This window comes from Crocodylus siamensis, chromosome 4 (genome assembly GCF_052110815.1).
Source record: "Crocodylus siamensis isolate JL-2025a chromosome 4, ASM5211081v1, whole genome shotgun sequence".
NCBI lineage: Eukaryota > Metazoa > Chordata > Crocodylia > Crocodylidae > Crocodylus > Crocodylus siamensis.
The window spans coordinates 83,748,436-83,813,199 of record NC_143398.1 but is presented as its reverse complement, the minus strand read 5'-3'; the positions used below and the strand labels follow the sequence as shown (position 1 = coordinate 83,813,199).

Below are 64,764 nucleotides of genomic sequence, written 5' to 3'. Positions count from 1 at the left end.
CATTTTTACTGGGCTCCAACCCTAATAAAAATTGTAGTAATAATGTTCGAAAGTAAATGTATTTCTGTATTCTATAAAGCATAACACACTGGCAGGAATCCACTAAACAACTATAAGGCCATATGTAGATGAAACGAGAGGCGTGTGTGCACAACACTTTAAAGCAGGATAAATGCCTTTGCACCACTTTAATTGTGTTGGTGTTTGCACACCTCAGAGGCACATTGCGCATTAATTCCAGGTGCTGTAGGAAATTCGGTGGCATAATGTGCCTTAAATGACTTGGGGCTCAGCAAACTAAAACTCCTTTGAGTAGTATGACCAGGTTGTGGTTACAGAGTAGCCAGATGTGCCCCTGGCTATAAGGGTCAGGAGATAGTCCTAAGATGAGAAGCAGAGACTGGAAAACAGAGATAGAAACTCACCCACCCACCCAGACAGCAGGCTGCTGTTAGGTCAAGGCTGGTACCCCAGAGGCTGAAGTCTATTCAGTGAACCAAAGCAGGGGTCTGGCCAGACAGAAAAGGAAGGCTAAGGCTAGGATAGCTGACAAGCCTTCAGAAATTCACAAGAGCACTGGGCAAATGGCTGGACAGAGGACCCAGACAGGGTGCCTGACCTGACTGGATGGTCCAGGTTACTTGTGAGGCCACTACTAGTCCCAGGAGTTTCCACTCCCCAACAATAAACAACAGCAAAGTCATGGCAGGAAAAAAATTGGAGGCATGGAAAGGCTGGAAGAAGGGTAGCTGAGTGGGGCAGCTGCTACCTGTATTACACTTATCTACTTGGTGTTTAGGAAATTTCCCACTCAGAGGGGTTTGTCAACATTTATCTTGTTTCTTCAAGTGGTTACCTTCCTTTTAAGTATGCAGCTATGGATTGTGTGACTTGAGTTGCAGCAGTGTTAAGGTAACTGGAGTACAGTGGCATCTGCTCAAAAATTAGTCAGGACAAAACTGTTTTCAAATGGTCTGGTGCAGGTTGCCAATAACATCTTTTCTGAATCACTGGTATTCTTAAAATGGGACTTCACTAGCTTTACCACAACCTTGATGACCACATTGCTTCGTAGAAAAAAAAACTTGAAGTGGTGTGGATAAAGTTGCGTTCTTTTACTAACATTGTGAACAGATAGGCCTGGGATGGATTGAACTATGGCCCATTATTATCCATGCAGAGCCCTTCCAGGTCACCGTGCCTCATAAAGAAGAACCCCATGTGATTAGTGACTGTGTTTGAAGAAAAATCTTTTAGCCTGGCAAGCCTAAAATACTGTGAATGGTATTTGGACACAAAAAGATATCCTTGACTATTTGGTTGATGGCAGGAATTTGAATGTGTACTTCTGGAATGGAGTAATGAATATGGTAAATGTAGATGAATCCCAAGAGAATGGTACCTGCCAAAGCCAGGCATCAAGTGTGCTGAACACTGCATTTTGCATCTAGTCCACACTTGTTGAACTCTAGTTAATCAACATAGAAACTCATGTCTCTAGAGGCGTTTGACATAATGGCCATGGACTCTCAATGGTTAGAAGGCCTATCAACCAGCTCATTAATCCCTTAGTAGACTAGTTTTGATACCTGTCATCAATGGAAGTGGCTCCTGACAAGGTTCTATGAGTACAAATATAAACTTTTTTTCTGCTTGATTATAAAGTTCTGTTTCAGTTTTCAATAGCTTTAGGAAATCTCAGACTGGGATTACCTTGAGCACCTTGAAACCTGACGATATAAAAACCTCTCTGTGAAGACACGTTCATTGCTTGGTTTACAGCTCAGTAGAAATTTTTTGAGGTCTTTGATTAAATAGATGTCTTCCTATGTGCATGCCATCTTGCGCTACAGCTGCTCACTAAACATTTCAGCGATCTGCAGGGATGACTTCCAAAGTGCAAATAGTCTGTAGGCAGGACAGAATTTGAGATGAACCAGAACAGAACTGTACAACTTTAGGATGATGTTGATGTCACCTGGAGTCAATCTTGGAGCATAACGGCTGTGGTCCAATGACCCACTCAGCTCCAACTGGCAGAATATATCACTACCTCACATACACAAAAATTGTCCTGAGTGGCACATGCACACCTAGTAGGCCATTTATGTCACCTGTAGAGACCTACCAAATTCACGGCAGAAGTGGGCTGCATGACAGCTCCTTTAATCTTGCAGCTTCTCCCACATACCCCTCCTGCCACTCGCTCCTGACCAGCAGGGAAATGAAAACCATGGTTTTAAATATGGCACCTTTTTTGCCTACCGGCTGGTCAGCAGCAAGCAACATGCCCACCAGGGCCCCTTGAGGGGGCAAACAATTGGGGGGGGCAGTGTGGGCACATGCCACAGGAAGGGGGTTGAGTGCCCCCTGGGATGGGCGAAGCCCACTCCAAGTGGCTTCAGCCCATAGGAGAGACTAGCCTGGTAAAGCCTAGTGGTGGGCATGATTTACCTGCAGGTACCGTATCTATGGCAATGGAGCAGCATGTGCTGCTGCCACTACATTTTACAAGTATGTGCTCTTTGTTTGTAGGCAGGTGTGCAGGAAGTGACACAATAAAAGCATGCCCGGGGTGTCAGAGGGTCTGGGCAGGTGATCTGGATGGAAGCAGCCGAGAGAGCTCTCCAGCTCCGATGAACCAGATAACCCAAGATGTGGGGAGAAGATGCGGGAGCCCAGAAACAAAGAACCCAGAGGGGTTCTCATCCATGAATGTCTCAGCCACAGAAAGCCTGGATGACTCTGAGGTCCTGCACCCAGATGGAGGGAGCAAAAGGAATGCATGAGTGTGACACCCTGCCTAGCACCTGACAGAGCGTACTGGAAGGGCTATACTGTCTTTGAGTTTTTCTTTATGGGCATCTGTCTAGCCCTGCCCTGGCTAAGGAGCTGAGTAACCTTTGAGTTCTATTGTCTACAAATTGACCTAAGAAGTGAACTGGGGGAATACTGATAATAATCCCAAAGATTATTGGGATGGACATTGCCCATCCAGGGTGATTACCTGGGATGGGAGTTGGCAGTGGTAGAGCTCTAGGCTCAGGCTCGACTGCCACCATGTGAGTGTTTCTTTTGGAATTACATTGTCAGTTCCATAACTGAGGGACTAAGTCTAGGACTGTTGTGTATTTATCTTACTTCAGGTTTTTACACAAAAGAGTTAAATTGAGTATACGAGTGATTTGGGATAGCAAAAGTCATGTTCGGTGATGCCCTACCTAGACAATCTTGCCCCATTATACGGGCCACCAGACAATGTTTGCCCCAACTAGCATCATCACGCACCACCTTGAATATCCAGTTGATGTGTGGATGGGGTGGAGGAGCTCCATAAAACATGCTTAAGAGCCTCCCTGAGGAAAAGATACCATCTATCATTGAAGCCTCCCTCCCTAGCGTTCTGTTCACATCAAGTCACAGCGGGCGAGTAAAGAGGGATTTCCCTTAAAGTAAAAGCTCCCAGTACCCAGTAAGGAGCAGACAGGGGACACTAAGCTTGTGACAGGTGATCTCAATGATCACACCACTCTCCTCAATGCTCTGACTGGGTACAGGGGGCATGGGGAAACCTGCAAGAATACTGAAAAGAGTAGCTTTCCCTGTATGCCCAGTGAAATGTCAAAATTAAATATTAAGAAGTACATCTGAATACACAGGAGACTATACCTGTGGTAGTCTTAGATTCAATAAACACTGTCAGGTATGATGACTCAGAAGGGAAAGATTACACATGAGGAGCAACATCTATATGTTATCTAGTTTGCTAAGGATATTTGCACTTATACAAGGAAAGTATCCTTCCTCAATTCAATTGTTGCTTACAGAAGCCTGGCTTAGGATAAAGGCATAGTTAAATGTTCTACACTGCAAAGGCAAAATAAATGATTATGGCAGGTTATTGACAGCTCTCCATTTAATCATTATAAATCTAGAGTAACTCAACTCATTTCCACTGAATTACTGCAAATTGGTATAACTGATCAGGATTCAGACAAAGTTAAAAGGAGCATATATAATCTATTTAAAAATATGAAGCTCTTGCTACATGGCATACGTTCCTTGTTACAGCTTGACTAGGCTTCTTTTTACTGTCATGTTTATCTTAACATTAGATAGCCTTTACTTTATGTCTATATTTGAATATTTTTATCATAAAGAAAATCAAATTTAAATTTCTAAACATCTTTTAAGTTTCTAATGCCACGTTTTTGTGTGCATTGAAGTATATCCTTGAATAGCAGTAATGCATATAGTGTAAATATATTGCATGGTCTTATTTTGTAGAATTTATAATGAATAGACCCCAAAAGTAAAACTGTTCTTCTTTGTTCCTGATATTTATGAGGAATACTGATAGGCACAGTAACGTCCAATAGCATATATACATATATATATATATATATATTTTTTTTTTTGTAACAAACTCTAGAACTTCTGAAAAATAACATTTGTTTACAGTATTTGTTTTCTTGGACTTCCCTTAGATCTATTTCCGCATAACTACTATCAAGGAGTTTAAAGGCCAAGAAACTTCTCAGGATGAGGTCTCCACTTGAATTATATCACCCTCCCACAGCCCCCAAATCCCACTGCCATTGGTCAGGGTCAAATACCACTGGCTCTGCATTCTGAGCAACTCTGTGCCATTTGAGAAAGTAGAAGCCAAAAGGTAAGTTTTAGTGCTTCTTTTCTTTGATTGAAGAATTGGGTTCTTAAAGTTGGAAAGATTTTTTTTTATGATATTTGTTTAACCTGTCCTTTAAAATACTATGTAGATTAGTGATACTATTTACTTTATTTTCCATGGATATTTCTTAGTTCCTTCCTGTGAGAGGAGTACATAACCTTCACCAAAATATTTCATTTTTTACAGCTACAGTAGATGCCAATATAATTACAGTGTGTTCCAATATATTACATAATAAATGTACAGAGGCACACAAAGTAGCATAGTTAGAAGGTTATAAGCATAGTTAGAAGGTTATTTTTTTCACAGATATTATAATATTACTACTTAACTTACATTTAGTTGCCAATATTGCCTTTGTACATAAGATAAAGTATGTTAAAATCTTTTATATTTAGGAAAATAAATATTTTGAAAGTGTACTAAGCAAACTAAGTGTAAACCATTTTTAAAAGGTTAATGACATAGCATATTTAAAAATAGGAGTTGCTTAGACAAGTTTTCACAGGATAAAAAGACATTTGTCTGATATAGCAGTTCTAAATTTAGAGTTAGTGTACGACATAACTTATTGTTAGACCATTTGGGAAAAATTCCAGAAACGTACCAATTACAAATTGAGGCCAAATAACAACACTGGCAGATGTAAGGAACAGGTGAGAGACAGAGACAGCAAGCGAGCGAGCATGCAAAAACAAGCTAATATAGCTATTCTATCACTTCTACATAGTGTTATCACTTTTATATAGTGCAGTAGATTGGAGAGATCTAGGAAAGACTTCTCATCTGAAAAGCAGGAACTTTGATAATCTTGGAAGCCTGCACTAAGGAGCTGCTGTACAAACGAGCCTTGCCCAACAACAAGCAAATTGGACACTAGGTTCTCCCAGCAGCCGCTAAAAAAGTTAGTTTGAAAAAAGCAGCGGAGGGAAAAAGAGTGCCTTGTGCTGTTCACCATCCCCAGTGGAATTTCATATCCTCATGCCTAAAGCAGCTTCATAAAGACCTTCTTTCAAGTAACTGAAATTCAGTTGGTTACTCAGTGTATGAAACTTTGAAAGAAAACCATGTAATGATTCTTCTTAATTTCAAACACTGTAAAAACTATAAGCTTATAAAGAAAATAATACAACATGTACAGTCTTCAATGTACTATTGTCACACATCAAGATATGGTTTATTAGACTTAGTCACTATTACTGTCATGGCTTCTGTTGGATCAAAGTGAAGTTTAGGTAAAAATGTATGAAAAAAGAATGCTGAGTAGGACTACATGTACATATATTTTAGATGACATTAAGCCAAGCACAAAAGAGTAAGAGAATGAATGCTAGTATTCAAACTGAGTATATCTTCTATAGAATTGTATTAAGCTAGGGAACATTTAAATATGTGAAGTTGGGCGCACAAGTGAATATGCCATACTAGCACTTCTCATTAGAGATGGCTAGAGAAAGAGCGATTGGAGGACAAGGAAGAAAGAAAAAAAGGAAAGGAAAGGAGAATTCTGTCACTTTTGGATAGTGGTAAGAACACAAATTTCTTCCTTCATTCCAACTACCCCCCATACATAGTCTAAGACACTGGTAAACAGTGAAGTACTTGGATTAAGCTACTTCAAGAATAGCGCCGGGAAATAACGGCTCTACTTCTTGTTGGAATTATTTAGGTTGACTGGTGCTATGGACAAAAGGATGGTATTCTGTTACTGAACATTTTAAGATGCCAACCATTTTTCCCGTTGTGTGTGTGCGCGCGCACACACACACACACACACACACACACACACTACACACCCATAAAGTAGTATGTGGCTTTTTGTTAACTTCTCAGCTGTTTATGGAGGAAGTTGAACTGAAATGGAGGAAGTTGAAAGGGAATTGAAACCCATTCCTCTTTCAGATAATCAGCATAGCTTTAATGAAGTCTGCAGGATATATGAGCAGAATTCTGACTGAACAGAAACTGAATGGTATATTAGAGTTTAATCACTGACCTATAAATACACTTTACAGGAATGCCACTAGAATACTAAGAAGTTCTTCAGCCTTCAGCTTCTTTCTTGCTATTTTACTTGCTATTCATGCTTGAATGAATTTTCACAGGTGATTTACATTCCTATTTATACAAATATTTTGGGTTTTTTTCTCCTTTAGAAAAGGAAGAATGAAGACTCTTGCAAATATTTTTCTGGGATTTTTCATCTTTGAGGGCATTGTGGCTGCTCCTACCATTGATACACTAACTTATGACTCCGATTTATATGGCATAATACTTGGAGAGTCAGATAATCTATTTGACCATATTGAAAATGAACAATCTGCTCAGGCAGAGGTAATCTGAACTTCATTTATTCTATTTTTCCACATTGCACAGTATATATAGGTTTCTTCTTCCCCCTTAAGTATTCATAAGTAAGATAAGTCTGGTTTTATTGGCTGCCATGGCATACAAGCAAGTCAAAGGATTTCTATGGAACTTAATATAGAATACTTAATTCATGTGTATGCCTCATCTTCATATGTGGTCCAAGGTCCGTCTCCAATTGCAGTTAATATCTGTCATGATTTTCCCAGGTCTTATAATTCGGCTGCAGTACATTCTGTTGGCTCTCATAGGGGTATCAGTGTCTTAGTAAGATACCGAGGAAAAGAAGAAAATTGGGATATAACAAAACACACACGGCTTCCCATAGAGCAAGGCAGAAAAACTGCTGTGGTTGTATACCTATTTTATCCATTGGAATATGATAAGTATTTCAGTTCTTGTAGTGAAAAAGAGGTGAAGGTGGGAAGGAAAGGTAAGTGTAATAAGAGAAAAAAGAATAGAATAAAGATCATAAAGTAGAAAAACAATGAAAAAAAAGACTAAACTAGTTATAGTCTGATTCTACTGTAAGGGCTTAGATGAAACCCCAGTGAGGTACGACTCACTAATTAGAATGAAGGATCATGAATAAATATTAGATTTAAAGAATATAAACCTCAAATATGATTTGGGGGCTTTGTTACTTAAAAATGCACAATTCATAACATTTATTTCTTCAGTGCTACATGATTTAGAGAGTGACAGAAGATGTAACTAGCACTTGGTACCAATGTCATAAATATTGGCCTGCAACCAGAGAGCTAAAGAATGAATAGGGCAATTGTAAACAAAACATAAACCAGATCTTCAGAGAGGGAAAGTAAATGCATCTTCACTGAAGTATGTGCTGAACCCCATCTGCAAATCTGCCTTAACATCATGAACACTTTCATAACTATGCTAATATATTAAGAGATAATAGGCTGTTCCTTTAAAAATAAGGTCAGAGATTTCTGCTAGCTAACCCAGAAACCCAGCAGACCATGAAAATGCTTGAGCAGGGTTTGCAAACTTTCAAAAATACGAAGTCCACAAGGAGCTGACATGCCTAGGTGAAATTTGTGATTCAGCTACAAACTACCAGCTTTCTTTCCATACAGGGAGTACAATGGTGGAAAAATCAGAATGTAAAAAGGTAGATCGGTTGCTTTTCATTTTTGTACACTTCCTCCATATACAGCTCCTGTTTATAGAACCATGCCTCTGGCGTCTCTTTCTAGATGAAAGCATGCCTGCTGTCTTTATTTTATGTTGAGTACTATAAATTATGAGGTCTCTCTTGCTTAACCTGAACATGGAACCTACACCAAGACTACTGGGTTGGTTCATCAAACCTGAGATGGACAGTTTTCAGCATCTGGTCTTGCCTTCATGATGTTCCAGTTAAACTGTATCTGTCTTATGTACATGGTGATTAGTAAAGGTAAACCTCATGCACTTTGTTCTCTCTGAGATACAACCAAGTAGTCTCCCACCTAACTGGGGATGGGCCTTTTAAATCAAACTTTCACAATGAAAGACAAAAATCTGAGTTCCTTTCAAAAATCTGCAAGGAAATACAGGGTTCCCTGTGCAGTCTTTGTTCCCAGTAACTGAAGAGGAGAATAGCCCCTTCAGCTCAGTCTCCTCACATACTTCTTTAAGAAAATAAAAAAGGGGAGGGGTGAATGATAACTTTATTACTTCCTCTTGTCAGTCTCTCCCCCAGGGTACAGAGTCTCCTCTACTGAGATCATTCAGTCTTATTTTAAAGTCCTCAAGGGTGCCTGTAGACATGTCAGGAAGCTTCTCTGATGTGCTGTAATTAAAGTGTGTCAGAACAGGCTTGATTAATTGAGTCTCCTGGGGCATGCTAATTAGCTTGAGGTCTCTTGGACCATGGAGTTAGCATGCTCCAGCTAATTAGCATGCACCAACCAGCCTCTGTATCTGGTGTGGGGGGTGCTTTGGTGGTGGGGGCTCTTTAAAGCTTATTTGATGAGCTTTAAAGTGCTCCCACTGCCATTTTGAAGCATGAGGATGCTGATACATGAGACACTGGTGCTTTCATTAGATCAGTCCTTGGAGTTGCTCTAATTCAAGCACCTCCTTCCCCTCCCCCTCCCCACAGAGTACTTGTAAAAATGCCCCAAGTTACTGGTTATCAACCATAGCAGCTGAAAGGGAGGTTTTGTAGATTAACAGATCTCCGCGTCAGAATTTTTTCCAGAAATCTACCCAGAAATTTCTATTGCTTCCTTCTAACCTGCATCATCTTGAGAAGCTCTCATCAGTGAAAGCTGTTTGTGCTTTGTACCTTTAATAAATCAAACCACCTTTACGCAGGTGTCTACAGTTCTTCACTCCAATGGGTGCATCTACACATGCAATTAATGCAGAGCAATAAATTCTGGCATGCCAGAGTTTTTTGCTCCTCGGTGTGCTGTTTGAATGTGTGCCTGAGACTGCAGCATGTTGGAGCAGCCCCAGCTAGCAGAGGGCCCTGGGGAGATGTCTGCCAGCCTGGGGCTACTTCTGCCCAGCTCTGCATGCTGTGGAGGGGCTGGCAGGGACATGAGGGTGCTCCATTGTGGGGCTAGATGGCAGGAAGCCCCAACACTGAAGTACCCTTATGCCCCAGCCAGCTGGGTCAGTGTCTATATATGTATTGCTGCAGCATCTACACATGCATTGCTACACATGGGTTATCAGGTTACTATTAACAATTACCAACCCACTGTGGAGTTTGTCAGTTTCCTGAGGCCTAATAGGACCACATATGTAGATGCCAAGACTTTTACTGGAGAGCTAATTAGGCAACTGCATTAAACATCCCATGCAGGCATGCGGAGTTTAAACTGCAAAACCTTTACTTAATTCCTAATCTCTACAAATAAAATGCATTTTCTCCTTCTATCACTGTTTTTGGCTATCTGATATGAAATAGGATCCAACTGTATATGATGTTCTGAGCAATAAAAGTAGTTTTCATTAGAGTAAGAAGCCCTTTTGAGAAACGGGATCCTAGAGAGCACAGTCAAATTAGGTGTTTTTTTAAAATTGTATCCAATAGTCCCATAACTGTTATTCATATGCATAAAAACAGACTTACATTAGACCTTTACAGACTAGAAAAGGAAAAGTATTGAGTGCATTAGAGAAACATCAGTTCCATTAAAAAAAGAAGAGAAAAAAAAGTGACAGAAAAGGAACAGCTGATAGCTCATATCACTCTTTTATGTAAACACATTTAATGTGGAGTCTATGCTGTCTGTTAGATGAGTACCCTCTCAAACGTTGTTATTTTTCAAGACATACTAACAATCTATAATCAAATTAAATGAGTCTGAGCACAGATTAAGAGCTGCAAGCTTTTTCTAGGCTTCCCAGTGCACAGAAGTTTTTGCAACAGCATAAACTCATAAGTATGAGCCTGCTCCAAGAACTGAGTATTGGAGAAGCTAAGGGGCTAACTTATTTTTCTGTCCTTGGGGTTTTGTGATACAGTTGATTATGGTATGAGTCAGCTCAGCAAGAGGTATCTTTTCATGAAAGGTTCATGAAAAAGAAATAATTTGAGAGGCGTGTGAGAAAAGTGGTAAAAAGAAGCTGGGGGAGAAGTCAGGTCTCTTGAAAAATGGTGGTTTTTACCAGCTTGCTTAGTCTGAAGTGTGAAAGCTGCCTAATAGTGACAAAGAACACCTTAAAGAATATTGCCATTTTTCCCCTCCAATTACAAAACAGTATTATGCTAAGCTTAAGGAATTTAAACTTAAGTTTTTAACTTGGGGTTCAGCATCTCGTGTTCTGGAGATTATATTTTCCATGTGGAATCTTTCTTTTCTGGTACAAATGAATCTATTGTGTTGTTTTTATGCAATTAACAGTGTCTTCATGGACTATTTTTTCTGACCTACTGGTTTGTTAACCAACTTATGAAGTTGTCCATGATGGAAGCTAGTAGAAGCTAACATGATTGTGCTAATGCAACTTTAAGGTTCACAGAGGTAGAATATGGCAAAGATACCCTGGAATACTACCAGGATACTCTGAATACGTGTTCGATGGCCCCTTCAACTGTATGTGGCATCAGCAGGCAGAGTCCATTTCCTGAAGTGCATTCATCCCATATCACTGGTTTATGTGAAACACATTATAGATTGAAAAATATTGGAAGGAGAGGGTAGCTAAACGTTGTGCTATTCCAGCAGAAAGGTACTGAATTGCAAATTAGATCCATGCAGCTGCATGCATTAGGTAAGGTCAAATTTTCGCTATGAAAATCAAAACTAGCCTTCAAGCTCAAAGGTGATTGAAATAAGGAGGCCCTGCTAAGGATTTCCAACCAAAGGGAATTTATTGTTAAAAGAACGTTAAATAAAGAAAAGTGTAACTTGAGTAAAAAAAATTATGTGGCATTTGTAAACAGATCAGTGCCAACTACAGACAACAGGAAAAAAATGTGAAAGAAAATAAACCAAAGAACAAGGAAGAAATACTGAGGTCCGGAAGGAGAAAAAGACTAAGAGGGAGTGTAGCTGAAAGGCAGCGGTCAATTTTTTTTTTCCACAATTTTTCTCCTGACTTAGATAATCACAGTAGTACAAATACAAATTGAAGCATCAGAGGTTTTCCTCAGAGGACCTTTTATAATTATCTTTAATGAATATTTATATCATGGTAGAGTCCAAATGTTCCAATCAAGACTAGGACTTCATTATACTAGCTACCATACACTAGACACTGTATACAAAGACACTATTCCTTCCCCAGTGGGAGTATATCAAAAGGCCAGATAGTTAAAGGAACTACTGATCTCAGTACACTACTCACCAAGGTAAATAAGTGGCTCAGAAAACTTTCCCACAAAAGATCTCTTTGAAATGAAAACTCAGTTTGGATGGTCTGAGGAAAACCATCAAGAACTAGACAGATTTTTGCTTGCTTCAGCTATCAAAGTTAAAGAAAATATAGCCCATGACTATTGAGTACATTTAACCCCTCTTCTCTAAATTAGACCAAACTATAGAAGACAGGCAAAATTAAAAGGTATGGAAATAAAGAATATTATATATATATACATATATTTTAGTTGAGCTATGCAATGAGGTGGGAAATTAGAGGCAGAGAAATATGAGAAAACTATCCTAGATGACAGGAGCTTAGTAACCAATAATAAATTAATGACACTAGTTAAGGAAGTAGGCCAGGGCTATATCAAGAGGAAGAACTGAGCTGGGGACCAAGGAACAACAAAATAGTCAAAAAAGGAAGCAGATGCCTGATAATGAACTGTATATTCATTTATCTTGCAGACATTACTTTAAATTTAAATCAAATTGGTATTAGCATAACATTGTTATTCAAAAGCCTGAACAAAATTAATTGACTGTCTGATTGCAATTCAGGGTTTATAGGCATGAACAGTAAGCCACCCCTGTAGTTAGTGCACTATTTGCCAAACTTATTTGATAAGGCAGAGACTGAACAGAAAATTCCTGGATGTTAAACAGCAGTCATGGAATATGAGTCAAACGACAGACAACTTGTCTTGGAGCAAGTCTCTATTGAAAGTAATTTGAATTTAGTTTTTACTGGGGCCATCTACATGTGCACTTTACTGCCAAGTTGACGAATCAGTTCTGCAGTAAACAATCACCATCTATGCGTGAGGTGCTCTTAGGCCAGAGTAAACTAATTAACTCTGCGATATGATAGCACTGCCCAACATGAGTGCTATCCTATAGCAGAGTTATTTAGTGTGCCACAATGCACGGGTAGATAGTGACTAGGACTAGCTAAGGCCCTGGTCAAAATTTTGGATAACATACATAAACAATGTTGGGAACAGAGGCCAAAACTCTGCTCTTCTCACCCAAAGAAATGCCCTTCACACTAGTTACATTCCCCATGCTTCCTCTTCTAGAACCTCACTCTTCCAGTACAGGGCTGTCCAACGAGCAATGTATGGGCTGCATGGGCATTAAGTTACAGTTCCCAGGCTCTTGCTTGACCATTGCTCTTTCTACCACTTGGACTGCAACAGCAGTCAGTGCATCTGGGTTCTCCCTCTCCCTCCTCCAGGCACCACTTCCTGTCCTGACCCCGAGGAGTGGGACAGTGCAGTGTGCAATGCAGGAAGCTCAGGGCTGCATGGAGGCACAGTGCAGCAGCAGGGTAGGGAAAAATTTATGCCTTTACAGGTGCAAGATGCAGCAGCAAAGAGAGGAGTTGCCCACAGAACAGCAGCGATGGTGTCCACATGGCCTAGGCATTTGTGGCTCATCGTGGTGCCGCCCTCATTGGCATGCAGATCTCATTCATTGGGAATCTGGACAGCCCTACTCCAGTAGTACAAACCTTCTTCAGGTTTCCAACCTAAGTGTTTTCACATCTAGCATATAACCATTGATTTTGTGCCATCTTTGACATTAGCGCCAATTTTTTTTTCCTTGTTTACTGATATATTTATACAGAAGAATTGTATTCCCAAAACAAATAGGCATTTTAGATCTCAATACTTATCAACAATTTGTACAGTGTGAGATGCAATAAAACCCTACAGTTTTATAGTTATTTTGAGCTACAAGAATAGTTTGTTTCCATTCTTAAGAAGTGGAGAAAATATCCCACTGATCCTCTAATTCAGAGAAATACCCCCATTCAGGAAAGCTGATAACAATATGCTTTACTTTTACAAATTCAATGAGGTGTCAGCTGGCAATTAAGATAAGCACATGCTTAAGTGGTATCAGAGAATTAATCAAGTTTTCCTTTGTTGATACCCTTCAAGTTACTATATTTGGGTCCCAAATGATAGACCTCTGCATATAGAGCTTCCTTAGGCAGGACAGGTAGCCATTACCTTTGAGTTTCTAGACACAATCTTGGGGTGTAGACAATGTGTCTAGCATCACCTTTTGAGAGCTGAGTCCCTACTGTCTAATTGCCTATACCCTTGTGAGCACTCTGTTGCAATTCAGTTCTTCAGGGACACGTGATATTTGAAGCACAAGGAAGGCAAGATTCTTCAGGTAAATGTGAAATCTTTTATAAGACCAATGAAACAGTTGGAATAAGGTTCTTTGCAAGCTTTCGGGCACAAGCACCTTTCTTCAGGCACTGGAAGATTCTGCTACTCTTACGTGTTCTCCAAGGAAGGAAAGAAACTAAAGTAAACATGTAGCGTGTGAAAAGGCAAATGAGTGGAAGTTTGGAAGACAATGGATAGAGATAGGAAGGTGGTAGGGAAGGGAGGGAAGGGGAGGGGTGGGAAGTGTGTGAAGGAATGCAAGCAGCCAGCTTGAGGTAGGTTACTTGTTGTCAGATGTCAGGCAGGTTGTAATGTGTCATAAATCCAATATCTATACTAAAGTACATGATTTTTTGTATCCGGTAGATTTCTGAAGTGAAATTGGTAGGCTCATCTATGAAAGGTGTTTTGTCAATTCCCTTTGAGAATTAGAACTGAGAGATCAGAGAAGGAGTGATTGTCTTGTGAGAAGCCCCCCAGGTAATTGAATGTTTTTGTCTTTGATGGATTTTTGGTGTGCATTCATTCTAGTATGCAGTTGTTGTTTGATTTCTCCTACATATTTCCCATCAGGGCATTTGGTGCACTGGATGAGATATATTAAATTTCTGGAGGTTCAGGTGTGAGATCCAGAGATGGTGATGGTTCTGTTGTGGGGACAATGTTACTGTGGATGTGGTGGAGATGTGTTGGCAGGTTTTACGTTTCTTGCCCTGGCATGGTCTGGGTCCATTTGGTATCGTTTGGGTCATAGGAAACTTCCTATGGTTCTGATGATGAGGTTAGTGAGGCCCAGTGCTGGTTTAAAGGCTAGGATGGGTGGTTCTGGAAAGATTTATTTAAGAATTGGGTCGCCTTCTAGTATGGGTTGCAATTGTCTGAGAATTTTCTCAATAGGTTCCAGGAAAGGATGGTATGTCATAACTAATGCTGTGCAATTCATGAGGATTTTTGTTTTGTACTGCAGCAATTCTTCATGTAGTATCTGGGTGGCTCTTTCAGAAGTGTACTTTATCTCTCTGGAGGAGTGCCCTTGTTTGGTGAAAGCCCTTTCAAGATTTGCATGGGGGGCCAAAGCAGGGATTCTCCTCAGTGCAAATTCAGTGGTATCAGAGAACGTGGCTGTAAATTGCAGGTTTTTTGATCCGTCTAGGATGATTGCTGGTTCTCTGTAGATATGTATGTTGGTCCATGGGTTTCTTGTACACGGTGGTATGTATTTTACATTTTTGGATATTGATCATGTTGTGTAAAAAGGAAATGTTCTGTTGGAGTATTCAAAAGATAGTCTGATAGAAGGGCGACAGTTGTTGAATTTGTGATGGAAATCAATCAGAGACTGCAGGTTTTTGGTCCAAATGATGACGATGTCATCTATATATCCCAGTGTAGCATGAGTTTGGTGGTACAGTTCTTAAGGAATTCTTCTTCCAGGTGGGCCATTTAAAGCTTGGCATACTGTGGGGCTATTTGAAATACAGAACACATAAGCCTTTCAATAATTTTCAAACTTACTACTCTATCTTAGCTAGCACAAAAAACAGGTATCTAAATAATAAAATTCTTGTCTGCGATTCTCTGCTTTAGTTTCTTTACCACTCGAGTGTTCTTCAGTAGCAAAGGCTACTGAATAATGAAGGTAAGCCTTTCAGAAGGCATTCCTTTCAGAATTACTTTCATCTAGACCTCTGGAACGTGAAGTCTGATCCCTTCCCTCTACCCCCTCTAAGCCCACAATTTTTCTTTGACTCTGGCTTTTCCTGTAGTCAACAAGGGACCCTTTGACTCCAAAAGTTGGTACTTTTGTCCCGTGATGTTGTCCAAGAGTTTGGGTTTTTTTGTTTTGTTTTTTGTTTTTGTTTTTTTACTTAAACTACTATTTTAAAACTTCTGCATCTTTGTTTCTTCATTTTAGAATTTTCAGTATCCTACTCGCACCCTGCTGCAGACGACAGAAATATGCAAGACTTTTCTTGTTGCATTCAGATATCTTTCTTAATTTACTTACTGTCTAATCAAAAGTAAGGGCAGAAGGCACCTTACAAGGGTGGGTCCAGAGGGGGTGCAGTGGTGCAGCTGCACCCTTGTTTTGGGCTGGACCATGCTGCTAGAGCCTCTGGAGCTAAGTACAGACAGTCAAAAAGCCCAAGGCTGAATTGATTCAATCCTAGCAGGTTATTCTAAGCTGCAGAGATTGAACTGATAAGCAAGTGAACTTTTTTTTTTGATTCCGGAAATGCAGCAACATGCCTCCAGCGACTCAGGCCAGAAGCTAGGGAGTGCTAGAGCATACCTCCCTGTTTTGCTGGAGCAAACAGCTTGGGCCAAGGCTAACCTACCTGCCCTGTTAGGTGGGGTTTGTGGGAGAGGTGAAAAGCATCTTGGGATGCTGGGGGCACTGCAAGTTAACTTGGATCTGGAGGGGACCTGGGACAGAAGATCAATAAACTGATTTAACCTAAATCAGTTAAGTCTGATGCTACATCCATGCAAGTTTATCTTAAACCAGTTTCAGCTAATTTGAAAGCAGTTTATGTGGACTGAACTTCTGTTGTCTTAAAGAACTGAACCAGTTTCCAATCACTTATATCAGTTCATGTGTAATTTTGGTCCTTATCCTTGGGGTTTTAAAAATGTGTCCAAAGAAGAGACTCCCCCCTTCTCTGTGCTCAGAGGCACATCCTCTACCCATCCTCTTCTTCCATCCCTCACCTGTTGTGGATGCTTTCACTGCTGTTTTAGGAGCAGAGGTAACTCCAGAGCTGCTCCTGCCCATTCCAGTTGGCCTATGGTTGTGCTCTCCTAGGGCTATGACAGTGTCAATGGCTTCCCCCACCTGCTCCTGAGGGGGGGCGGGGGGCGCAGGCAGTGTGGAGGAACCACCCCACAAATTCCCGCTGATGTTTATCTGTCTCAACTGAGCCCAGCCTTCATGCTGCCTGGCTGGAGTAAGCAGGAGTGAACCCAAGGCTTCTCCTTGCTCCTGGGACAGTGGACTTCAATAAGTCCCCAGAGACTCCTACAGTAAGGTCTGCCTACACTGGTGGGTTGGGGAACAAGAGGCTGGGACCAGGGGTGCAGCCACCCCTGCAGTACAAGTGATTGCTCCCACATCCCCCTTTGCTGAATCCCGAATTCTCCCTGACACCTTGTATACTAACTTGTTTGATGCAGCTTGATGTTTAATAAGCAATGACCTACTTGGTTAGCTAGTATCTATAAGGTCCCACCCTGCCCAGCCTTCCGTCTAGCATCAGGTTAACATATCTAGTTGCTTCTTTACCAAGGGTGTTATCTGCCTATGTGTGATACACTATTCATTGAAGCACTGAAGATGCAACCATTTCATTAAATTAATCAGAATGTATAAGTTTTACAAAGGCAGACTCTCCAGGTCATATGATATGCTTGCCTGAATTCTAGTAGACACACTTTATACTTTTCACAAATTGGGACCTGTCATTCTTTGTACTGTTATATCCTTAATATTATTTGATTAGTTTCATTGGGCTATTAAATTAATCTAAGAAACTAAAGAATCAAAAGATGATGAAAAACTTAAATTACATTTCTGATGCCTTTTTCAAGATATGCAAAATTTGGGCCCAGCAAATATTTCAATGTTTTCTTTCCAATGTTTAGTATAATGAAAAGCATGCTGTGTACCAACAGTATTTTTATTCATCTTTTTAAACAAACTGTTAAGTTGCTAGCAGCCAGAACTGAATACTTTGTACATGCAGGTTTTTTCCTAGAGTATAAGCCAAGAAAACTCTTCTATTTATATATTCTTTTAATATGCAATGTATCACTAATTGACAAATGGGAAGTGGGAGTTTCTACCTGTGGCAGTGCTTTTATTGCAATTCAAGTTTCCTGACTTTCAGTTACATTTTGTATTACTTGACCACCCCCTTTTAAAGACGTAGGTCTATTAAGGAAATTTTACTGAAAAGTAGAGATCTAAAGTAACATGTATCCTGAGACTTGAACAGTTTTTATTTTATTTTTTTTACCCTCTCTCCTCAAACAATAAGATTGTACTTCTTGTTATGGGTGCCTCAGAGTAAATACAGCTGTGGTCTGTACTACATAGTAAAATTATATTTTAATTTTATCAAAACTGAATGCTTGGCTTGAAATAAATATTCTATTTTGTAAAAAATCTGCAGCTTCTGGGAAACTAGTCAAAGTCATAGCTTTTAAATACCAGTACTGGTTTCCTTTTTTTTGTAGTCATCAAATTTTTTAATTAATAAAAATCAAGGGAAGGACACCACATTGCTGTGGGTAAAATACTATTAACATTGGATGAAGAGTTCAGTTCATAAGTCTAGAGAATGTCAAGAAGCATCTTAAAATCTGTGTAAAACTAGGGGAAAAAAGGGAACCCTCTCCCCTCCACCGCTATTTCTTGTTGCCTATTTTTACCTTGTTTATATCTTAGCATTCCTATAGCAAATCTATGAACAATGCAATTATTGTCATTAAATATAATGCTCCTGCTTTTTCTTGTCCTCAGAGAAAAAAGCCGTTCCAACTCCCTGCAACATGTGTCACCAACTAAAAAGGGTCCTTTATGACCCCTATACCAATAGTTATTATAGGTTCAAATGAGAACTCAACCATAATTCTATCCATCCTCAACATTGCCACTACACATTAAATGTGAGGAGTGGCATATAAAGGGCTTTTACATGTTTCTGGGTGATAAAAATGGTGCCTTCTGTCCAGGTATAGACACTACACTTTTACCATTATAAATGATTGGATACCTGTAACAAAACAGAAGCTCAGCACCCAGACTGGTTTAAAAACAGTGAAAACCAGTCTACAATTCTTTCCCTCACCACCACCAAAGGGCGAATGCATGTCCTGTTAGCTACTCATCTAAACTACACTGCTTACAGAAAATCTCATCACTTGGATCGATTCCACCTCAGGCTTTTTGAATGTCTCTACCCAGCCTCCAACTATGGCTTGCATCAGCACCCAATGAGGATACTGGAACAGTAAAAATACAATGAAGACAGTCTTGTCTTTGGAAAAGCAAGGTTCAGGATACCTGTTTGGTATGCAATGATCCTCTTTGGTGAACAAGGATGATCAATGGACTATGCCTCCTTTTCAAACAAGATTCAGTGAACAACCATGAGTTAGCCAAAATTTTCACAGGCAGCAGCCACAGACATTACATTTCTGAAAGATCAGGTTACAATTTTTTATTTATACAGTTCTGTGCAAACAATTGATAGTGTAGCTACTCTGAAGAATGCACAATCTAAATACACATTACATTACCATGAAAATCCCTGCTGTTTCCTGCATTACTGATCTATTCTTTTTATTTGTTATTGTTTAATTAGGATAATAAAAGGAAAAAGCCATGAAATGCAAAGATCAAGAAGATACTAGACTGAAGCCACTTACTCTAAAAGGAGCTAGGGAAAAGATTTCATACCTAAGCGTTTTCTTGTGAAAAGAAACCTTTGGAAGTTGCAGAAGTGCTGTGGGGAATATGATCCTTCTAAAAGGGCTGCTACGAGGATCCTTTACATTTTAAAAGTTCCATCTGCACTTTATAGTAAAGCTTCCAAAGTGAAAATAGTAGGAAAATAGTGGGAACTTCAGATTCCCGCATGGACTCAAAATAATACAACATATTGTCTTTGATCTTAAAAGATTTCCAAAGCATTATATAGATAAACTATAAAGCAGTCTTATACTTTATCAGCTAATTGGATTCAATCAATTTTGAAATATAAGACCTTCCAGCCCTCGCCTCCTGTTTTTTGCCACATTAGGCTCAGATTGTTTGGTTCACTTTGTAAGGATCTATCCAGTTTAATTTCATAAAATTCATAGATGTTAGGGTCGGAAGGGACCTTAGCAGATCACTGAGTCTGACCCCCTGCCCTCCGCAGAAAAGAGTGCTGGGGTCAGATGCATGTCTAGCCTCCTTTTAAAGGCCCCCAATGTAGGGGAGAAGCCCATACCAGATTTTGGCAACCCTTACTGTAAAGAAGTTCTTCCTGATGTCTAACCTAAATCTGCTCTGTCACTTTGTGGCCGTTGTTCCTAGTGACTCCAAGGGGTGCCCTAGTAAGCAGAGCATCTCCTATTCCTTGCTGTCCCCCTGATGAATTTGTAGACGGCCACAAGATCACCACCCAGTCTTCACTTGCAGAGGCTGAAGAGATCCAGGGCCTTGTAATTCAGCTCTATTTTCTTTTATTCACTCTCTCCTAACACCTGCACTATATATATTATTTCTTCTTTCTCCTTCTCCAATCTTTTGTGACTCTTTTTTTCACCACTCCTAGTACCAGCACGAGCTTGCCATCAGAACCTCCATTTTCCCCATCCATCAACTCCCCAAATGTGCATATTTCAATTTATTCAGTCATTATTCAATTCTAACTAAATGAATTTGTCCTCACTATTATATTTAATCATAACAAGTTAACAAATGTAATAAAAATAGATTTCAAAGGGAAAAAGTGATATAAATGAAATTAATTAGAGTGTATTTTAAGAAATAACCTCTCAATTTTCTTCTATATACTATAATGAGCCAAATGCACATAGAAAAACTGGTTTCACAGTTAACACCTCATTTTGAGACTAGCATCCAAGGGAAAAATAAATAAGTAAATAAATCAAAAACTGGTGCTGCTGTTACAAAAGAAAATACATGGAACATGGCTGCACTATAGCCTGAACCAAGCTAACTAATTTCAATAGAAAAGTTACCAATAACTTCAGTTGGATCAAGCCCTATTTTAGTAAAATTTATACCTGAAAAGATTAAAAGTCATCAAATAAATGTAGACAGAATATAAATTGTAAGGAGGTACTGAATATCAATTATTTAACCAGAAGTCCATGAGACCAAGAAAGCTCAGCATTCCTGATTTACTGGTAACTTAATAGCTATTTTCTGTAAACTGAGTAACGATTTCAGGTTCCTTTCTGGGACCTCATTTTCAGAAGCTGGTGCTCAGAACTTCCTTGAAAACAACCTGCTTTCAAAGAGTATCAAGGCAGGCAACCAAGATAAGCAGCCACCTTTGAAAACGTAGGTTATACCATATATACATGCAAGAAAGGGAACCTATAAAGAATCTACAGACATATTTGAGCCTCTAGAAATGATTTAATTAAGTTAGATTGTATTTCTTTAGAAACATTTTATTACAGTGTGGGTGTATAGCCTTGTCTCTATTTCTTATGCTTCCACTTACTACATTTGTTCTTTCTTGACTTGCATCCATGTAAGTATGCAGCCTTAAAGTTTTCTCTCTCTATATGAGCACAAGAACAAATACATTTTTTCATGTATATTTTCATATCTGGTTTCTATAGATGTCATACAAAAAGAAAGGATATATATAGCTCTTTAAACAAAAAGTTATGGTATCTACTGCCTATCTTAGAAAATTGATAATGGTTTTAAAAACATCACAATGTTTCAGCAAAGAAAAAATGGTGGCGGGGGGAAGGGATTGAAGGAAAAGCAAGTTAAATTCTTTAATCTAGCTAGTTAGCTTTCTTTCTCTGCAGTTTTTTTGTTGTGTTTTCCTTGGGGTTTTTTGTAAAATTCACTGTCTTAGAAAAACAAAGAAAATCTAGAGTACAACAGGATAACAAATACTACATCATGTAGAAACACAGCTGCCTGAAATAACAGCATTTCTAATATGGCAAAATGTTGCCAAAAAATACAAAAATATCTGGAAGATAAAGGACGATTTTGCATAATATGGATTATATGAAATGTCTTTCTTTTGTTAGTATCTTGTGTGATCCATCAAACATGTAGAAGTTGGAGGCTTGCATATATTAGGTGGATGATAATAAGAAACAGACTTTCACTTCTCAGTCACTAATTCACATCCAGTTTTTTGACAGGTACCTAATATAGATCAGTTACTAAAGGAAAAGTGTCAATAAAAAACTTATTAAAACTGGCATTTTCTTTGACCATCTTAGCAGAAGTGCTGCTGACTGGGTGTGTCTACACATTTATTAATGTGGCGTAATTACAGTGCACTATGTTTAGTACCTGTAATAACAGATATTAATTTAATGTGCCATAATTGGTGCGACTGCACATAAGCACAGGTGAATGCTTTTCAGGTGATGTTTAACACCTATTGGATTAATGCTACTGCACACTAGTTCAGCTGAACACTTTTTGCTAGCTGTGCTAATGCGCAGTAGAATTAGTCCAATGGGCACCAAACATCTTGTGTAAACATCTCCACTGAGTTGTTACGCATTGTCAATACTAGTCAGTATTTTAGCATACTGGCATGAAAAGCATGGGGGAGTTTGCACTGCTACTGCCCATACCAGTTCTATTTGAAAGCAATAAAAAAAGAGCGGGTATACAGAGTATCATTCCATAACCAGAGAGGTTGTGGAATCTCCATCCTTGGAGGGTTTTTTTTAAGACCTAACTAGACAAAACTTTGGTTGGGATGAGATAATTGGGAAGGGTCCTGCTCTGAGTGGGGGTTAGAATAGATTACCTCCTGATGTCCCTTCTAACCCTAATTTTCTATGATTCCATGATTAACAGGCATTAACTTAATTTAAAAGTACAAATACAGGTATCTGCAAGATTACTCAGGGAAACTATAGGAAGAATGGTGGTCTTGCATTTAGGGTACAGGGATGGAACACCACATTCATTTCCTTGCTCTACCAAAGACTATAGATATGTCTATACAAAATAAATAAACATCAGATATCCTAAACCAGGGGTGGCCAACCTGCAGCATGCATGCCACAAATGGCAAGTGAGGAGTCATGATGTATGGCATGCAACAGATTGGGGATGAGACAGGCAGCACACCAGCAGATAGGGTATGGAGCAGAAAGCAGAGCAGCAAATCAGACCTGGGAAGAGGACTGAAGTGGCACTCAGGGAGGACATAGAGCTAATTTATCACATGGCTGCCAAAAAGGCTGTTCTACTGCCCTAATCTAAACATCTGTTTATGCTAATTCTGGAGCCAGAAACAATGTAGTTGTGTTAGTGCAGTGCACCCAGGCTAATTAATATGCTAAGAAGCATCATTTGGGTATTGTACTATGCAAATGGCTAGGGAGCGAATTTACACACATAAGTGGAATGCGATTAGAAACCAGTTCAAATCTGTTATACAATAGAAGTTCAGTGCACATAAACCACTTTCAAAATGGCTGAAACCAGTCTGAGATGAAGCAGGATGGATGACATATCAGATTTAACTGATTATGGGTAAAGCAGTTTATTGAACTTCTGTCCCAGATCCCCTCCAGATTCCAACTTAACTCACAGCAGTGGGCCACTGCAGGTGTGTGACTGCATTTCTGGAATCAATAGTGAATGTCTGTTCACTTGCTTATTGAGTCCATCTACACAGCTTAGACTAAGCTGTGAAGATTTAATTGATTCAGCCTTGGGCTTTTTAACTGTCTGTACTTAGCCAATATGGCTATAGTGAATCTGGTGTCAGACTTCTTGTGTGTAGATCTCTCTCAAGTTATCTTTGCTTAGGGCTGCCTTGTTCTCCATAGATATTTTATATGACCTCAGATGATTTATGTATGTTGAAATTCTAGTCTTATTGAAGTTAGTGGGGAATTTTGCCATTGACTTTAGTTAGGCCAGGATTTGACCTGCATTCACTTTCAAGTGTAAAACAGAACAATGTTCATTTATTTCAGAAGCACTTTGTGTAATTTAATAAATGAAATATTGTTGAATTACTTTGAGATTCTGAAATGGAAAGTCATGTTTTAGATTGAGATCATCTTTTTTAAAACATCTCAGGATTCCAACGATATGCCTAAAAATCCAGATCTTGTCTTGTAATAATACAGTGAAAGATAAAAACACCGCCAGGAGACCATTATTTACGTCCTGACCTCTCTGCAGAGGGGTCATATGGGATAGATAAGATTACAAGAATTTAACAGCCTTAAGGCAGCTCTCACTGGCTCTATGGAATATTGTTATATTATCCTCTAAACAACAGACACCACCTTTTCATAAGAAGATAAGATTTAACATCAACCAAAACCAATAAAAACAGATGAACAAAGTATTTTAAATACACACATGTCTGGAGGTAGCAGATGATGACCTGAAATCTGCCTCTTATTGGACATTGTCAATAACTTATCTCTATGAAGCTCAATGATTACTTTCCTAGAACTTTCTGTGCACTACCATGCCCCTGTCTTACTTTCATTAAGATGTGCACAAAGGCATTCCTGTGTCTGAACCCCGCCTTGGTGATTCAAATTCTGCACTGACAAAAGGGGACATTTTACCAGTGTCCATGAGATGAAGAAGTCACATTCTGCAGACAGCATATGCAAGCACTTTTGTATGGTGCTATCACTAGGTCAATAAGTCTGGGAATGTCTCTCTCCTCTAGACGTTCTCCATCCAGAGAACATCTGTCCCCATTTCCTGTGTTCCCTTGGTCTTCTTTTGATTTATCTCTAAGTCCATTCCTGTTAAAGCTGCTTCAGTCTCAGGCCCACAGATGGGAACAGTGTGTGTGTTGTTACATATAGTAACAAGGTTCATTGTCATCATCACTCTTACCCCAACCTGACAAGCGCTCATTAGATGCCTTTTGAAGGAGTTACTCTTTTTCACTATACTGCAACCCCTTCTTAGAAGTTTTCCAACTACTGGTACTTCATATTTCCAGCAGAAAGTTCTTTTTTTTAAATACATTTAAAAGACAATACATACAACTCATTTAAATCTAGTTTAAAAATTGGGGCAATTGTGGGGCCAAATTCTCTTGGGTGAAACCAATTCAGTGAGGTAGGAACCAATTCTGAGGTACTGGGAATCTCACGTGAGATTCTGAGCTGCCTCAGTATTCACTATACAATTAAATGTGACTGAATATAATCTAGCTCAGTTTGAGCTGGAATAAAGAAGTAATCCCGACATCACCATCTACATATGCATTTAACCACAGTAATTTACTGCTCTGCCAGATACTACTTGTATCTGATGGGACTGTCAGGTAGCACAGTAAATTATTCTACTGCACCCTAACTGCGGCACAGATGTAGACGGTGATGTGTAGTTAGTAAAGCATCTCATTTAGCTCACTGTCTTCAATTTAACAGCTCCAAGTGTCAAGCGTCTAATCACCACCTAAATCCAACTCTATTATTATGCAAAGAATAGGTGTTAGTTGCTAAATAGCTTTGCAGTTCAGGACTGAGACTTAATGTTTCAAGCACAGGTAAAGTTACAACACAATATTTATAAAAATGAAGAAGCATTTCTTGTTTCAGGATTAAAAGGTGAGGTAAGAAGATAAAAAACAGTTATCCTTTCAGAAATAAAATAAAACCACCCCTGTAGTTGATGAAGATTACTCAAGCTAAACATTCACAGTGCAATTAGACCAGTGTACAGGAACAACTTTGTTCATCGCTGAGAGACAGGCCAAGTGCCAAGTGTGTTAGTTTAACTTAATCAATTTTCATGGAAAGCCTTATATAAAAAAATCTTAACCACCTGCATTTTCCTGATGCTTTCTATACACGTTCCATACTTTTACAACAATGATTTATGAGCAGTGGCTCCAGCTGCCAAGCAACCAGTTCTCCACTGGGACCATGGGACCAAGAGTGAATGTGGCAGGGGAAGGTCAGCTTGAAGCTGTGGGGATTCAGAATGTTTATTACATGGTCTCTGCTGAGGTGAGGGTGGCTAAAATACTTTTAATATCTTTCTTCCACACCAAGGAAAAAAGGGACCGTATGGTCTAAATTACAAGCTCTGTTCAGATACGGACAGAGGAAAGTGTTAAATGTAACACTGTGCACCTAGAGAGGTGACCATCACTTCAGCAGTCGTGCAAGATCCGAGACATTTAATGAACAATACAGATATGATTCCATATCAAATAATACTAACACACTTACCTCAAAAAGGGGAGGTTGGAAGGAAGAAGAAGTATGAAAATAATTATTTACATCTAAGGAAACCAAGACATACAGTTAAAATGACTTTTCCAAAGCCACACAGCAAGCCACTGGCAGAGTCCAGGTTAAAATTTACGATTTACTAATTCCCAATGACCCATTCATTCATCCAAACTACACTACTTTTCTGCAGCTGTAAGCTTCCCCTAAGACGCTTGCCAATTCTGCTATAACTTTTACGATAGTTTATAGTATCATACCTGCTTCTAAATAGTGAATTAGTTTTGGAGAAAGATCAACAGAATGCAATTGTATCCTTACAGTCAGTATGACATCAACTGGTATTTTTAATCATTTTGGGAGTAGGGGGCAGGGAAGGGAAAAGATTTTCTAATTCCATAGAAGGCTTTGCCAAAATTGAGATTTTTTATGAGTATAGTTTTTCATGCTCGTCTAGACCCTGCTTTACAGTCTCACTTTCTGTCCTCTAGAATCAGTAATAAGTAAAACTACAGCATAGCTTTCAGACAGCAAAATGGTTGATAAACACTGATGTCAATTTATTTTGACAAGCCCAAACTGCCATTCCTGTCTTGTAAGTGTGTTTTATATAAACTTACTGCAGTTTATACAACAATGTAGTCTTGTACAGCTTCACCGCATTTGGATTTATCCTGACAGATTTTGCAATTCTATATTCAGGTGATTGATATATTTTTCTTTGGAGCTTCTTGGTCACTTTTTAACTCATCAGATCCAGGATCAGCTAAATCACAAAATTGATTATTCAACCTTGATAACAGAGAACTTGTTTAAAAGCTTCTATTAATATAGAATGTGTGTGTGTTAAGGGAAAGCTGTTGAGAAAATATTTGATAGCTAAAGTAAATAAATGTTGCAGTTTCATGAACTGCATCATTGCTGACCAAGTTAAATGTCAGCTCCTAACTGTGGAATAAAATGCAGATATACTGCTCAGCCTCAGAGTATGTATGACCTCTAGTGGTAGAAGCTGGTAAATGAAACACTGATAGAAGAACACCAGCCAAAGAACAAAAATGTTTCATGTAGCTCATTAATATAACTGTGTTTCTCCCCAGACAGAAGTTGGCACAATATTACCTTTTGTAACTCAAGACAGTTATTCCTCTGCACCACTGACTGAAGAGCCTGAGGAGGAAGCATCAACACCAAAACTTATTGATGGTTCCTCACCACTGGGCTCTGGGGTTCTTGGGCCCCAAACACATGATGGTTAGTAAAGAAAAAAAAACAAAAAAGAGGGGCATTTAATGGGGTAGACTTTCATGCTGTACTGTATGTGCTGTGTCCACAGATGGATTTGCATTTCTTTTCTTAAATGTCTAGCATAGGTCGAATATTGAGATAAATAGTCAAAACATAGTCTCACAAAATAATTTCTGATGAAAAATGGCCAGTTCAAAATTTCACAAAAGGAACTTTTTCATAAGAGTCAATATGTTCAGCATACTCAATATTTTGTCAAAGTTACCACAATAGTTTTATTGATATTTTATCTGAAATATTTTCCAACAAAGTACATTTTCATTTTTGACTGCCTTTAATAGATTTCAGTAGACATGAGTTTATTGAGTTCATAGAATCATAGAGAAATAGGGCTGGAAGGGACCTCCAAAAGGTCTCTGAGGCAGGAACTTCCCTATCCAAACCATCCTATACAATCCATAATCTAACTTTATGTAAGATTACCATTAACCCCAATACAATGAAAACTTAACACCTTAACCTGCCACAAGTAAAGCAGGGGAACCGCAGCAGCCAATGTCCTGCTTCCATGAAAAATTGAGAATATATGCTCAAGAGATTCTGGGTAGAGGGCCATTGCCCCTGCTACAGAGGAAATCAACCCCCCCACCCCAGTCCATACCAATCTGACTGTGGGATAAAATTTCTTCCTGGTCCAAAATATGGTGATGGGTCTAACTGAGCATACAGGCAAGACCCACAAGCATTTGTCCCAGCACGAGCATTGGTACACCCCAATCAAAAGCCCCTAGCCTTGGCTATAGCCAATACCCAATGCTGCTAAGGAAGGCTTAAAAACACCCTGACACATGTAGCAGAACAGGGGAGGGGGGAGGGCTTGGGGGGCAACCAACAAAGCCCAGAAGCATGGGAAATAAGTACAGTAGAACTAAAGGGGCACTATAACTAGATCATCCCCAACCACTATCTGCCCAACCTCTTCTTGAGCACTTCCAGTGATGGACAGTCCCCAACTTCCCTAGAGAGTCTATTCCATGACCTCACTGTTCTAGGAGCAGAGAAGTTTTTTCTGGATAACCAGTCTAAACTTACTTTGCTAAACCTTCAAGCCATTGGTCCATGTCCCCTTCTTTTCTCATGTCTCCTCTTAAGCACCTTTTCCACAAACTTAACATGCCTCACTGTATTAGCCTCTCCTCATATGACTTGGTTTCCAAGCCCTTTATCTTCTTTGTTGCCCACCTCAGAAGACTAACTTCTCCATGTCCACTTTGAAATTTGGAGCCCAGAACTGCACACAATACACCAGATGAAGCCTAACCAGTGCTGAGTTCAAGAAACATTTAAACATATGTTAACACACACAATATGAACAATTTAGCAAAAATAGAACATGAGCCCATTTTACAAATTGCAAATAAGAAGTAACTTACAAGAAATTCCCCATGAAACTAGTTTTCTAGTTTTGGACCTCATCTTATAACATAGGGATTTTTTATAAGTTATAATTTCTTTAAAATCTAGAACAAAAACTCTATAAAACATAAAAATAACTCCACCAAATATTAACAATAGTTAATGGCTAAACTAAACTGAAGTTGAATATGGAAGAATTTTGGTTTGTGGTCTGTCCCTTAGAAGAACAAGCACCACAGCCAGTATTCCCTTTGAGGAGTATTCTCACGTAGCCACAGCTGACGGTCCTTATGCTCATTGGAAATTGACATTTTTGAAGGGAATAAGTGCTAAATATTATTTCCCTAGTTAGTTGCATTTTCTAGTCTAACAGACAACTTAGAAAACAATTAAAACAAACAAAAAGCCAGTTCAACTATTTCAAATTGTAAATATATTTAATGTGCACAAACTACTCAACTGACAAATTATGCTTGATAAAGAAAAAATATACATAAGTACAAAATAGGCAATTTGGTCCATGGCTGAAGTGGAATATTTATACCCTTAGTCAGAGATTCAGTAACATTTTAAGGTATTCACAATGGTCTCAAAGTCATCTGGCCGAGCACGCATTCCCCACCATGTGGAAAACAGAACTGGAAGTAGAAAATTTTGCAAATAAGGTAAAATAGTATATTTTAATGCTGTTTCAGCAGTAGCTAAATGTTTTATTTATAAATGCACAGCTTTCAGGCAGTTATAACTCAAGGGACGATAGGCATCTGTCCTGATGTCAAAGTTCTGGATCAAAGATGTTAATTAAAAACAATGAAAAGGAAATTGAGATCCTGTGTCCATAACCCTGTAAAAAAAATTCATTTCCTTAAAAGCCATCCCAAAATACTGTTTACAGAACTAAGCTTAAGCAATGCAATAAGTTTCAAAGCCAGAACACTTGAATCTCTAGAACAGTAACTGGGCAGGTCAATGAGACTAGTTTTAGTATTCTATTAGAGTTTTTTTTTAATGTAAAACTATCTTTTCTCATGAATAAGTTTCTTATGAAAGTGGATTACTTTTCTAAGTGGCGACATGTAGGGGGCACATGGGGGTGAACATGCACCCCCTGAGCGCACCGGTGCACCCCCTGATCAGCCGCGCTCACCGCTTAGGTGATGTGCAGGTGGGAGTGCTAGTGCCCCCACTGCAAGTGCTAGCTGATCACTGCAGCCGCTCCCAGAAGAAGTAGCCACAGCCACTCCTGGAAGCGGTTGCAGCAATTGGCCACAGCACGATCTGCCATGGACAGCAAGTTCAGCTGTGGAGGGACTCCCCCGGCCATCGAGATCTGCTGTGGGGGGACACCCCCAAGCAGCAAGACTGGCCGCAGAGGGGGCAACAGTTGCCCAAGATTTTTCTTGTGACTGCGCTTTTTAATCAAGAGTTCTTACATCACCAAAGACATTTAATCAGTAACTTTCATTTCTAATTGTTATGTATTAAAAACTTTGATGGGCCCCATTACATGCATATATATGGTAGGCTTGGTTTGATAACATCAGCTAGAAACACAAATTAGACATTAACTGGTATAAATGATCAGAAACCAGTTCAAATCTGTAAAACAACAGAAGTTCAGTCACATAAACCACTTTCAAATGGTCTAAACAAGTTTAAGATGAACCTGGATAAATGTAGTATATTAGACTTAACTGATTTAGGTTACATTGGTTTATTCAATTTCTGTCCCAAATCCCTTCCAGATTCAAGTTAATTCACAGTCCCCCAGAATCCAAGGATGCTTTGCACCTCCCCTGCAAACCCCTCCTCACAGAGTGGGTGGGCTAGCCTTGGCCCAAGCCGTCTGCTCCAGCCAAAAAGGGAGTTGCGCTTTGGCACCCTCCAGCTTCTGGCCTGAGCCACAACAGGTGTGTGGCTGCATTTCCAGAATCAAAAGTGAATGTCTCTTCACTTGCTTATCAGTTTGATCCACACAGTTTAGACTAGAGACCCTCTGGGTCAAGATTCCAGGGAGCTAAGGAGAAGAGGACCTGATGGTGGGAATCTACTACAGACCTCCCTACTAAGAAGAGGAGTATGATCAAGCATTCTCCAGGGAACTGACGGAGGCAGCGAGCACTAAAAACCTGATTGTCATGGGTGACTTCAACTACCCTGACATCTGCTGGAAAGACCACTGAGCCAACTCAAGCAGGTCAACCAACTTCCTGACAACCCGCTCTTGACACAGGCTGTGGAAGGACCAACTAGGGGTAAAGCCTCTCTGGACTCAGTGCAGACCAAGGGGCAAGACATGGTAGGCAACCAGAAGACTGGAGGTACTTTGGGTGACACTGAACATGATCTGACTTCAGAAGGGCAGACTTTGGTAAACTCAGGAGACTAGTCTGAAAGGGACCCAGGGGTAACAATCGACCAGAAGATGAGTATGAGCCAACAGTGCCATGAAGTCTCCAGCAGAGCACTAGAACTGTGACGTGCATCAGCCGATGTGTTGCAAACAGATCCAGAGAGGTGCTCCTCCCCGTTACATTCCGCACTGGTGAGACCGCAGCTGGAGTACTGTGTGCAGGTCTGGGCACTGCACTTCAGGAAGGATGTGGATAAGCCCAAAAGGGTTTAAAGAAGGGCCACCCATATGATTAGGGGCCTGGAAAATAGGTCCTATGAGAGACTCCAGGAACTGGGTTTATTCAGTCTGAGCAAGAGAAGACTGAGAGAGAACCTGATAGCTGCCTACAAGTATGCCAAGGGTAAACACCAAGATCTAGGGCAACAACTCTTCAGAAAGGCATCCTTTGGGAGGATGAATACCAATGGGCACAAGCTGATTGAGGAAAAATTTAGGTTGAACATGAGAAAAAACTTCTTTTCCGTAATGGTATCTGGAACACGCTCCCAGCAGAGGTGGTCCAGTTGCCATCCTTGGAGTTGTTCAAGGAGGCTAGACAAGCAACAATTTGAGCTCATTTGAGCCCAATTACTTCCTGTCCATGGCAGGGGACTGGACTTGATGATCTGATAGATCCCTTCCAGTCCTTTGATTCTGTTAGTCTAATCTATGAAGATTGAATTGATTCACCTTTGGGATTTTTGACTGTCTGTACTTAGCTGTCATGTCTAGATTCAATGGTCAATAAGAATGTTAAGAGTAGAAGAAATGAGCTAGCTATAAACATTCATGCATGAGAAGTGTACATTAACAACCTATACAAGAAAAAGTAACAATCAATTACTCTTTTCATACTTACTTTATTAAAACTTACCCTATAATGAGAATGCAATTTGTATATGATGTGAATTAATCCATCATAATCACATTATAAGACCCAAAGATCAAAAGGAAAAGTAGTCATGCCGCTGAAACTTTGACTCTTTGTTCTTCTTGGGAAGATGCAGAAATTTGGGAAGCCCAGAAGCAAAGACCCAAAAATCCCCTAAAACTTTTATTTATTCAATTTTTTTCAAATGTGTATAGTCAAAACATGTATAATAAGAATAAGTACAAATTCAATGTTCTAGTAGCGTCAATCTAATCAGATTCCACCATCCTAAACCATGCATTAATATTTTCTGCACTTTAGCCCTCTGATGTGAAAAGGTAACAAATTAGGACTGCAAGTAGTCTCTCAGCTACCGTGTAGTCGTGTTCAAGAAACTTCTACTTTCCAAGCTGAAAGAGAATGTGGTTAAACACCAGAAAGGGAAGAGACCTATTTGAATTAGAGGACAATACTGGCATCAGAACCAGTGTTATAAACTAAGTATGAATAAATTTACGCTTCTTGAACAGCCTTTCAATAGGAGTACTGGCAAGAAAGTTAACTAGTCTTAGGATGGTGCTCAATAAATTTATAAAGTAAGATTAAATTATGTGGTTGTCTGATAGCAGGGGACTGGACTCAGTGAGCCATGCAGTACCTTTAAATCTTATGTGCCTGTACTTACAGTATGTTCTCCCTCTGCAAGCCTCCACAAGGGAAGGTCTTCCCTAGGGCTGCTCCTGGGACTGCAATTGCAATGCCTTGTGCTGAATATCTGTGGCCTACCACCACAATCTAGTCCTATGATAAAGGACAAGCTTTATACGATGAACATAAATAAAATTACAAAGGCTTGTTCAACATGATTCTCCATTGAGCAAGTACCTTTTTATACTAGTACAGTGTTATTTGAGCTACTGGAGTTACACCAATATAAAAAGTACAAGTATCAAGATATTTAGAAAAGTAGAAAGACTACAGTAGTTGAATTAAAAATACTCTTGTACCATCCACAGAGTAATAAATGACATCCTCAGTCATCCATCCCCAGAGCTCCTTAAACATGCCAAGTGAGAGGGGTTATAAAACAGAATCCTATATAAAAGAGCTTTCCAAGGGGGTGACCACCTGCCATTTACCAACCTCGCATGAAAGGAAAGGGATTTGGCTCTCACTGCTCAGACCCGATGAAAAATGTTTTGCATTTGAAAGCTTGTCTAACTATCCCAACTATACAGTTCAGTTAGCCCAATAAAAAGATAATCACCCCATGAAATCCTTGCCTTTCACATCCATCCCAGCCAAATTTGAGAGGGAGTTAACAAAATCTTATGGGGAATGGCATGAACACTCTTGATAGGTCAAAAACATTCAGCATGGCATACATAGCGATTTAAGAGGGAGAGCAAGTCCCTTCTAACACTGAATATGTGCAGTCCTTCTGTCATGCCTAAGCAGAAAACCAAACTAAACAGTGTTAGGGAAAAATCAGGAAATACAGTTTTTACCAGACCTAAATCAGCAAAACTGTGCTTTTCCCAAGCAAGGAAGCTTAGAGGCACACCAGTAGTTGTTCAGACTTAGCATCAAAATGGTGCTTAGTAGCAGTTTTTCTCCGATGCTAGCCAGTATCTTCTCCTTTCTTATGGAAACATTGTCAATCTCATCAAATAAAGAGCCCTTACACTCCCTTAAATCTAGATTTACTTCCCATTTTTACATCTTGTAAGTTGTGCTCTGTATTCAGCCTACCATATGTTACTCCTTCCATTGGACATCTAAATGTGATTCTATTTCACCCTGCTCAGGTCATGGAAAAGCAGGTGATAAAAAATGTCCATGTGGAGTAGGAGTGGGTACAGGGGAAGGGATCTTTCTCCTCCTGGATACTTTTTTCTGACTCAGGTCTTAAGGGTAAAATGATGGTGGTTTTACAGAAGAAGATATATTAATTGATTTTTAGGACTTGAACAGGATGGGACCCCTGGAGTACTGAGGGATTAGTGCAGGGCAGTTTCCCTGCTATACAAACTGCTTGTCCAGAAGTGCTGGAGGTACTCTTCAGAAGTTAAATTACTGGCTTTTATAAACTTTGATCTTAGTATGCCCACTCTAGCTTGTTCATCCCCAGATTAATGGTTTTCCTTCACTCTTTTGTAGGTCTTCCAACTTGTCTTCTGTGTACATGTCTGGGAACGACAGTCTACTGTGATGATCATGAACTCAACGCCATCCCCCCACTCCCCAAGAAAACCACCTACTTCTACTCCCGTTATAACAGAATAAAAAAGATTAACAAAAATGACTTTGCCAACCTAAGTATGGATGCCATACAAGTTTTAAGACCTAATCAGTTTTAAGATGGATCTAGATGTAAATTTACGTTAAATGAAATAGTTGCTTGTGATAGCAGAACCCTAGACTTGTGACTGGAGAGGATACAGAAAATAAAAATCGTAGGAGAATATTCTCCTCTTAGAGCTTCATGAATACTAATAACATTTGTGCTTGTTAAGGGGAATTAGGATTGGAAGTTATTGGAACCATTATATAATGCAATGAAAGAAGCAACCTTAGGGAGAGAAGTAATTAATACTCTACTACACTCGGGTGTGCGTAATTCAACAGCGATCATTGGTAGTAATGAAACTGCCTTTGCTTTTCCATTCCTATTTTACTTTTAAAAATATGTATAATTACTATTATTTGTTTTTCTCACAGACAATTTAAAGAGGATTGATTTGACAGAAAACTTTATATCTGAGATTGATGAAGATGCCTTCAGAAGATTGCCTCAGCTTCAGGAGCTGGTGCTGCGTGATAACAGAATAAGGCAGCTCCCTGAGTTACCTGTCACCCTGACATTCATTGATATTAGTAACAACAGGCTGGGTCGCAAAGGAATAAGGACTGAAGCATTCAAAGTAAGTTTGGGATTGATGGAAAATAGCTTATCCTCTCTTTGGTTTAAATTGTGGACTGTCAAAAAAGTAAGATAAGGATATGTTTTTACCTCCTTGCACCAGCTACCGATGTCACTGATATCAGCCTAGAAGGAAAAGCAGGGTTCCTAGAGCTCTTGCATCCACCTGTTGGAGGCAGGCAGGCAGGGCTAAGAGTTGGCAAGATCTCAGATTTATCCCTTCAGCATAGCCAGCATTGCAAAAACACCAGTATTTTTCAGATGATACACTGGAGCGCATGAGTGTCCATAGAGCTGAGGAGCTGATTTGCATCTTAGGCTGTTAGGGCATTTGTACACATGCTTGTGGTGTATAAATTAGTATAAACAGTGAAATGTGTGTCAGTACTGAAAAATGGCAGCAGCATGCTTTTGAACTAAAACACACTGATGATATTTTAGTTCAAAAGTGCACTGCTGCCATTTTCTGTGCGCTGATGAACATTTCACCACTTACATAAATTCAGGTGACGCAGTGCAGTGCGTGTCAGCTCACATGTGGAGCAGATTCATGCCAGATCTCTGGTGCATCACAGCATGAAAATGTATGTGTATCAATGCCATTATTGTTTTGCTTCAGTAATACCCTGCCTCTAAAGTGGTTCATTATATCATGGTCTAGGGGTGTATTTTAATAAATACTAAACACTAAAAACTTCAGGCCAGATTCATCATCTCAGCACTCTCTCTTACTACCCATTTGTTCCAAAGGAACCAGGATTTAGCTATAACTGCCCAGCTATGAACAGGGAGGCAGCTTTCAGCTGCTCCCACCAGAACCAGAAGAGGAGGTATTCTTCTGGAAGATAGGAAGAGTCTCAAAGCAGGCCCCAGAACCAAGGCATCTTGGTAGATCCTAGCATGGAAGAAATTCCATCCGCATAATACATACTTGCACCTTTTCTCCTTCAGCAAATAGGAGAAACAGAAAATACCTTTTCTCCTACAGCATGTAGGAATTAAAGTCACTGATAGAATATTACAGTCTGTCTAGAGAGGGATAAATTGAAATTTTACTGGCTTTATTGGCATGAGGAAGTTTATTCTGTGGAAAGAAAACCCAGGAGACCAGATACTCTGATATTTGGAGTAACTATGGGCATCTTTACACATGCTCCAGGGGTACGGGCTGGAGCACTTTAATTAGCGAAGTTCCCAGGAGCTGTTCTAATTAAAGCACTGGCAGCATCTCACGTAGTCAATGTCCTGCACTTTAAAAATGGCAGCAGGGATGCTTTAACTAAAGCTCATTCAGTGAGCTATGATTTTGAAGCTCAGAAATGCTGAATAAACAAGAAGCTGAGGCTGCCGGACTCTGCTAATTAGCACAGTCCAGAAGACTCAATTAATCAAGTTTGCTCCAATGTTCTGTAATTACAGTGCATCAAAGCAGGCATCCTGCACATCTAGTGGCACCCTGTTAGAATATGCAGTTTCCTCAGTGTACTACTGTTGCACAACACTGGAAAGGGTGTAAAGTCCATCTTATTTTTGAAAAACTCATGACATATATATTTTAAGATATTATATTATTTAGTGACTTTGCTATCCAATTGACTAGCCAATGAAACAAGATAAACAAATGAGTCCAAAGGAAGGACTTCTGCAGAAGCTGGGAGAGGCACCATTTCAAATTTAAGACAACAATGTGCTGAAAATGTTCTGCTTGAACATTTGAGATTCCTAGTTATTATAACAAAACAGCTGATATTTAATAGTAATGGACTTTACATACAGGAATATCTGTAACTTTTTTTTAAAACCTGGAATCACATTGAACAAAATAAATTGGTTGTATGCAGGTTCTTTTTGTAGAGATGGAAGTAAGACCATGTCCTCTCTGTTGAAGTTTTTATAAAAATCTAGTACTTTATGAAACACCTTTCCTCTTTTTCCTTCTTCTTCCAGGATATGATTGACCTACAGCATCTTTACATCACTGACAATAACTTGGATCACATCCCACTCCCACTCCCTGAAAGTCTTCAAGCTCTTCATCTTCAGGTAAGCTAAAAAAACGAGATATACATAACAATAAAAAGATTGTGTTTAATTATCAGGAGGGAAAACCAATAATATTAAGATGTATTTTACTTCATGTAAATTCTGTCAGTCCACATGTTTCATGGGATACAATGATAAATCTGGGAATTGGATGCCAGAAGTAGGGTTTTTTTCCACTATGCAAAAGGCTAGGGTTTTTGTGGGTGATATCTTTTACAGGACCAGCTCTGTGGTTTGGATAGATTTAGCTAGCCTAGTAAAAGATATCACCCACAAAAAGTCCTTGCCTCGAGCAATTTCAGTCAGATGGCAGAAGCAGAAATTAAAATATGAAATGAGACAAAAAAAAAAAAAAAAAAGTCAGCCCCATCTAGATGTGAATCACTTACACACAAAATGTATCTTTATTATGTTACAGGGGTGTAGGTTGTAGCTGCATTGGTCTAAGGATGTAGGCAGACAAGGTTCTTTGGGTGAATCTGATATCTTTTATTAAACCAACTTAAATAGCTGGGGAAAAAATGTAGCAAGCTTTCAGGTTTAAAAACCCTGCAGAGACTTCCTTAGCCTGATGGAGGGTTTTTAAACGCGAAAGCTTGCAAAAATTTTTTTTCCAAACTAAGTTAGTCTAATAAAAGATTTCAGATTTACCCAAAGAACCTTATCTGTCTTTATTATGTAACATTTTTTGTAAACATAAGGGTTTAATTTGCCAGTGGTATAATTCAGTCTTCAGTAATTCAATCATTTACCATTTTTGTCATCCTTAACTTGACATTTTTGGTTTTGTTTTTAGAACAACAATATTCAAGAGATGCATGAAGATACTTTCTGCAAAATGAAAGATGTTACTTATGTCCGTAGGGCTCTAGAAGACATCAGACTGGATGGCAATCCCATCAATTTGAGCAAGACCCCTCATGCTTATATGTGTCTACCCCGTCTACCAATTGGTAGTCTCAGCTAAGCTTAGACAGCAACCAAAACTCATTTTCTATGATATACTCCACAAAAATGAACAAGTCATTGCTACATAGAGCACAACACATAATTTTCAAAACTTATTAATTTGGAAAGCCCTGTTTATTGATAATTAGAATTGACAATGGATTTACCTTTTACTATTGAACAATATAATGTACAATACTATAAACAATATATTAATTATAAGAATGCTTTGAATATATAGATAGCAACCATCAGGAGAAGGGACCTGAAATTTGTAGATTTGATATTGGAACAGGCAGCTGTAGCGGGGGAGCTCTAAAGCTAGGTAATTTTATTAAATTAAAATTAATTATTTACACAATAAGAACAAATATATACTTGTACATAAATGTCCACATCTTTTTTTTTATTTAATTGGATATTATACAAACCTTTGTTTTCTTCTTCTCTATAGCACACTTTTGTTTTGTAAAAATTATAGTAATAAAAATATGTTCTCATTGGAAATATATTCCCCACATCAAGGGGAAGAAATAGATTTGGGGCTCCTGAGGCAACTCTCAGAGACCATAAAAGCTAAAGAGGCGGTGGTCATGGGGGACCTAAACTACCCGGACATCTGCTGGGAGACACAGACAGCAAAGTCCCACCGCTCACACAGGTTTCTAACCTGTGTACAGGACCTCCACCTGACGCAGGAGGTACATGGTCCCACTAGGGGGAATGCCTTACTGGATCTGGTATTGGCAACGGGGGATGACATAGTAGGGGACCTACAGATCGGTAGCCATCTGGGGGACAGTGATCACCTAAAAGTACAATTCAACATAAGGCGTCGAGTGGGTAAGGTAACCAGCAGGGTGAACATGCTGGACTTTAGGAAAGCTGATTTCAGCGAACTCAGGCGATTAGTGAAGGATGCACTGCAGAGTAGTAGTTTTGAAATGATGGGAGCCCAAGAAGGGTGGCTGTGCCTTAAGGAAGCTATCCTTCGAGCACAAAGCGAGACGATCCCCGTGCGAGGTAAAAGAGGGAAAGGGGCCAGGAGGCTTCCCTGGCTGACCAGAGAAATCCAGGGCAGACTAAGGGCCAAAAGGGGAGTACATAAAAAGTGGAAACAGGGAGAGATCACCAAAGAGGAATATACCTCTTCTGCTCGTGCTTGTAGGGAGGCAGTTAGACAGGCCAAAGCTACCATGGAGCTGAGGATGGCAACCCAAGTAAAAGACAATAAGAAATTGTTTTTTAGATATATAGGGAGTAAAAGGAAGGCCCAGGGAGGAATAGGACCCCTGCTAAATGGGCAGAAACAATTGGTGACGGACAGAGGGGACAAGGCTGAACTCCTCAACGAGTCTTCGCCTCAGTGTTCCTAAGCGAGAGGCATGACAAGTCTCTCACTGGGAGTGTAGGGAGGCAGCAGCAAGGCACCAGACTTCCATGCGTGGACCCTGAGGTGGTGCAGGGTCACTTGGAAGAACTGGATGCCTTTAAGTCGGCAGGCCCGGATGAGCTCCATCCGAGGGTACTGAAGGCACTGGCCGACATCATTGCAGAGCCACTGGCGGGAATATTTCAACGCTCGTGGCGCATGGGTCAAGTCCCGGAGGACTGGAAAAGGGCCAATGTGGTTCCCATTTTCAAGAAGGGGAGGAAGGAGGACCCGGGTAACTATAGGCCAGTCAGTCTCACCTCCATCCTTGGCAAAATCTTTGAGAAAATCATCAAGGCTCACATTTGTGAGAGCCCGGCAGGACAAATTATGCTGAGGGGAAACCAGCACGGGTTCGTGGCAGGTAGATCGTGCCTGACCAATCTAGTCTCTTTTTATGACCAGGTCACAAAACGCCTCGACGCAGGAGGAGGGGTGGATGTCGTATACTTGGACTTCAGGAAGGCCTTTGACACGGTATCCCACCCCATACTGGTGAACAAGTTAAGGGGCTGTGACTTGGATTACTGCACAGTCCGGTGGGTGGAGAATTGGCTGGAGGGTCGCACCCAGAGAGTTGTGGTGGATGGGTCGGTTTCAACCTGGAAGAGTGTGGGCAGTGGGGTCCCGCAGGGCTCGGTGCTTGGACCGATACTCTTTAATGTCTTCATCAGCGACTTGGACGAGGGGGTGAAATGTACTCTGTCCAAGTTTGCAGATGACACTAAGCTATGGGGCGAAGTGGACACGCCGGAGGGCAGGGAGCAGCTGCAAGCAGACCTGGACAGGTTAGACAAGTGGGCAGAAAACAACAGAATGCAGTTCAACAAGGAGAAATGCAAAGTGCTGCATCTAGGGAGGAAAAATGTCCAGCACACCTACAGCCTAGGAAATGACCTGCTGGGTGGCACGAAAGTGGAAAAGGGATCTTGGAGTCCTAGTAGACTCCAAGATGAACATGAGTCGGCAGTGTGATGAAACCATCAGAAAAGCCAATGGCACTTTATCGTGCATCAGCAGATGCATGACAAATAGGTCCAAGGAGGTGATACTTCCCCTCTATCGGGCGCTGGTCAGACCGCAGCTGGAGTACTGCGTGCAATTCTGGGCGCCGCACTTCAAGAAGGATGCGGATAACCTGGAGAGGGTCCAGAGAAGGGCCACTCGTATGGTTAAGGGCCTGCAGGCCAAGCCCTACGAGGAGAGATTAGAGAAACTGGACCTTTTCAGCCTCCGCAAGAGAAGGTTGAGAGGCGACCTGGTGGCTGCCTATAAGTTCGTCAGGGGGACACAGAAGGGAATTGGTGAGTATTTATTCACCAAGGTGCCCCTGGGGGTTACAAGAAATAATGGCCACAAGCTAGAAGAGAGCAGATTTAGATTGGATATTAGGAGGAACTTCTTCACAGTTCGAGTGGCCAAGGTCTGGAACGGGCTCCCAAGGGAGGTGGTGCTCTCCCCTACCCTGGGGGTATTCAAGAGAAGGTTGGATGTGTATCTAGCTGGGGTAATGTAGGCCCAGCACTCTTTCCTGCTTATGCAGGGGGTCGGACTCGATGATCTATTGAGGTCCCTTCCGACCTTAGCATCTATGAATCTATGAATCTATATTGACCCTTTTCTTACAGGAAAAATAGAGAACAAACTTACAAGTAAATAAGTGTACATACATTTCTTATCAATATCTTTGTAGTAATAATTGGACTTGATAGACTTTATAATAGAGTGTTCCTCCACACCCGTCTTAGGAAAGCTAACTACACATTTGAGAGCAAGACGCTGATGATCTTACAGGCCCCTTCTGGCTCTCTGTTTCTATGATTCTATAATAAAGAAAATCTAATGTTAAATGGCCTATTCAGAAACAATGAAGATTACAAGAACTTTTGTAAGTGATAGCCTACTTTATTAGATGCCGTGAATGGACCATCTGATGAAGCAGTTTTTCCCTATGACAGTTTCTGACTTTCTGAATGAGTTTCTAATGTGCTGCCTTCCCTTCTATCTGACTTCTGACTAACACTAACTCTAGTCAGAATTTGATGAATCTCTCATACTTGAGAAAAAAAGTCTCCCCCCAACCCCTCCCCCCCCCATCATCTAAAAGATGCAGTTTTAATCCTTTCTATTTGGCAAAATAATGGTAAAAATGTCCTGGTGGATATTATAGGACTATAGAATTATAAGGGGCTTCCTGGGCCATTAGGTCCAGTCCTCAGCATTTGCAGGCAACCATTTACTCATGGATCCTCCGAAAATTGACATTTCAAACCCTCACCACCACTTCAAACCATCACATATAACTACCAACACCAGAAGTGCCAAGATCACCCTATGGGCACATCCCAACATGAAGAGGTATACGTTTCCAGGGACACAAAAAGCAGTGACACATACATGTGCCACTGCTTTGTGCCCCAGGGTATGCCCCTGCATGTGCACTCCAGTGTATGCCAAATTGTCCTGGGTGGGATAGGGAAGGCTGGGGCCAGTACCTATGCTAGCCCCAGCAGCCTTACCCGAGGTCCTGGTGACTTCCTGGGGCAGCAGTGACACTGATCTGGTCATATGGAGCCTAGCTAGCAGCCACAGCGTGGCTCTGGATGGCCAGGCTCATTTCTGGCAGTGCATACTGCTGAGGCATGTGCTGTGGTGCTTTTTGTGGTGGGGTGTTCTTTTTTTGGGGGGGGGGGGAAGAGGGGGAGGTTGTGGGGGTTTTTGGCAGTTGAATGTTTGCCACGTGCAGTTTTCGGTGCCACAAAAGGTTTGACACACTACAAGCTGCATGTTCATCTGGACATGCTGTACCGGTGTAAAGGCAGGGAGACAGAGAAGCTGCCAATGAAATGACAGAAAAATAACTGTTTAATGTCACAGCAGCTGACACTGTAAAGGGAAAGTGAGAAAAGTGACACTGAATTTTTTTGGATATGTTTATTAAATAAAGTCTTCAGTAGTACGGGAAACAAAAGAAAAAAAGAGAGAGGTTTCTAGCTACAAAAACTGCAACTCTTCTATAGCATGAACATTCCTCTCAGTTTAATGGAATATGTGCATCCAAACCAGACTAATGCATTTTTTGCAGGGACAGGCAATGGAAAGTCTGTGCACAGAGACTTTGCTTCTCTCTCACTTCATATTCACTCCAATTTCCTAGAGTGGACGGAGACAGCAAATCTGTACAGTACATGAATTCTAAAGTGTGACAGAACATCAGTGTCAGAGAACACCACCAATCTACACCCACTGCTGTGCCATTACTTTGCAATCACTCTTTTAAAAAAAATAAAAGATATTAATGATAGGATTATGATGAACATAGCCTCTATTTGCAGTTAATTCTTTGTTACATATTTCAGTCTTTCCTAGACCTAGTAAAGCAAGGTTTTTGTTTTTAATTCCTCTCCACGGACATGGGTTGTTCCCCCGCTTAATTGCTGTGTAGCATCAGGCATTCTATGCTCAGTTTTACTCGCTCTCTCTCACAGGGACTTGATGTCTCAGACAATAACTAGGGGGTCAAGAGTTTATAACTCTGTTGGAAGTATTGACTCATTGCTTTAGATCATAAAATCTCAGCCAACTGGACTATGTTTGGCAGGCCAAGGGTGACAAACAGATGTGCTGTACGTGTTAAATGATGCAGACTCTGTAATGGCTTGTTCTGCAGCTATTCTATCCACCCTTGGGAGTCTTCTCATCCATCCACTCATGTCATGCAGTATTCATGCTATAGTCGAGATATATGTAAATTGTCAGTCAATGGTTGTAACTCAAGTTAGGAATAAATATAACTTAATATTATTTTTATCTGCATGACATTCAATTAGGATTTCTGACATGGGTGGCAGAGGCCAAATTATATTGGTATGATACAATGTTTCACAACAATATTGTTTAAAAAAAGAACTCCATCCTTCCTGTTAACAATGGTTCTGAAGGAAACCATGTGTTTGGCTTGAGGAACAGTCCAAAGGAAAGGGGACAAAAACAGGGGGAAGGGAAAGAACTATAATAGACATGCATTTGTTATTTATAAAAAACTTTTACCAACTCTAATTTATGAACATAGGTAGTGATTCCTCTTTCCCCCTCTCCATTGCACACCATCTTTGATTCACATTTGTATCACATACTATTACTTCTCTTATACTATGATGATGCAAAGGTTTATATTTAGAGGGATGTCAATCTCTGAGGTGAAATCTAGTTGTAATAATAACTTATATCAATCATAAAAAGTCTTTCTATATGTGAATCAAGTTTTCACCACTTGAAGTTCTGGATCCTGTACATAAGGATCCTGCAATTTCAACATATTCTTTCTTCTGTAATAGTGTTACAAATAAATGCACTCTGTGACATAAATGACTAACTCATGGTACTAAATCAGACAAAAATTTTTACTGCAAATATCTTTCAGACCTCAGATTTCATAGACATTAAGACTGGAAGGGGCTTCGGAAGATCATCAAGTCCAGACCCCCGCCCCGGGGCAGGAAGTCAGCAGGGGTCACAGGATCCCAGCAAGATAAACATCCAATTTTTTCTTGAAGGCATTCAGAGTAGGTGCTTGAACCCCCTTCGATAGCAGGCTATTCCAGACCTTGGGGGTTCAGACAGTAAAGAAATTCTTCCTTATGTCCAGCCTGAAACGGTCTTGCAGGAGTTTATAGCTGTTCAACCTTGTCATCCCTTGGGAGGCTCTGGTGAACAATTGTTCCCCCAGATACTGGTGGTCACCCCTGATAAACTTATAGGTGGCCATCAGGTCGCCCCGAGCCTGTGCTTTTCCAGGCTGAAGAGCCCCATAGCTCTCAGCCTCTCTTCATAAGGTCTGTTTTCCTGATCTCTGATCATGTGCGTGGCTCTCCTCTGGACTCTCTCAAGCTTCTCCACATCCTTTTTGAATTGTGGAGCCCAAAACTGGTCACAGTACTCCAGCTGCGGCCTCACCAAGGCCAAGTACAAGGGGAAAATGACATCCTGGGATTTGCTTGAGACGCATCTGTAGTGCTAGCCAGTGTAGCACTGCTGAGCTTATAAGGATGCTGCAAGTTTTTCCTCCCAAAGAAAAACTTCGCATTTTCGGTGTTAAACACCATCAGGTTCTCATCCGCCCATTTCCTGAGCCTCTCAAGGTCAGCCTGGATCATCCTCCTGTCTTCAGGTATGGATGCTTTACCCCAAAGTTTGGTGTCATCGGCAACATCGGTGTCCACGTCTGACTCCAATGTCCACCTCATTAATGAAGATGTTGAACAATATGGGTCCAAGGACAGAGCTTTGGGGGACCCCACTGGTCACAGGGCACCATGACAATTCACTTCCATCAACCACCACCCTCTGGATTTGGGAAGTAACTTGATCCCTGGAAGAAGAGTCTAGTTACTATAGTCTCACATAAACTTCACGAATATTAACTAATGCCTGTGTGGTAAAAATAGATTTAACAAAAATCTTATTTTTTATTTCCATGTATAAGTGCAATAGATTCAACACTGATGCAAGCTTGGAAGGTGTAGATTTACTGTATGCTGGTATCTTCAAGTCAGTGGAATGTCTTTTTTTCACAGCAGTTTGTTGAAGTTAACAGAAGTCTCTACGGTCTTTCATGGGCTTTGCACCTGACACTAGGACAGGCATGAAATGTCATGGGAGGTCTCTCTTTTGTTTATAGAAGAACCAGGGCATTTCCCAAAATACACTGAAAATGCAGCTTGACCTTGAAGAGAGCTAATTTATGTGGGTAAAAAGGTAATTCTGTTCTCATAATTACTAAGTGTATTTTCTTATTTAATAGGTGTTGTTTACTTATTAAATTCTGACATCTTTTTAGCATCTTTGGTAGTGGTCACTTTAACTGGAACTAGATATTCGCTATCAGCTCCTTGCATTTACGTAAATAAATGTTAGACAGTGACTTTTTTTTGTTCATGTCATTGCTGAGTTGGGTCATATTGAACTGATGCCTTAGTGACATAAGGTTATCCTTTTATCAGTTCCTTGAAGAACAGAGTGGCTAGGAGTTGATTCAGAAAGACCTGCCTGCAATGGGACTTGAGTGGAATTTAGGCATCTAAATCCAAAGCCGAGATCCTGAAAAACACCATTCAGCTACTTCTTCACTTTAATATTCATATAGGCGTCTGAGCTGTTGACCTGAAAGTTCCATAGTGGTGTCTGAAAAGAGATACTCCTGCATGTGTGCTGAAGCCTAGTAGTTCTGATAGGGCTGAGCAGCTATCATATGCCTACACTCATTTGAGATTCAGAAACAAGGTGTACTTCCACTTAGGAACCATAGGGGCTTGATCTGCAAAGCCATAGCACTGGGCCCCCTAAAAAAAGACAAAACAAAACAAAAAAAAACCAACCACTCTCCCCCAGCAATACCTACTTTGTTCTAACCATGCCCTTGTGATTTAGAGCGTGTCCATTGGTTGTGGTACCTCCAAGTCCAGTTTCCTTCTCTGCACAGGGATGATACCAAAAGTGATTTAACTACCAACCTCTAATTTGGGGGGGGGGTTTCCCCCCATGTACTGCCCCCCTCTGTTTAAAGATATACCATTCAAAGGAAAAGAATTCAAGATTCATAGACTCAGAGAAAAAACACAAGAGGGAGCATGACTGTAACCTAAGGATTGAGGCACTCACCTGCCCTGGATTTTTGTTCCTTCTTCAAGTACTGTTTAGGTATTTTAGCTGATAGTGTTTTGGTATTATAGCCAATGGAGAGTCAGGCTTCTCTCACCCCAAATGAGACAATACTTGAGAGCTAAAGCCAATGGTATATTTTTAGATGTTTACATTTTGCCTGTGCAACTGATGGTATGAATTTTTTTTGTAATGGTCACCTTAAATCATTAAGCATGACTTGTTGCATACTATTCACTTTTGGTTTTTGCAACTTTCTCCTGCAAGATTACCACGGATAAATAAATTGAAAAAATGAATAGGAAAAATCACTCAGATAATTCAGAAGTAAAAAACATTGTTTCTGACTTTGTATGCTTCTCTCTCATTATAAGCATCAACTCCTTGATCCCTGTAGCTTCTACACCAGTGACCCAAACATATTTAGGAGGTCAAAATGTCTGAGCTTTCTTGAGGGTTTGTTTGGTTTTATTTTTTTTTATTTTATTTTTTTTATTTTTATTTTTTAAAGTGTAGCTCTGATAGTGGCATATGGGTAGTAACTGCTAAAGATTTTTGGCATTCACAATCACATCTAACCTTGGCCAGTTTTTTTCTCTCCCTTTACAGCATTGCTTCTAATGATATCAATTACACTGTGTGTGTTCAAGCCAGGAATTGAACTTAACTTTCTGTACACTAACCTAAGTACCATTGTTTTCTGCACCGCTTCCCCTAGTATTCTGAAGAACGGAAATTTCTTTTGGATGGAAACTTCTCTTTTTATCATTGATCATGCAAAAAGATCTTGCTACTTCTACTTTGCTTGGTAGAGAAAGACAAAGGGAATACAGCTTGGTATTCAAGACTTAAATATGTCTTCAGATTGGCAGCCATTAACAACTCTCTTCAGACAATCACCCTTCCTATTCTCTGGGCCATGGACTCTGAACAGACTAGCAACAGAGACGCTGGAATAGCTTGTTCTTCTCAGTCAAGTGTGGTTGATCGAACTATATCCATAGAAGCAGAGCGACCTGAATTAATGGCTGTAGCCTTTATCTTTTCTCCTTTTCTTATTTTGCCATTTGTTTCATTACCTTGAAGATTCAAATGCAGCCCTGTCCTTTCTTGTTAATGAACGAAACTGTGAATTTTCAACTACCTCACATGACTAGAGCAGGTACAAAGTACATCCCAAATGCTACCATTTCAGGACTATACACTCACCCACCCTGTGCCAGGTGCAAATGACCACTGGAAAAATAAGACAAAAGAGACTGGCAGAAAGTAAAATAGATTTGGCTTTGTTTTGATAGCAAACACACACACACTCTCACTTGTACTCTCACAAATTTAATGTGATAATTTAGCTAACATGTTGTCATTGCAACTAATGAAATGTAGTGTGTTATTGTTGCCTGGACTATTCATTTGCGTTAGGATGCTACATTAGATTGCCCCATCCACCATCACCACATGCCTATTGCCTTTCATAGTCTAATAGAATAGATACAGCGTCAGAAACCAGAAATTCTTGAGGTGGAAATTCTACCACCAGTAAACTCGAGGCAAGAAGAACAGAGAAGCTATGTTGAATCAGACCCAGGTCTACCTTGCTCAGGATCCTGTATTTCACAGGATACTGATGGACCTATCCTATATGTATTTGCCCAATCCTCTTTTGAGCCCAGTTAAATTATTAGCCTCTTCAATAGCCTGTGGCAGTGAGTTCTATGAGCTAACTGCACAAAGTGTATGAAAAAAAATTCTTTCAATTTGTCCTAAACCCACTTCCTAATAAATGTTGTATGTCTTCTAGTTCTAGAGTTGGAAGCATCTAAGCTTCCCATGTGAAACTTGGAGAACAAGAATTCTAAATATTTACCACCAAGACTTAGAAAGAGATCCATGCTGATGCAGATCCAAGCAGTTTAATCCTATTTGATATTCTATTGCTCACATTTTATTCTACTTTTCAGAACAGTTTGTAGAGGGAGTTAACCGTAAACATATGAATGAAAACAGTTGCTACATTCCAAGTAACTCTGTTATGTGTTTATATTAAGATTTCTTTGAGGGAGAAGAAAAAGCATGGAACAATGGATTTGCTTTCCAAATCATGAGCAGAAAGACTCCTAATCAAGTTCTAAATCAACCGGGTGGGGGGGGGGGGCACTGCATGCATCTACATGTGCAGTAATGTGTTGTTGCTACTCATTGTTTCGTATCTCTAATCTGAGGTACTACATAAACGCACAGTATCAATGGTGCATGTACAATTCATAACACTTAAAGTGCAGTAGACTAATTCTATTCCACATTAGCAAGTTTTTGCTGTGACATGCTAATGTGGAATAGAATTAGTCCACTGTACTTTAAGCATCTTTTGAAGACATGCCCACTGGTGTATAATATAAAATTAAAACATGAGTAGGAATCAAAATGCTTTCAGTGTGCTAGTGTCTGAAGTTAATTTAAAACAGAATTGGCTTCATCTTTTGAGAATATAGTGACCTGAAGGTCAGATTTTTATCCCCTTCACTGGCTTCAGTGGAGTTGTCATGGTTACAGAGCTAGCTGTAGGTATCTCGTCTTTTTGACAATCATTTTGCTTAACCAGGTATTTGACCTCCTTCCATACCTGTCTTTCAGACAGAAGTTTAATTCTATATATAGACCATATTTTGGGGTGTAGATTAATATTAGTCTTTGAGTACCCCCTCCTTTGTCACAGGAGCTATAACTTGTTACTCCACCTTTGCCTCTGGAGCCAAATTTTCAAGTATTCAAGTTCCTTTGTATCACTCCACTTAATGGTTCCAAGATAGCTGAGCAGACATCTGCATTAGCTCACTTCACATCTAGGTATCCTAAGTAGTGGAGGAAGCATCAGCCTCAAGAGAGTTTTGCCTTATCCTAATCCTTTCAAAGCCTTCATAGGAGTGTAAACCTCTAGACTGCTCTAGTTATTGCTGTAGCTGGTGAGATTGTTATGCTCTCATTGCACCTCGATGCCATGCTCACCATGCATACCCGTTTTAAATAGAGCTTGAAATGGTTGTGAAAAAAGGGTAGGTCTATATGTTAGTACTCATAACCACTGTACTGTAAGTGCCAGTTATTCTTGCATTGTTGGACTGCTGCAGTTTCATTTTTAATTTTATGTTATTAAAACACATTATAGACTAGGAGGGTTTTAAAGCCAGGAAAATCCACTGAATTACCTAGATTGTCCTTCCATAAAAATTGCATGACTGATTTTTTTCCAATTAATTTGAATACATTTAAATTATTATTAATTTAAACAAACAAAACCCTATTGACCAAGCAAATTGGAAAGCAATAAATATCATTTGATATTATTTGGGGTAGAACAAAATTTTAGTTTAATCTGAAATGGAAAAATTTATCTATTTTTTTTTTTAGCTTTCTTTCTTTTTATTTAATAAAATTGAATTGTATTGGGCAAGGGAAGGGGGTGCAAAATCTTCCCCATTTTTTTTGGGAAGCATTTATTGAAATAAATGTGACTGTATGAAATGGTTTGGCTTGCTAAAGTGTAGCATTTTTCAGCAAATGTGGTTTCAAGCAGAAAAAAATTGGATCTCACTTATTTTATATAATATAGGCCATGGAACTTCAATAAGGTATCCCTAAACTGAATTCAATACTTATATTTAAACTAAAGCATTAGTTAAATGCTGTTTAACTTCAACAGGCTTTGAATCAGACCTTAAATGCTAATGTTTATTTGAGAAACAAAGAATGACTGAAGAGACAGCTATATGACATACTACAGAAAGCTGAATAAGACAGCACGGCAGCAGGTAATGGTACACCACAGGAACATAATCAGCTTTCATTACATAATGACCAATATGGGTTCTGTCTAGGACAACTTTGCTCCATAGGATTAAACAAGGACAAAAATTAAGACCTCTTTCAATGCTACTTGCAGCTGCTCTCAGTCCAGTTGAGCTCCATAAGCTATTGGTTCCATAATAACTAAAAATAAGAGATTTGCATTCCCCCCCCAACATACTATATTACTTACAAGTTTTACAGGGTACTGCTGCCATCCTGTGTTGATAAATGGTAAAATAATATCTCCTAATCTGAAACATGAATTAACTTGCCCTTTGCTCACATTTGTGGTGTTCAAAACTTTTTTTCTCCATTGTAGTCCTAATATACCAGCCTCAGAATTTTTATTGTAGTCTCCTGAATGAATATTAAACAGATGTGTGGTATTGTAGTAGGCCTCAGTCTATCCTTTTCTCTCTTTCTTTTACACACTGCCATAGTGTAAGCAATCCTTCTGTATCTCCATTTAAAAAATGAGACTGCCATTATGCTCACTCAGCTTTACACAGTGCTTTGAGAGCTACAGAGGGAAATGTCTATTTTTTTTTAGTTCAGCCACTTAAACCCATCAAATAAAGATCAACATTAAAGCTAGAAGTGGAGCTGGATGAAATAAAGGAGTGACATAGGCCCTGATCACTGGAACTGTATCAAGGTCACAGGTGTCATATATCAGAGACAAGGATTCACAGCTGCGCTGGATGTGACCCACACCAGACTGGAAGTGTTGGGATCAGGCATGCTGGTGCAAGCCCACCTCCAGTCAAAGCCCAGGCAGAAGGCACAGCACATATGTGGAGGGGTTCAGCTACCCCACAGTTTGAGGCAAATACTAGCTTGTACTTTCCTTAAGCCCTCTAAATAGGAAAACCAATCCCAGCCCATCAGAGCCCCCGGTGGAATATTCAGTCTCAGCCCCACCCACTGCTTTGTGATTGGGTGCTTGTTGCCCAGAGCAACCAGAATGTTACAGTCAATGTGGAGAGGACTTCTGAGCTCAGAGGAAGCCACCACTCCCAGTGGCAGGATACTGATGGCCAAATGAGTCTTTGCAGGGACAAGGGCCCAAAAGGTAACTCACACCAGGGAGTCATCAAGCTACCAGCTGCTAGAGGAGCAAGGCATGGCCATGAGACAGGAGGAACTGGAATGAACAGCTGCAGACAAGGACAGCACTTACAGGACAGGCGGGAGCAAGTGCCCACCTGGCTAAGACCAGGAGGGACTGGCCGTAGCAGAAAGAGTCGACGGTGCAGAAGGAACAGGCAGCTGCAACATGAGGTGAAACCAAGGCAGCAGCTAGCTGTCCAAGGGGAGAAGAATTCGGCAGAACAGAGACCCAACCTACCTCTATCTAACAGGCGAAGGCAGCAACGTTGGTGGCAGCAGCTTTCTATGCAAGAACAACAGGATCAGCAGCCTGCAGCAGCAGGAAGAGCCATGGGGAGGGAAAGAAGGAGTGTGGGAGGGCTCCCTCACAACCAATATACTATCAGGCAGAAGCAGCCTGGCGCTACCCATTCCCCTTATCGGAAGAAAAATTGCAAAGTGTCTAGAAGGAGATGGCGTAGGTCCAACAGCAAGCAATCCTGGAAGAAGCGTCAAACAAAGTACTGGAGAATAAAACAGTACTGCTGGGTCCCCAAGTTCCACGTGCCAGCAAGTATGCGTGCAGTTGTGGCCAGACTACTGCGACCCATGAACCTATGGGGGTGGCGTGCACCAGGGATGCGGGCACCTAGGAACACCACCCAGTTCATCATGAACCAGGTATATCAGGACATGCGGCAGCAGGAGAAGGAAGCAGCAGCAAAAAAGAAAGCTGCTTCAATAGCAGCAGTGTCAAGCCTAATTGAGGAGGAGCCAGCAAGTCAACCCTACAGAGGAAATTACATCTGCAACCAAGGAGCAGAGAACTTCTCTCACTTGGTCACTGTCTCTTCTGTGACACCAGGAAGCTGCAGCTCTATAGGGGAAGGGGATGAGGACAGCAGACAAAAAATGCCAACTGGACCCCTTCTATGAGGACCTGCGGTGCCATCTTGATGTCTACCATAAGACATTAAAAATACAGTGACAGCGGAAAGCGATGACTTGTGAGATCAATAGCTTTTAGGAGCAGGCAAGTTCTTGATATTCAGGTTCCTAAATAAATATATATCTCCACTCCCAATTGTCCTTCTTTTTGACTAATGATTCACATACACATGCACACAAACAGAGACGGGGCTAGTATGATGAAAGATAGGCTAGTTTTGCATGCCAAAATCACCACAATAGCATCTCCAAAAATATACCCCTTTGGGCTTCAGAATTCCCTTAAAAGTCTTTCTATTTAAAATAACACTTTAATCAGGTACCTAAGGCTTAGTCATTTTATAGTTAAGCATATGCTTAAGTATTTTCTTTAATAGTGATGCTTTTGCATACTCGCTTTCTTCAACTGGAGATCTATTTAGAACATTACGAGGGGGAATATTTCTTTATTTGTACATTTATTTAGATGTCCAAGACCATTACAATCAACTCATCCAGGGATAAAGTATCTTTAGTTGTGTACATGAGTGATACAATTCAAATAAATGCAGCCCCTTCCCTAAAACCAAGGAAGGAAAAAAAAAAAATCCTATTTCAGTCTCAGAATCTTAGTTAAAGGGCCTACAACCTAACTCTCCAGTGACCACACTGCTACTAAAAGCATGGAAAGATAGGCTTTGTAATAAGTCTTAGCATCTTAGAGAGTTGACTGATTTGGTATTCCCAAATCCTATGGCACATCTAGTGGGTGTATGGGTGGAGTCAACACAAACTTTAAAACCAACTTCTTGATAGGAGCAGTGACATTTCTATTCAGGCAGCACTGAGGGAGTTGATTAACTTTGTGGCTCATTATCATCTCTCTGATTCCTGCTAATCCCTCCACTCCACAGGTGTTAACAACCTTCTGTCCTTTTCAGTGGGCTTGATGTTCTACTACTCAACTTGCTCGTCTGCAATTCAGCTATCTGTTAGCCATTCTTGGTAATTTCTTTCTCCTGTTTCCACAGCCCTGTAGATTGTTATTAGCTTTAATCAGGTGTGGTAATATTAACTCCTGACACTGAGGTGCTATTGAAGTTTTGGTAATGAGAGACACTGAAGAACTCAAGGTGCTGTCAAGATGCTCAAGAAGGCTAGATTTTGTTTTACAAATCTGAATAAAAACATACAATTACTATTAGACTGGTAACAGTATCTTGTGACTATTTTTGCCTACTTTTTGTGGGGGTTTTCAATCTTTATACGTAATCTAGCAAATTAGGGCAGATTCCAATAGTTGTATGCAGTTTTGCTTTGATCTTAAAGGCTAGGGACAGACATTTCACACAAATCAGTTTAAGTGATCAGAAACTGGTTTAAACCTGTAACAGAACAGATGTTCATTGCACATAAACCAATTTGAAAATGGCCAAAACTGGTTTGAGATAAACCTGGCTGAATGTAGTATAAGATTTAAGGGAATCAGGCCTCATGTTAGAGGTGATATCTTTTATTAAGCCTCTAAGATTCTTGCAAAACTAAATAAACAAATAAATTCTTTAATTGCAAGCTTTTGAGCACAAACACCCTTCATGAGGCATCAGAGAAAAGATTGTAAAAGTTCTCCTGGGTCAAAATGAAAGTTCGTATTTTATAAGATTTCACAGAGGAGTCAATAGATGGAAAACTCCTCTGAGCAAGCAGTTCTTAGCTGGTAAAGAGTCGCTCAGCTTTTGTGAAGCTCTGTGATGAAGGAAGCAACTCTAACCACCTGAGACACTTCTCCTTCCTTTGTCTAAGGTGATTTGCATCATCACAGAGCCTCACAAAAGCTGAGACTCATTACCAGCTAAGAACTGCCTGCCATCTAGTGACTCCTCTGTAAATCCTATCAAATATGAATTTTCATCTCAGCCTATGCTCTGGGCTGGGCAGGGCTCTCTGCTCCACAGCAGGGCTGGCCCTTCCCCTCTGCTCCCTGGCCAGAGCTCCAGAAGAGAGACTTGCAGGCACAGAGCAGCTGTCTGGTTTTCCCCTGCTAATGAGGGATTATTCCCCCTGCCCATCTATCTACCTTACGCAGATACCTCCGCATTAGCTAGCAGACCACATGCTGGCTACAGTCCGTGCTGTGAGAGACCGAACAAAGGCAGAGAACAGGGCTGATCCTGCCCCTCTGCTCCCTAACTGAAGCTCCAGTGGAAACTGCAGGCACAACAGGGTCTCCCTGGCTTCCCCCCACCCCCTCTTCCTCCTCACCGCCTCCCACAGCACAGACCTCAGGGCCATAGACCCTAGGCATTCAGTGTGTGTGTGTGTGTGTGTGTGTGTGTGTGTGTGTGTGTGTGTGTGTGTGTGTGTGTGTGTGTGTGTGTGTGTGTGTGTGTGTGTGTGTGTCCATCCGATTTCACTGGAGCAGGCAGATAGAACCGATAGAACCGGGCCCGCTTAGGGATCTTTTGAGCTGATCAACAGGTAGCTTAATGTCCTTCCTTGGAAGAGCTGTTTAAGAAGAGATCCATTAGTTAATGGAGAGAGGCTTTGTTTTCTTAATGGTGGCTAAACACCGAGTAAGGGGTGATAAACATTCCCCAGCTCAGCCCTATGGAATCAAAGGGAGGGCTGCTCTAGCACCCTCTGGCTTCTAGCCTGAGCCACTGCAGACACGTGTCTGAACTTTTTCAGTCCAGAAGGGATGACAGTACAGTTACAAAGCGATTTAGCCTAGCCAGTTTAAACTAACCTGCAAAGATGGAATCAGTTCAGGCTCAGGCTTTTTGGATGTCTGTCCCCAGCCAAAATGAATAATATAGTTCTAGGTCCTTAGTTTGTTTATCTAGTTTCTCTTTAATTGGAGAAAAATGTGTTGTGTTATGTGTAATGACGTGCCACATCATCAGCATCCCCCTTTCTCAAAGTCCTAAATCTATCCCTGCATACATATCAGGAATTTAATCCCAAAGTGACAGAGACAAAAATCATGTGTGTATAACCCCCAAAGGAAAAATAATAAATTACAACGTTCTTAAAAAAGGTGGGAAGACAAAATACATTCCTAGTTACTGTTGCTGTTTACTCCTCTAAGAGCAACTGGGGATCTGACAGGAACCACAGACTCCCAAATTAAAAAGAAAGTAACAGTCACATACTCAGTTAAAAAAATGCATATTATACATAAAATTAAAATCTTACGTACATCTTCCAGTGCCTTCTGCACCACAACTCATATCACTTAATTCTTGTCATAAAAAAACCCCAACAACTTAAACACAGCTTTAGGCCTAACATCCTGCACATCTGATTTTGAGATGGGAAACCAGCATGGGATGAATTATTTGGATTGGCATGTTTGAAGGAGGTGGAACTGTATTTTTTTTTCCATTTAACATGAAATATCTACTCCTCTTGCCCTAGCTTTCCTTCCTAGTGAAGCTGTTCCTGTAGCATTTCACATGCCATGGACCACCCCAACAGCCAGTCCTGCTAGCCCTGGGACCATGGGAGGAGTGGAAAGGATGAGCTGGGCTGCAAAGCACAGCTTCTGTGCACCCACCCACCAACCTAGTTGCAGCAGAGCACACTGCTGGGGGAGCTTGGGATGAAGGGAGACGTGGCAGGGCTTGGAATATCAGCAGTCTCCAGCAAAGTAATCACAGGTGCTAATGAAAAAGCTGGGGCAGGTACAGGGTGCTAGATTCATGAGAAGAACATTTACCTCCTCACTCAGGGGAATCCTGCAGCATACCCTTTGGGAATCTGTTCTCTAGATTTATAATATTCAGTATTGGTAAAATCTTTATGTTAATTTTTATAAGCATATATGGATTGAAGTCTCTAGTTGTGATAAAGATAGAGAACAAATGACAAAATTGTTATAACACCTTTTCTGGGGGTTAAAATAATCCCTGACTTTGTATGCGTGTGAAATATGGAAAACCATTCAGAGTCAAGAATAAGAAAAGCCGAAATTCACTGGGGCTATATATGCATCTAAAATTCAGTTCAAGACTTTTGGATTCTGTTTCAGAATATTTTATTATTTAAACATATTCCCTTGCTTTCAGTTCCAAGTATGACATTTAAATAGGTATTTTTTTTATATGGCTTATGAGTAATAAGGGAGCTCTTACGAAGAAGAAAAAAAACCTGCACCTTTCATCACACAGTTGAGCATTTTCCAGGTGTTTAATAGGAGAAACAATATTAATTTCCCCTCCTCTTTCTTGCTAGCCTACAGGGAAAAAAAGCTTGATTAGTAGTTAGTTTGTAAGAGAGTGCATGCACTCGCATCATTTTTGGGAAATGCTAAGCCAAAAATTGTATATATAAAGCATTATTTTGATGTCTGAAGGCCAGAAGGTTAGTGATTACTAAACGTGTCAACTTTGATAGAAATAAACATAGCAATACAAAAATCCCACAGATTAATACATAAGACTTAGAGCTATTTATAGTCAATTTAACTTGCTCTTTTCCATCATATTGAAAGGTACTTATACAGCAAAAAAAATGCTATAGAAGAAGCAGTTGATTTGGTAAAATAGTTGGCCAGGGTGGGAGGTAGGGAGAAGAGAGGATGGGACTCATTCTTAATTATTTTTTTTTTTCTTTTTTTTACATGTGGGGAGAAGTTTCTGCAAAACTCATGACCAAAGAAATGATGATTTTTGCTATTGTGCTTTACTGTTGTTATCCTATTAAAATAAACTGGGAGAGCATGCTGCGTCAATCCACGCTCTTCTTATTCAGAATAGTCTTCCCAATAGGAAAGGTCAAGAGAAACATACCTTGAAAGAAGCCTTCAGTTTAACCCAACAGTATTTTACAATTCTGCAACTAGTTACTAGAACTCCGTAATTCCACGACCACGTTTACTACAAGGTGAACCTGCATGATTGTTTGCTGTCTTGTGGGATTAACATGGATGGAATGTATTGTAGTTTATTCAATACTTTATTATTATTGCTAAATTAATCACAGAACATTTCTCCACCAGACTGTTCAAAATGCAACTTTGTGTCATCTGGCTGACTATGCAGATGGGCCATCAGCTTAAACAGCAGCAGCACAAACCCTAAGATTATGATTATTTGATTTACTCTGGTCTCAAACAGCTGGGAGGAACTCACAAATACTTTGATGTGCTGCTCAGAGCTCAGACATGATTTAAGTATTGTGAACCATTTTAAGACAAGGGGGAAAAAATCAAAAGTTTCTTCCATTTATGATAGTCTTGCTTCAAGTTAGAGGTTTTGGTTTTGAAGCAGTTCAATTTTATCTCAAGGAATTATTACAGAGGAAGAGGAAGAACACCCACTTTGAAGTTCTCCATATAATACTACTGCAACACAAAGAAGAAAAATCTGAATTATGTAAAACAACATTTGCAGACAAATTGGTCCCAAAGGTCTTATTATATAGAGCTAACCAAGTATGTCTGAGCTGGTAGAATAGGAAACCCTGAAAAAACTGTGATAAAACAAAGAGGAAATTCAAACTATATTAAAAAATGGTTTAACCCCTCCCCCCCCCCGATAATAAAGAACTATTATGATATACTTAAGTGGAACGTTGAATCCAGGAGTTCACAGGTCAGAACGTCTGGAAGCATTGTGACACTATGGCATGATGGGAACTATGTTCATTTAATCAACCTGAATTTTTTGTTGCAAGACACATACCAGCTAAAGATTTAGATGCTACATAAACCTTTTATGAACTCTGGCATTTCAGCCAATGAAATAAGTGAATTGTTTCATTATATAATCACATTTCTTAAGGGACTAGCCCTTCCTGAAAAACGCATTACCTGGAACCTAAATTCATATTATGTAATAAAATAGATGTATGCCTGAATTGAATCAAGTGTTCTTATGCGTCAGTCTGACTTTAGGGTACCTTTAGATAATAATTTCACTGCCATTTAGGAATCTAAACCAAACTACTTTTGCCAGTATATAATTAACATTTGTTAACATCATCCAATATTTTTATTTAGAAATATTGGCAATATTAAGGAAGGCAGCATAATTATGGATTCATCCACATGCATGTTTGAGGCAGTATTTTGTTAGTACAGGGGAAAAAAACACCCCATACACCACAACTTACTTATTCATGGTTAAATAATTACTTAAGGCTTCATTTCATTTGTACACACACACTTCTAATTAAAAATGAAATAAAATTAGGGTTTAGGCTTATTAGGCTTGTCAGTTCTTTGAGTTATTTGTTGGAGTTTTTGGCTCTACTTTTCCTTAAAGATTGCTTTCCTGCTGGCAATCTTATCTGCTTGGAAAGTTTATTGCCTTATTGTTCAACTGGCTGAAGTATGAATTCAGATCTGTCCAGCCAGGGGAGGGAACCAAATGCAGATCTTCCACAGTATGTCAACTATTGACCTATTAAATAAACATGAAGCATGACCATCTCAGTCTCCAGATGCTTAGCTAATCTACCAAACAGATTAAGAGTTGAGATGAGCAATGGAGTGGTTTTTCCATCAGCATATAGGGCGGTGTACACTTGCTGAATTTATTAAACTTCAACATGATTTAGGCTTTGGATAAAATAAAGTACATCTCTTCCTACAGTCTCAATATGCAGAGACCTTATATCCATAGAATTCCAGTAAATGACAGTTTTCCTATTTCTCTATTTCATAAATTAAGGATATATATACACTATTTGACTTACTTAAGGTCATATTTGACTCAGTGGCAAACTACAAATGAGATTCTGATTTCTTACCCCATTATCCATATAAAGCTGGACAATGCAAAAGCCTTTCTTAAAAGGCCCTTCACTAACTATTCCATATCCATAAGGCCAGCAGGGTCCATTTAAGCTCCAGGTGAAGAACTGTCCCATACATTTGACTTATGGCTTTTACACTGGAGCCAGCTCTGAAAATCTTGGATTAGTCTAGATTTGCAGGATGATATTGGATGAAGACTACTCATGCATATCCTAGTGGGGAATGCAGTTAAGGATTTTTTTAAAGTAGGGAACTATGATCCACCATTTGTTTTGTTGATGTAGAAACAGGTGTTTATTTATTTACAGAACTGCTGCAACTTAACATTCATGCTTCACCAAGAGGTTTACAATTCAGTCCATTATTTTCAGTTTGCTACTATGAATGAAAAAAAAAAAAATCCTCTTATTGGGGGTGAACAATAAAAGCATGGCACATATTATGAAGTGAAAGAAAAACTAGGCAAACAATTTGGATTCCTCAAAAAACAGCTAAAAATTGCCCAGATTACCTGGTAAATACCTAACATTTTTAACTAACTTGGGGGTTATTTGCTTTAAAAACTGGGTACTCAGATACGTTATGTTTAACTTTTGTTTGAACCATCTTAAGCACTGAATAAGGAGGACACATCAAAATCTCCATAGAATTAAAAATTAAGACTCTGTGTAGTCTATTTGAAGAAGTAATTCCATTTAATTACTAACTGATTAACAACTGTTTTCTCTAATTACTATAATTGTATAAGCTACCGACTGGGTCAGATCAACAGTTCAGCTCACCCTTAAGTAGGGCCATTGTAATAGTGGGAAATCAACTAAGCAACACATTTATTTTCCAGATAATTCACATAACCAATAGAACTGTTTGCATGGCCGAGACGAAACATTTTTAAAATTCTAGATGTTCCAATTCTGAGTCTAAATGATTTCGCTCTTTCAAGATAGCACAGCTCTGAGCTACTTTATACATCGGTGCTTGAAAGGCTTCCTCATATGTTGCTACCTTGTGCACTGAGGCAGGAGTGCTGAGGAAACGGTAAGCCTTCAGGGCAAAAGACAGACATTACACATTAGCTGGTTTAAGTGATCAGAAACTAGTTAAAGCTCTAACAGAACATAACTTCAATGCACATAAACCAGTTTTAAAATGGCTGAAACTGGTTTAAGATAAGTCTTATACTACATTCAACCAGGTTTAAGGAACAGTACACACCAACTGCTGAAACTTCCTTAGCCTGATGAAGGGTTTTTGAACCCGAAAGCTTGCTTAAATTTCATAGATTTCAGACATCAGGGCTGGAAGGGACCTCGGGAGATCATTGAGTCCAGCCCCCGGCCCAAAGGGCAGGAAGCCAGCTGGGGTTATAAGATTCCAGCAAGATAAGCATCCAATTTACTCTTGAAGGTGTTCAATGTAGGTGCTTGAACCACCTCCGATGCTAGACTGTTCCGGACCTCGGGGGCTCAGACAGTAAAGAAATTCTTCCTTATGTCCAGCCTGAAACGGTCTTGCAGGAGTTTGTGACCGTTCGACCTCATCATCCCTTGGGGCGCTCTGGTGAACAAATGTTCCCCCAGATCCTGGTGGTCACCCCTGATAAACTTATAGGTGGCCATCAGATCACCCCTGAGCCTACGCTTTTCCAGGCTAAAGAGTCCCATGGCTCTCAACCTGTCATCGTAAGATCCGTTTTCCTGACCTCTGATCATGCGCGTGGCTCTCCTCTGGACTCTCTCAAGCTTCTCCACATCCTTTTTGAATTGTGGAGCCCAAAACTGGACGCAGTACTCCAGCTGCGGCCTCACCAAGGCCGAGTACAAGGGGAGAATGACGTCCTGGGATTTGCTCGAGAAGCATTAAATTGTTTTCCAACTATTTAAGTTGGTCTAATAAAAGATATCAGACTCATCCAAAGAACCTTGCCTGCCTATGTCCTTAGACCAACACGGTACAACCTATACCCGTATAAGACTTAACTGATTTGGGTTAAAACTCTTTATACAGTGTCTGTCCCAGACTCCTTCCTGGTTTAACTTAAGCTAGAATCCCCCCACATCCCAAATGCTTTGCAACCCTGGGCTCAGCTGGGCTGGTCTGGGCTGTGCTCTGTTCCAGAGAACAGGGCTGGTCCTGCCCCCTCTGCTCTCTAGCCAGAGCTCCAGTGGAGACTGTAGGCACAACATGGTCTTTCTGACTTCCCCCTGCCCCATCCTCCCCACATCACTGCTCAAGCAGGGATTCTATCCACCCTCTCCCATGTCCCACAGCATGGACCCCAGGCCCACAGATCCTAGGCATGTGGTATGCTAGCTAATGCTGAGGATGTGTGTTTGCGTGTCTGTCCAATTTCACTGGGACAGGCAGAAAAAAGTGTCTGTTTAGGGCTTTTTGGATCTAATTGACAGGTAGCTGGTAATTCCCTCCATTCCTTCCTTCAAAAAAGTGGTTTAAGAAGAGCTTGAACTAATGAGAAAGGTTTTTGTTTGGTGGACAGGCTGATAACACCATGTTTATCAGCCCCCTGCTGGCTCCCTTGCCTGCCAGGTTTGCAGACATTATGAAGAAGCAGGGAGAGGGGGAGTGAAAAGCTCAGTATTATCAACACATGTATGCACTGTACATACTATCCCCACTCTGCCTCAGAATGCTAGCCTAGGGCTAGGGTTTGATAACACTCCCACCCCTTGAGCAGCATGCAGGGAAAAAGCCTGAGACAGTGCAGGCAGGGTAGGGGTTTAAACTCTTCACTAATCAAAGCATCCTGCTGGGACCTGGTCACATCCCCCTACAATTCAGCAGTGTACAAGGGAAGGGAGGGCTGCTTCCCCCCCACACCCTTCCCCACGTTCTAGCCCGAGCCACTGCAGACATGTGCCTCTATTTCCTTAGTCCAGAGGGCATATCTGTGAGTTGCGAACCACAGATGGACAAATTAACTTAGCTATTCTAAATGGTTTCCTTCATTTGCTCAATATAAAGAAGAACAAGATATGTGCTACACTTTATACACATACCACTCTGAAAACCAAGACAAATTGCATCTTGAGTTTTTTCTGTTGCTCATTACTACAGCACTTAAGCGCTTCAGAAACACTTATTTTCTTAGTAGCCTTATAAGATGTGTGAATTAATGCTAATTTAGATGGGAAATGGGGGGGGGAGAGAAATCAAGTTTTTTAAACAACTGATTCTGAAAAACCAAGTTTGAGACAGAATTCTAGTACTTTATGAAAGGTCAAGATTCGATGTGTTTGGTTTGAAACCAACAAGAGCCATTCCTTCTTTAATTCATTCTTCTCAGAAGCAGCTGAAATGATTTCCTGAAGACATCCTCTCCCAGATACACACACATACCCTCTACACACAGCACCAAAGGTCTAAAGCAGATAACACTAATGAATATTTCTACCAAGTTTTAATAATTTGGGTTGACTTGGGAAGCAGAGGTCTCTTAAAGGGAAGAGTCAGGTACCTTTAATATCACTTCTTATCTGTCAAAAGACCATGTGCAAATAACTTGCCAAACTCCCTCCTCATAGGTGTTATATCCAAACAACAGCAGAAAGCACAATACAACCACACTGAGCAGGGAACAGAGTGCATTGTCCTACAAGAACTTACTCTTCATAGTCTTGGTATCTACCACAGTTGGTGTGGACAAACATACTGAAACTCTTTTCCATCTAAGCAAAGGGAAAGCTGCCACTGGGGGGCAACACAACTGTTAAAACCTAACTAAAAAATCTGTATTATCTATAGCAATACAAACGTAGCAGAACACTGCAATTCTAACATTTAGCCCTGAATCAGCAGGGTTAAAAGCAATTTTCACTATATTTCTATTGCAACAAAAACAAACACACACACACATTCCCCAAACATGTAGACTTGATTCTTAACACCATCATTTCCTAACAATAATGCCCACTATAGCCTTAGGGACAAAATTACTGGAGCTCTAGAGCAGTGGTTCTCAGCCTTTTTTGTACCAAGACCCATTTGTAAACACCAATGGCCAGTCCCAACCCAGTGCCCCTCACTCCCAACCCTCCCTGCCCCCAGGCCCCAGCCCCCCACCAGGGTAGTAATTCTGCCAGCCTGCAAGGGAAAAGCCATGTTTTCTCGTGTTTTTTTCTTCTTTAAAGAATAATCCATTTTTAAAGTTTATTTGCAACCCTTTCATATATTCTTGTTACCCACTGCAGTTGCAAATGATGGGTTAAGAAACGCTGCTCTGGAGTAAGATTACATAAATCTCACCTATTATTATTAGTTAGAAGCTTTTTATAGAGAAGCAAAGCAGTGATCACCATGCTGGGGCCTCTAACCAGCTACAGAACTCATGCAGACACGTTCTAAAGACCATGGTATGGCAACAATCAACTGCTTCCAAAAGGCTTACCTTATTTCAGGGGTTTGCAAAAGTTTTGCTCCTAAAGGGCCATTTTGAAAGTGGCAGTCCTAGGCACACATTTGGCCTGCAGGCCCCACTTTGAGAATTGCTTGCTAACTGTTAAAGGTAGTACTAGGCCATGGACCTCAAAGGGGTTTGCAGACCACATTTCAGGAACTGTTGCTTTATTTCTTTTCCTCACATCACTATATGTTCATGTTGGCCATGTTTCAAGTTTGATGCACAACACGCTCCTCCTGTGGAGCTTTGAAAACATGGCAGAAGGATGTGTGTGTTCAGATTTCTATAATATCTTGGCCAAATAAAGCGTTATGCAGAGAACATCAGGAGGATCTCAATTGCATTATACCCAAAGTGCTTCTCAAATGCTGAAAGTACAGGAATCATGCTAAGGCTTTGTCAGTGACCTTATTTACAGAGGAGTTCAAGACCCCATATTAGAAGTTGCGGCTACCAGATAATATCGATAAACACTGCACACATTAATATACCCTTTATTCAGACATGGAAGAGTAAATTTTAACTTTGCAAAATTATATACAAATTCTAGTTATTACGGAGGCATTGTAATACTCAATAAATAGTTGCTTTTCGATTATTTTAATGTCAAATTTGCTTCTTCAAGTATGGACAACATATTTACTTCAAATGTTCAGAATGACTTAAATAATCTGAAGAGACTCAGTCATTTAGTTAAAGTTTGATGAAATGGTAAAAGATATCCAAAGTGTGCCACTTGTATCACAGTATAAAAGCAATGTTAACACAATGGCCAGTTCCTCTAGGTGGCACTATTTGCAAAGTAACACAGATATTTAGAAGTACATATTAGGCATTGCCATAGTATCTGCAAAGATTTGCAACACAAGCCTTCAGCCTTTGGAAACAAAAATATTCATTTTTTTATCTAAAAATTGCAGCAGCACTGGCTACCTATTAGTCCTATCTTCATAGGAGATCTGCAAATTTTCTTTAAGATTAGTGATACTCTAGTAGATTCAGAAATACCTAAAGTTACAAGACCAAAACTATATCAGCACGTCAGACATTTTTCCCCTGCAGAGGTTTTCACAGGTCTGTAAAACACAGATGTGCGAGTTCATGGGTGGTTCTTATTTTTCATTGTACTTCAGCCTGCACTCCCCTGCAATGAATACAAATACATTCAGACAAAGCTAGCAAAAGGCTTTTGTACTTGATGACACTAGAATGAAGTCAGTTATTGTTTGTATTACTGTTTCCTTCTGACTCAGCTAATGGTATCTGTCCATTTGCCCATTCTGTTGAATACAAAAATAATAATACAGTGCATTAGTGGTTGCTGGTGTAGGAGGCAAAATGGCTTAAAGCTGTAACAAAGGTCCAAGAATGAAAGAGGTACAGCTCTTGAGCTCTCATCTCATCCCAAACCTAACACTGACTTGCTGTGCAGTACTGGATAGCTTACTTAACTACTCTATGTATCAGTTTTCCCATAAGTAATATTAGGATCCAAGATTTATACAGTTCATAGATTTAGTCCGCAGGTATAGTCCTTTCTTCTCCTCCTCCACCGCACCTCCCCCCCCCGCAAACTAGACACACACATCAGATCTCTGAACATTTTATGTATAATACAGGAGATGCACACAGTTTTATAACATCTTGGGTCTGTCCCCAGCTCTAAGAAAAGCACTGACATGAAAACAGAGAGGAAATTGTACATCATTTTCTGCAATTTGTGTTACGAACCCACATCCAAAAAGGAATATGCCTGAGTGTCTGA

General features: G+C 40.2%; 1 protein-coding gene across 1 annotated transcript; it reads left to right on the top strand.

Moving 5' to 3' along the window:
* The first annotated feature begins 4,549 nt into the window (after nucleotides 1-4,549).
* On the top strand, nucleotides 4,550-38,261 carry EPYC (epiphycan). The gene is made up of 7 exons (XM_090042671.1): nucleotides 4,550-4,672; nucleotides 6,847-7,024; nucleotides 27,125-27,278; nucleotides 34,115-34,273; nucleotides 34,676-34,878; nucleotides 36,825-36,920; nucleotides 37,717-38,261. Exons 2-7 carry the CDS (start codon nucleotides 6,857-6,859, stop codon nucleotides 37,885-37,887), a joined length of 951 nt encoding a protein of 316 aa, XP_089898797.1. The 5' UTR covers nucleotides 4,550-4,672; nucleotides 6,847-6,856; the 3' UTR covers nucleotides 37,888-38,261.
* The last annotated feature ends 26,503 nt before the right edge of the window (nucleotides 38,262-64,764 follow it).

Coding starts and splice junctions, on each gene's coding strand:
- EPYC (XM_090042671.1), top strand. CDS start 6,857: ATGAAGACTCTTGCAAATATTTTTCTGGGATTTTTCATCTTTGAGGGC. Junction 7,025..27,124: donor AACAATCTGCTCAGGCAGAG/GTAATCTGAACT, acceptor GTTTCTCCCCAG/ACAGAAGTTGGCACAATATT. Junction 34,879..36,824: donor TAAGGACTGAAGCATTCAAA/GTAAGTTTGGGA, acceptor TTCTTCTTCCAG/GATATGATTGACCTACAGCA.